The sequence below is a fragment of the Talpa occidentalis genome, unplaced genomic scaffold (genome assembly GCF_014898055.3).
Source record: "Talpa occidentalis isolate TD23 unplaced genomic scaffold, MPIMG_talOcc4v2.1 talOcc4.5, whole genome shotgun sequence".
Taxonomy (NCBI): Eukaryota; Metazoa; Chordata; class Mammalia; order Eulipotyphla; family Talpidae; genus Talpa; species Talpa occidentalis.
Window position 1 is genome coordinate 94,111,866 of NW_023604861.1, and position 72,089 is coordinate 94,183,954.

A 72,089-nucleotide genomic window follows, 5' to 3' on the forward strand; every position below is an offset into this window, starting at 1 on the left:
AGTTACTTTTCCACCTACACTAAGGCTATCACAGTGACATCAGCAAAAGCTTGGATGGCAGCTTAACACCAAAGCGAAACTCAAATCTCACTTTTTTCAGGCACAAGGAAATTTACAAACTTGCCTAGCTTCCTACAGGTTTTATTGACACAACTCATTAGAAAAATCTATTTTTTTAAATTCACAACTGAATTCCATGTGATTCACTTTTAGTACACCACAGGAGGCTTTTCTTCTTTGCTAAAAATGTTGGTATTTAGTATTGGGAACTAGTCGACTCTAACCATTCTGATAATGAAAGCTAAACCACTAAGACTGCAATTCCCTTTTGAGGAATATTCATTTCTAGTCAATAAAAGCTGTGTGGGTATGTTTCATGAATAGTCCTTCCCAGCTTATTTCAGTCTTGTTGGTTGAAGGGGAACACAGACAAATACCCTGTATCGAGAACACAAATCCACCTGTCTAAAATGACCTTGAGAAGTAGGAATGGAGAGAATAAAGATCAAAAGGTTAGGTCAGGGTGACCGCCCTCCAAGGGAGGGGACGGATGGGGGCATTTTGGGGTGACTTCTATGTACTGGGATCTGCCTCCTGTTTGTGTTCTAGTCCAAGAGCTGAATGTGGGTCATTTCAGCGCCTTCAGGGAGGACCAGAGCCTGGGAAGAGGCGCTGGTCCCACGGGTAGCAAACACAGGGTCCTTTGTTTCAGGGGAGCATTTTGTTACCGTGTGTGAATGAAAGGGAGGTCACAGTTCTTGCTTGCTACGCAAGGGACTAAAAGCTTACTTCATTCTAAAGGGAATTCTGCAAAAGCACAGGAACCAGCCTTTTCTTCTTTCTCAATGGACTGAACTGAAGTGTCCCAAGGAAAGGAAGAAAAAATAACTCACACTTGGCTGTAAACCTGCCGAGGAGGAGAATGTTGCCATTTCTTAACCTTCCTACAGGGCTGGTCTAAAAGGTTCTTGTGAGGAAGTAATGCAGCAAATACAGTAATTCCTTTGATATAAGTCCCAAAGTGCTGGGAGTAGAATGTAACTAAAACAAAGTGGTCCTCGCTTTTAAAAATCTTTAATAACCTGGGGTAACTAGGGAATGAGCACTATTTTCTTTTGTAATTAAGTCCATAAATATACTGCTTGTTAATGACAAGAGGTCATTGATCAGCCTATGCAGTCCAGTCAGAATACTGGGTGACAGCTCCTCATCAAATGATGAGACCTTCCAAATTTGTGGAACTAGACATAACCAATGCATTCTTAATACACTCTAGGGAGATGAAAAAAAAAAGTGTGACACAGAAGGAGAAGTGGAGCCAGCAAGGCAACAAACACCAAGAGCACAAGAAGGCAGTTTCAGGAGACCACTGAGTTAGCTTTGCCTACAAACACGATAAATGTCATCGGTAGATATTCATCTCAGTTCCCAAAGCACCTTTTTTCTAACATTTTTGGAGACGATGCTCTTTGTAATACAAAACACAAAAGACTAGACTCACTGACATTTTCTGTGGCTCAAAGTTCCAATGGAATGCTAAAATACAGAACATGTGTAGGCTTCCTGTTACCTCAAAACCAATGATGACATCCATACAAGAGGGTTATGTGTGTGTGTATGTGTGTTTGTGTGTGTGTGCCTAAAGAGCTATGAAAAGTTGCAAGAGGCGTGGTGAAATCTCGGCCCTGGAGATTTGTCTGATGACACAGTAAAGCACCTAAAAGTCTTTCCCAAGAAAATTGGATGTGGATGTGGGTGGTTTAAAGAGCAACTCTGAAGCTAGGAAGAAACTTCCCACAAATTGTTGCCAAAGTGCTAGAAGTTCTTGAAGGTAGTCTCTGGTCAACTCACATTTGCTGGAGGATTCCATAAAAGGTCTTTGTAAAGAATATGTCTCTTATTCATTTTGGGTATTTACTGCCTGCTAGTAATTAAAAGGTGAGGGGCATATGGGCAAAGCTTATAAGGATGAAAGAAAGGACAACACAGAGAAGGAGGGCTGGGATGGGGTCAGGCCGGACAGTTGAAGCTGACCTGAACTGACCAGGTGCTGGATCCTGAGCTGTACACTTCCCAGCGGCCTTCCAGGTTCAGGGACTGAGTCCACAGGTACCTATGGGGAGATGCTCACACCATTGGGGGAGTTGTCCAAGGATCAAACCCTAGCTTGTTCTTTTCTTTTAAATATAAATTCAGGCTTGTCTACATAGCCCCTGACAGACAACAGCTACAGATACGGGCTGTAGACCTGGCCTACCAGAGTCACAGGACCGTTGCGGACTATCCTCAATTTTCAAAACTAAGTCATTTAACTGATGAGACTTTTTAAAGCATTCTTCTCTTAAACCATCTTACAGAGTAGAAAGCAAAACCCACAGACAATTCTAAGACACAGAACTAGAGCAATACTGTTTTGTTACACTGGCCACTCCCAGCTGACCCCGGAGTTGAGGAGCCCCAGGAGCTGTGTGAATGCCATGACCTTGTTCTGTGGCACATGAGAACATGCTGGGAACTGGAGCTGTATTGGGGCTATAGTTAAAAACGAGTACTGAGGGGGCGACAGCTGTGGCACCAGCTGCAATGAGAGAGAAGTGAGGCACGGCAGGGAGGGAACAGGGGGCAGCAGATCTGACAGTGGGGGCTACAGGCTACAAGGATTAGGAGCGGAAGCTAGACCAAGCCTGTTCTCAGGACGGGGGCACCCAACAACTCTCCAGAAGAGTCTGCAGCTGTGTGGGATGAAGGCCCTCACAGGACAAGGCAATCCTCACTTCGTGTCCCTCATGACAGCATCCACAGTGAGGTCTCTGCCTAGTGGCAGCATCCAAAGACATTTTAGGTCAATTAATGGACTTCATTTTCTTAAAAGCAAACACACTCAAAAAATCCAGACTGTAAGAGCTCCTTTTATTTATTTATTTATTTATTTATTTTTTTTTTTAGGACCAGCGTATGAACTGGTACACACTGCCAGGGAGGCATTCAAAATTTTTTTTTATAAATAGGCAATTTATAAGACTGGAAGGATTTCATTTCAGTATTTCAGGAAACATGATTGTTTTTGGATAGGGGCTCTGGATAACAGAGGTTTTTGTCTGAAGTTTTATAAGCCACTTTAGACAGACAGTGGAACACCTTAGATTAACATTTAAGTACTTTGGAAGAGAAGTCAAAAACTGAAGAATTCATGCGTCGTCACAGCTGTAAGAAAGACAATGGCTTCTGCAGCCCAGAGCGGCTTCACAGTACTCCAAGGTCACAGGCACTGTCTTTTATGTCCCTCTGTGACCAGGACCTTCAGGATAGCTCCCCTGGTTGCTTCCTGAAAGCAGAGAGGCCACAGAGTGGGAACATGAACTTCTCCAACTCAGGCCTCATGCAGCAGTGCAGCCAAAGCAGTACCAGTGGTTTAACTACTGAGCAGTTATCCTGGAAGTGCCTCCAGCATGAAACAGAGTCAGAGAACCAGAATCAGGCACTCGGGACTGTCATCAAGGGACTGACTTCCTTCTCCTTACACTTAACTACCTGATATTCTATGTACAGTAGACATGGACAGAGTCTTTACAAATTAAATAACTTTCTTAAAATACAGTAAGACATCAAGACGTACAATTTTCTTTCAGAAGCATTTCCAATTCATTTCTCAAGATTAACTTACAAAACTTTTTGTGCAAAAACACTGATCTCAAATAAATAAGGGGGGGAAATGGGAATAGCTAAACGGGTTTTCTTTTGCCTTTTAAATTAAAAGTTAAAAACACTAGCTGCACTTTAAAGTATTTGCAGGATGAAATGCATCAAGAAGGCTATGAAAAACAGCCCTCAGAGTCCGGTGCATTTTCAAGTGAGGTTTTCTGTGTTCAAAATCCACCGTGGATACCCCCGCTGAGATCCTCCACCACGCCCTCTCTGACCAGCCTCAAGAGGAAGCTGGTCTCTGTTGTCAAATTGTGCATGGTCTGAAAGTTCATAGCAGCCATGCAGAGATTGTCAAAATAGTGCAAAGGTGTTCTTGGTTGGCTGAGGTCATATCCAAAGCCCGCCACGCTGACTTCGTCACACAGATGTGTGGCTAAGACGATGGCAATGACACCAATGGTGGGGACATTCTGTAAAGAAAGAGCAACAACAACAAAAATCTTAGCATGAGTCACTGCTTCCCAAGCACTATATAAGCAGTACACATATGCTGGCAAGTAATAAAAGCTGCACGGGTGGGAGGGGGGAGTGAAGGGGGGGATGTAATTTTCTGTATCACAAAATTCTGAAGTCTGACTTTATATCTGAGTAAGGAATCCAGACTCTAAAACATGGTCTGTGATGTGACTATTTTAATGCACCATCAAGAGGCAGCCTGGCAGGTCTTGCACCAAGTTAAGTGGTATTCTTCCTAAAACTTCTTCCTACCAGTGTTCCTATGACCAGATTGCAAAACGAATCCATTTCCTCTCACATGGCAAAGTCTACATGGGCTTCTATGGGGTGAGTGGTCACATGACCTTCCACAGTCCTTTCTGGGCTGTGGTTTCAGAGCCCATCTCTTCCTGGCTCCTGTGGATGGCTCTGCCTGAGAACAAGACTGTTCACCCTCATCTGTAGCTACCTCCCACTTAAGACCCTAGTGAAACCTGTTTTGAGTAGAACAGACTCTAGGCTTGCCTCTAAGTTTCTAGGCTGAGACTTCTAGGTGCCTCAGCCATTCAGTGACTGTGGGGAAAAAACCAAGAGATCATTTGCCAATGCTGGCAACAGACTCCCAAACTGGGGGTATGGAGACTTTCACCCACCCATCAGTGACAGGCAAATGTACACAAGTGTTACCACAAATGACCTCAACTCAGACCATCTTCTGCATGATCCTTTAAAGTTTCCCCTATGCTGATTCTGATGGGAATGCCCCTTGGTAGTGGTCTGGGATCATTATTCTTATTCCCAAATAAATGCCCCTTGATTATATCACAGCCTGATTATTTCTCTGGGGGACAGCCCTCATTTGCTTTCCTAGTAAATAACACTTCCAAGCCACTTTCATATTTATAGCTGCTAAGCCAGTTTCTGCGCCATCTCTGGGCAAATGTATTTTCAACCCAAATTAAGGGTCTTCACATCTGTGCTTTCCAGAATGTATCCTACAACACTGGTCTAGAATGCCAAATGACTTCACTATTTTGGATTCTCACTGTATCATCACTGCCTCCTATCTGCTATCTTGCAACTCACAAATCTGGAAGAGTGTCCCTGAGCTCCCTCCCAGGCTTGGGAAGAGAGAGCACACAGGGCAGAGAAGAGCAGAAAGCACCCTCTGAAGGTTGCTGCTGACCTACCAACTGATAGTCTCTCTTAGAGCTTTTCATATGCAAATGTTCTTCAGTTTTGTTTTCAAACTTTTTCCTACGTATGCATGTATACACAAATATCATAATTTTAAAACAAAAATGGGATCAGGAAAATGTTCTATAATTCAATTTTCTTACTTAATGTATAAATAGAGGGATTTTCATCATTAGTTTTTCTACATCCTTAGTAGTCATATAATACTGAATCAATTATACCATAATATGTTTAATACTCCCCAATGATGGATGGTTTTGCTTTTATTTGAAGCTGAACATTTTATCATATATTTCACGGCACTTTTAAATTTTTTCTTTTGTGAAATGTCTACCATATCACTTCCCCACTTTCTTATTGGTTCATCTTTTTCTTTCTGATTTGATCATCTCTTTGTAGTTTGAGAGTTATTTGTTCTGTTGTCTATATATATAATAAAATTTCTCCCATTTACTTTTTGTTCTATTTTATTTCTGACACTTTTGCCTCTCAACAGTCTCATTTTGTGCAATTAAGTTTATTCACTTTTTAAAAGTTCCTTGTAAAATAAAATCTACCTATAACACAAACAAATGAGCAAATTTCCCTGCATTTACAAGTACTATGCAATTTAGCAAAGCAACAGGGCAGTTTAAAAAATACAGAAATCTAAGGATATCAGGCCTCCCTGGTGGCGCAAGGGGTTAAGAACAGCACTGTTAAGCTATCTGCAGCCTCTGCAGCATGAGTTCAATCCCCAGCCCGCCAGGGAGCTACCCACATGGCACAGCAGACCTCTCCTGTCTTGCCCACAGCTCCCCTCAGCAGTGTATTTCAGTTAGTCTGCCTGTTCTGTTCCCCACTCTCTCTGGTGAATCCTGTCACCACTCCCTATATCTCTGGCCTGTACCCCAGTTCTTGTATGCATAAATAAATAAATAAATCTTAAAAAAAAAAGAAATCTAAGGATATCAAAGTAAGGCAGAGTATTGAAAGATACTCAAGTATATTTATAATGAAACCTCTTACAACTTGGTTTAAAAATCTTGCCAAAGTCTAAGTCATCTGTTTTTTAACTGTTTTGCTAAAAGTGATGCCAACAGTGAGGTTAAAGGTTGAAGTCATATTCTGGGGAGGTCTGTGTGCTCCTGTGCAGGCAGGAGTAGCTAAAGCAACCTCTGCAGTGATTTTCATAGACCCTGAGAATGCTGTGAGAAGAGCCCCTCTTCCCTGTGAGGAAAAACGCCTCCCCTCCTGACTAAAGTGCTGGTCCTGGCCATCTCCTGCCGTGGGGGAGCAGGTACAGGTACGTTGTCTCTCGGTCTCCCTATGGATGGGAGGTTGGACAGCACCTGAGGCAGAGTACCTAGGAAAATGGCCGCCTTCTGAGGGAAAAGCTTCAATTCTGTGAAAGGTTTCACAGTAAGCTAGGAATTCCAGACTAAGGATGCAATCAGAATTGGATTTAGCAATTTCCTAACCACAGTAAAGAACTAGGTTTTTTTTTTGAAAATACCTATTTAACAGTTTGTTTTCCTTCATCATCATGGGAGTGCTTCTTTAGTATTTTACACAGCTGTCCTAAAGAATGTTTAAAATTAGAATTGGATTTATAAAGGCGATAGAAGAACCTAATAATCTAACTGCTTGACGGTTGATGACCCCTAAGAGTCTAGTTCAAACTGGGACTGTGACTGGCCCCGGTTCCTAGTGGGTATCTCAGGCCTCCAGCGGGAACAACTCAAAATTCCTTGCTATGGAGGTTTCACTTAAAATTTTGTATAACAACTATTTCCACTGCTTAAATTAAAGGCGTTTCAAGGGCTCAAGTTTAGCTATTTAGATGATGAAAAAATAGGTAATAAAGGCATCTCCGCCCCACCCAGGTGGTTGACCTGGCTAACTTCAGGTAAAGAATCTACTGCATTGAATAGCCTCTAGCACAAAGATTCTCAAGTTAGGCTGCACAACCAAATCACCCAGAGGACACTGACAATCCCATCACACAGATCACAGCACAGTCCAATTAAATTAGATAGTCTGGAGTGGGACCCAGATATCCCCTGAAAAGCTGTTCTGGAGGTTAACTTTACTTCCTATCACTTATAACGTATTGATGAATGACAATTCTCACCCAAGGGGCCCACAGAGTTTAAAAAGTAAATAACTTTGCAGACCACCAAGTGCCTTTCGGTGTCCTGCAGTTAGTTATATGGAGTCCTGGAGTAAGGATGCTTTAAATAATATGCCAGTGATGAAATATGGTATCTCAGATAACATGCTGACTATAATTAAGGAGGTGAGTGGGGGAGAGCTGCAAAGGGAGGGGGGCCATTAAATAATGAGGCGCTCTGGCATAGAGTGGTAAACATGTGTGGAGCATCTAGTCAACAGCAAGGTTTCTCCACTGGAGAATCGTTCTGGGTATACAGCTGACCCAAACAGAAATGTGCACAGAAACCCTCCCTGGAACACAGAGAACAGTTTATTCCCAGAAACAACAAAAATACCTTATCTCGACCCCAGAACCTTGACTTAGGCTGTGAATACTGAAGGATGTCAAAGGCTGTCTCCTTGATGATAACTGGATTCAAAATCCTGAAGTGCTTTGGCTGTAGTGGGATTTTTGATGCCACCTGCTTCCAAAAGAAGATTCGCATCCAAAATGGCTAAGGAAAGAAAGCAAGCAATCATTATGAGTATTTAATAAAGTGATCCAATCAGCGGAGAGAATGCACCCCCTGCGAATGGACCAAGGCTGTGGACGTGACCCCACATGGGCTTGCCTGCAGCAGAGAGGACTTGCAGAACCAGCTTGTTTGTTTGGGGAAGAAATTTCTCAGGGCAGAAGAGCTAAAAAGAAACTTCTCTGAAGAGGAAATGCAAATGGCCAACAGGCATATGAAAAAACGTTCAACATCACTTGTAATCAGGGAAATGCAAATCAAAACTACCATGAGATACCATCTTACACCAGTGAGAATGGCACATATTAAAAAAACTAGCAACAGCAAATGTTGGCGAGGGTGTGGAGAAAAAGGAACTCTTCTGCACTGTTGGTGGGAGTGCAAACTGGTCCAACCACTATGGAGAGCTGTGTGGAGATTTCTGGACCTACTAAACATAGAGCTTCCATATGATCCAGCAATTCCACTCCTAGGTATTTACCCAAAGGACACGGAAACATCCATTCCAAAGAACACCTGCACCCCTATGTTTATAGCAGCACTATTTACAATAGCTAAGCTTTGGAAACAGCCCAAATGCCCAAAATTAGATGACTGGCAGCAACATGGATGGCGCTGGAAGGGATCATGCTCAGCGAAATAAGCCAAAAAGAAAAAGAAAAATACCGGATGGTCTCACTCATAGCAGGAATCTAGAAAACTTAAATAAGGGACCAGGAAAATGAGTAACTATAAGAAAATGAAAATCAAAATCAACAAAAAACTATGAACCAGAGACACTTTTTGGGGGGTGGGGGGCGGGAGGGGAGGGATTGGGGTCAGAATTGGGGGGTTGCAATTGTATGGGGAATATAAAAATAAAATTTATTATTTAAAAAAAAAAAAAGAAATTTCTCAGGGGATAGCCTGAGATGGCAAGCCTTTTTAGGATCAAAAGCCATCATTTTGCCAGAGAAGATAAGGTGAACAGGCCCAGTTCAGGGATGTTAATACTGTGATTGCCCTGCTCTGTCAGGCTGATCTCAGCCTGCATCGTCTCTCCACTTTCTCACTCCATTTCCTCGTCTGTGAAGTCTCCTAAGTGACTTCATACGAGCTTCACCTTCCAACCAGACAACTTGTACCCAATAGGAAATTCAGATGATCATGACATGTACAGAATCAAGCTTTGAAGATACAAAGTCTCAACCACATGAAACTCAGGTGAAAAGCTTAATATGCCCTATCAATTTTGCAAACAGCTAGTCTGTGCATGTGTATATATTCTAGAGGACAGCAGTCTCTGAAGTTTGTGTCAACATTGTGGGTGGGATTATAAAGTAACGTGATTGATCACTGTAAAGAGAAACAAAAGGAATAGGACCAAGTGGGGGCTACTACCTTACTGTTGCCCCTCTGGAATGCTATGAATTTACTTTAACAAGATGATCAAGCAAAGCATTTTTGGGAGAATCTCTTTGAGATTAAGCCTCAGAGATTTTATGTATATTCTTTTGAATATCCTCAATCATAGTTTATATTCATCAACATGTCTAATTTCTGCAAACAGCCAAAAGCTCTATTAAGTTCAAAGTTGGCAAGTAAGGTGGGTGAACAACCTCAGTAACAGCAGCTTGGGTTCAAAACTTAACATTCCCATTAAGTAGTAAACCACAATTTCCATGTGTCACTCAATTAAGTTCTGAAAGCAATTCCCAGCAAGGGGCTCTCAGGGGTTTCTATAATCTGAGTGATTATTGAAAGACAACACAAAAGCATGCACTCCATTGTTTAAAAATAAGCCTTCAACTATAATTGGGGACCCCTTTACTTTTTACAAAAGCATAAATTTGATAGATGAATCCTAGTGCTTACCAGGGTTTCATTTTTTACCATTGCTTGAAGCCAGCTGAAGTCAACTGTCTTAAATAAAACAGCTACAAACAAGTCAGTGGAATAATATTCAAGGTCAGACAGTGGTGCGCCCTCTGGATAAGTCATCCTTATAGTAGTTTTATTTCCAACATGTTCTGAATAGCCCTCAACTGGTGCACTGTTTAACCTATTTAAATAAAAAGGACAAAGATAAATTGACAAAGCAAGCCATTATCTACCTTACCTCTGTGTGCTCCACTATTTTCTTAGGAGAGGGACTGAGTACAGGTTGGAGTAGAGGTTTCAGCAGTCTAGGCAGCCCTCACACCCCTGCCCTTTCCAGGTGTTGGGTGAACATGAATCCAGCAGCTTTCAGTCCCAGTGGGACACCTATATCTCATCTCTAAACATCAAGCAATTCCACCTAATCCTGCCATTCTAAGCCAATCCAAACATGACTTCTTGAGCTTTCTCTGGGCACTGGTGATGTTTCCTTGAAAGTTTATCATTGTGTTCAGACATTAGTGGTTCTGGTCAGAATTTTACAGAGGTGATTAGAAAGGAAAACCCAGAAGCCAGGGCAAGGCATAAACAAGTCAGTTACATGGATGGGACTGGGACCAAGGAGGGCACTTAGAGCAACAATTTGGGGCACTGACAGCTGTCAGATAAATGAAGGCATTATCAGGGTGGTTGTTTGGGGGGAAAATCTAAGAATTTTTCCAAAAGTTATATTATTCAACAGGTTACAGTTTTAAAATCTCAGTTCTTCATCTGTGTTATCAAATCTGTAATCTTTCTTTTCCGTTCCACTGCTACTTCGTCTTCTAGATCTCAGATACCTAAATGCTGGATTAGTAGCCATGACAATAGAATGCAGGGCATGAACCTGGACTTCTTTTTTTCTTTTTCTTTTTAAAAATAAAGGACATTAGAAGATAACAGGTGTATCTGAATTAAGACTCTGCATAAACTATATTGCAGCAGTGTTTTTCATTTCCTAATTCTGAATATCACTCTGTTGTTCTGCAGTTCTATAACAGTATGTCCTTGTTCTTAGGAAATGCACACTAAAGTATGTCAGTGTAGAGGGGATTGATGATTCCAACAAATTGCAAATGGTTCAGGAAAGAAAAGCAGTACATAAATGGAGACAACTATAAAGCAAAGGTATACAAACGCATATACAGTTACATACCTGTATATAGTATTACCAATTGGAGAATCTGGGTGAATAGGAGTTATTTGCACTATTCTGAGACTTTTTTGTAAAGTTTAAAATTGCTTTAAATTTACCCTGAAAAAGGTTTCTTTTTTTTTTTTTAAAGATTTATTTATTTATGCATACAGGCACTGGGGTACAAACCGAGGTGTAGGGGGTGAGAGGATTCACCAGAGACAGAGTGGGGAACAGAACAGGCAGACTGACTGAAATACACTGCTGAGGGGAGCACCGGGTGAGTCAGGAGAGGTCTGCTGTGCCATGTGGGTCACCTCCCTGGCTGGGGATAGAACTTGGTGCTTCAGTGGCTACAGATAGCTTCACAGGTTGCATCTTAACCCCTTGCACCACCAGGGAGGCCCGTGAAAAAGGTTTCTTAACTGATCTTCTACATCATCACCAGGCTAAGTCACCTTCTCCTCTCTGCAGCACTCTCATATCTTAAGATAAAGACAATTTACTAAAATGTTTTAAAAGCCTTAAAAATATTCAAATAATCTTTAAGCCAACAGTTCTAGAAATTCTTGGATTTCTTTCCAAGGAAATAATCAGAGATGTACATAATTATATAAATATATATACATTGTAAATGCCCAGCAAGAGAGAAAATGTTCATAGTATTAAGTTTAATAAATAAGACATTTTATAAGAATAGAATGTACTCATCAGTATGTTTCTAGCACAGAAGTATATAAAACATAGCAAATTAATATTGATTGGTTATTTGTGCTAAGACTTATTTTCTTCCTCATACTTTTTGGTATTTTTTTACTTCTCAAGAATGAACATAAGGTACCTCACTTTTGTAATCAGAAAAACAATTTTTAGTCAGATAAGCCAAAAAAAAAAATCTAGGGTGGCTGCCGACTGCCTGTGATATGCTATTCCAGCTCCTCCTTGTCTCTCCTGTGTCCTAGCCAGCGCTTTGCTGGCTTATCTGAGGCTACCTGTCCTTCCAAACCTCACCTCCTCTGAAAGGTTCTGCCATGTTAGGGTCACTATGGCACAGCTTGGGTATCCAATTCCCTCATGCTTTTGTTTCAGCCTCTCAAGCAGCAGGTCCCAAAGGCAGGGACATGCAGGGCTGCCTGTATCACTCACTGTTCTCAGGGCTGCCCTCATCTCAGCGGTGAACTTAACTCTAGAGGAGAAAGGCTGGTTTTAAAGCCAATGTACCTTATCACAACATCAAACTGGTTCAGGGCATGGCCCAGTTCTAGTCCATGGAGAATTCCACCGTTTCCGATAACCACGCAACGCCTACAACTCTTCGTTTTCAAGTGTTCAGGAAAGTCGTGCTCGGGCATTATTTCCAAGAGGGTCTGGACTTTACTGGAGAACTCCCGGAATCCAAAAGGAGGATTGTATTGGTATTCAGCTTCATTTACTTTGGTGGCCTTCTTCACGAAGGGCAGTAAGTCCATGCTATACCTGCGCCCAAACAACCGTGCCATTGACTTCTTTGCAAATCTGGGTCGACATTCCTTTTGCAAGATGTGTTGAGCATGCTTCTGAGCTCTCTGGAAGGAATCACACCAATCAGAGTTTAAGGAACTCTCAGGCATTAGAAGGACATTCATAGATGACACTTTGTCCTGTGATGTCTGATATAATTCCCTTGTTGATTATTCTCTTTTCATACAGCTCATGTGCTTTTAAGAGTTAATTTATGCTCAGAAGCTTGAAAACCTGGGAAAGCCACATGACAAGGAGATAAACTCAACAAGAATATTTATTTCATTACAGAAGTAAAGCAGGAAGGTTCCCCTTCCCCCAGCATAATATTGTTCAAATACATTTGGGGTGAAAAACATGTTGAGGTGTTGAAGACTGCATGTTTCATAAAATCCTGACATATGCTGCAACATGGATCACCTTTGAGGACGTTACACCAAACTCAGTCAGTCACAAAAACATAAATGTCCTATGCTTCCATTTATATTAAAGAAGTCAAATTCATAGAGATAGTAAATAGAATGATGGTTACCAGGGGTGGGGGGAGGGGGAGAAGGGGGAGCTGTTTAACGGCCACGGAGGTTCAGCTTACAAAATGAAAAAGAGAAATATGTTTTAGAACAATGTAAATATACTAAACGTGCCAAACCATACATTTAACACTAGTTAAGATGGTTAACTTTTAGGTTATGTGTTTTTTACTGCAACCTAAAAAAGGATCTCACATTTCAGGCTCTCAAGCAGAAGGATGAGAAACAGTCTTATTTATCAGTTGGATAATGAGCTGCCTATAGTCTGGAATGCAAATTACTTTAAATTTAATCAAGGAACCATATCATTTCTGTTTTTTTTTTTTTTAAGATTTTATTTATTTATTTATACAAGCACTGGGTACAGTCAGAAGCACGGGAGGGTGAGAGAATTCACCAGAGCCAGAGCGGGGAGCAGAGCAGGCAGAAGGACGGAAGCACACTGCTGAGGGGAGCAGCGGGCGGCAGGAGAGGTCTGTTCGCCATGTGGGACCCTCACCCGGTGGCCTGGGATGGAACCGGCGCTGCAGAGGTTGCAGTCAGCTTCGCAACCCAGCACTCAACCGCTGCGCCACAGGGGTGAACCATATCATTTCAATACAGAAGTTACCTTGGTTTCATATACAGTTTCCCCTGCATATTAATGTTTTGCATTGACAAGGAGTGACTGTTGAATGCCAAGTACACTAGCCCAGCTGAATGCAGCAAAGCAGAGAGAATAGGTACAGATGCCCATTTGCCCCATAGTCCTCCTCGTAGCTAAGTCTGCCAGATGCTCCTTCAGAACCATGTGGCAGGTGGTTGTTCCCCATCACTGTGCTTTTTGTCCTTATCTCCATATTTAGTAGCTTTGGTGCTGCCTTACATCGCCTCCCACCAAACTTTCTCCCATTCCTTTACGTGTGTGTGAAAGAGAGACAGAGACAGAGAGAGAGACAGAGACAGAGACAGAGAGCTATATTTACTGGGTTGTGACTTTTTAAAAAAAAAAAAGATTTATTTATTTATGCATACAAGAGCTGGGGTACAGGCCAGAGGTGTGGGGTGAGGGAGGGGTGAGAGGATACACCAGAGACAGAGTCGGGAGCAGAACAGGCAGACTGACTAGAATACACTGCTGAGGGGAGCAGTGGGCAAAACAGGAGAGGTCTGCTGCATCATGTGGGTAGCTCCCTGCCCAGCCCAGGATTGAACTTGTGCTGCAGAGGCTGATGATAGCTTCATAGTGCTGTGCTTAACCCCTTGCATGACCAGGGAGGCCCCTGGGTTGTAACTTTTGAATTGCATCAGTACTACTGGGATTATTTCCAAGGAACTAGAGAATTACATAAAGACATGTACATGAGAATATGCAAATAATGAGAATTGTTATTATTTCACAAAGGCCTAAACTCTGTGCTTCAACTCTGTTTTTCCTCAAAGTCTTTTTATTGTCTGATTTTTATCTCATTTTTTTGGGTAGGAACACATCTTATTATAAAGAAGCCCCTCGTCCCTTTTGTTTAAAGTTTCAAAACGTTATTAGTGCCTGGGAAAGGCACACTGTCTACATGGTGAGGATCTGGCTGCATTTCTCAAGAGGGGAATTGATACTCTTTGAGCCTCAGACGATGCTGCAGACACTGCATGTTCGCTGTCTGAGCTGTCACAGCACTTCAGACGGCCGTCACCAGCATCCTTATGTTTTGGGCTCACATGGCGTCACCAGTAAAAAGGACTAAGCTGACATACTAACCTGTTCTTATTTCTCCCCAAACTCCTAAGACCACAGCCTCTGCATACAGAGAACAGCACACAACTGCCATCACTGAGAACAAGACTGAAGTATGAAGTGGCTTCTTCATGAAAAATCAGTTTAAGAAAGTCAAACAAAGGAAGGGCCATAACCCCCAGCAGTCCCTGAAATGGAGGACTCACCCCTAGATGGGTTGGCCATGTTGGCAATACTCTGCATCCAGTAGGCTTTCACATGTAACTGGTGGAGGCAGGGCCGACAGAAGGGCCACACACACTCTGCACATTTGTGTCCAGGCTCAAGGCCTGAAGGTCATGAGCAGTATTTTTAAAGGACACAAGGCCTAATTCTTTACCTCAGTAAAACATCCCAAGCATGTGGTTTTACAAGTTTCCTAGGGTAGCAATGAACATCTGAGAAGAATGTTGAATTCAAATTCAAATTCTGAGAAGAATTTGAGTCGGAGAGGAGCTTAGTGATTGGCTCGTGACTGGAAAGAGAGGTAGATGATGAAGCTGGAAATGTGCACGCATCTCCCACGCTGCCAGATATTCTCTTTAGGTGTCATTTGGAAAGAGTGAAATTTCATTCCACTTCCATCCTGGCAAAGAGTTCCATTTCAGGTTTCAAACTGAATTTTCTAGACTGTGAACAGAGCACAGGCTTGGTAACAGTCTTCCGATGGTGACCCCTCCACAGCGGGTACAATAAATCAATCCCGAGTGAATACATGCTCTAAATGCCACTGGAGATGACTAAAGCCTCAGCCAGGCCTCTTTTTCTTTTGTTTCAACTCGTTTAAAGATGTGTAACAAGCTCTGAGAAAACCCCTGAGATAATGTCTCCTAACAGAAACTGTCTCAGCCTCTCTCCTCCCTCTTCAAAGTTCAGAAGCAAAACACCTCCGGAGATTCCCTTTTCTCTGGGAGCTGTCAGGAAGGGAGGAAGCATTGCGTGACTTTCCCCTTCTTGGCTGCAGAGAGTTCCAAAGCTGGAAGTGGATCAGGCAAGGCGGGAAGGAGACATGCACTGTGCAGAGGTCTAGATGGCACCCACCCAGGGTGTGGACCCCCAGGAAGCCAAAACCTGGTACTCTCTTAAAGATAAAGAAACTCCCTCCCACTTCTCTCCACCAAGCCATGGAAATGAGAGCTTCAGTTTTAAAAGTCTTCTAGGCTGAGCCTGCTGGCTGCCCACAATTAAGAACAAACAGACATCTGGTGGTTCCAATTGTCAATGACGTGGCCATTTGCCATGGAATACCACAACGTGAAAATTCAAGAAAATCTCCACTTTCGTTTCTGCTTCATTATTTCTAGGACGAATCCTCCTCAGAAATATGATGTAGTGCTTAGAAAAAGACAAAGTTCTTTTTCATTTATGTATTTACGTAAATCCAGGGCAGGGCAGGGCATGCGGGTTGGAGGAGTAACCAAACGTGGGATGGAGCCTGACTTAGCCACACGACCAAGGGCATCAGGTACTTATGAAATATTTACATCCACTGGTCCTGGTCTCTTCCCTGGGGCTCCTGTGATGCCAACAGCCTCACAGGTACAGCTGGTACAGCTGGATACGTGAAGACCCTAGTGCTATTACACAAGAACAGCACTATGGGCAAAGCTACTACCGCATCAGCCAATTAAAATTAATTGTCTCTCACTTTGACCTGGTTAAACGAAAATCTGAATAACCAAGTCACAGAAAGCACACTGTAGTAAAAATGCAACTGGTCCTGGGGCTGCCGGGGCCTGGGTGTGGAGGGTGAAGCCTGACTACACAGGATGAGAGGGAATTAACTTGGGTAACAGAAAGGTCCTAAAACTGGATTGTGGTGTATGTAACTATATACATTGACTAACACTCATGAACTGTATGCTTAAAAAGAATAATCTTACGGTATATATATTTTATCACAATAAACTGTTGAGAAAAGAATAGAATGATCTGGATACTAGACCCAGTTCTAGATCTATTAAACTAGTAGCATAACTTCACCTTGGTCAAAGGTTAAGCAATTAACCTTGGTCAAAACTTCAGTTTCTTTATCTTTTGACATTCAAGGATGGTTTGGGGTGGGGGGCATAGACCCAAGAAGAGAAAAGAATGGATGTGGAGATGTGATTGCCTGAACTCATTTAATAATAACTCACTGGGTTCATGAGTATAGGTGTGCAAAGTAAGAGAAAATAGTAAATTTGGCCATAATTGACTACACAGCACAGAATGCAGTCCCTGGGGCAGCACGTGGTCTTAGCTGAGAGAATGGAGAGCCAAGTTCAAACAGCTGCTCCTATGCAGGCCAAATCGAAATGGACATGAGTATGCCCAGGTCTCTCCTAGAACATCTTCTAAGTATAATTTCACATCCAAACCACACGTTCAAAGGACACAGGCATCCCTGCAGAGACTCTCTCTCTTAAAACAATTGACACATTAATGAGTGTCTTTAAATGGCAAATGCAGAATCTCTGGCCACACTTCTGCTGTAATGGTGCAGGCCAGATCCAGCACAACCAGACAACACCCCTGGCCAAACAGGCTGGCGAGGGGCCACCAAAATTGCAAGTTTCTGAATGTAATCAACAGTTAACGGGGCCCCATTCTGATGGCTTTAGATCATTTGCCATTATACATCCACAGTAATTCAAATTTGTCCAAGCACCCCGGGTGGTTAGGGTAAATCTCCACCAACAGCCTTGAGGTTTTTTTTTTAATATTTATTTATTTATGTATACAAGAACTGGGGTACAGGCCAGAGGTGTGGAGGGGGGTGAGAGGATTCACCAGAGACAGAGTGGGGAACAGAACAGGCAGACTGACTGAAATACGCTGCTGAGGGGAGCAGTGGGTGAGACAGGAGAGGTCTGCTGCACCATGTGGGTTGCTCCCTGGCCGGGGATCGAACTTGTGCTACAGTGGCTGCAGGCAGCTTCATATGTTGTGTCTTAACCCCTTGTACCACCAGGGAGGCCCTGAAGATGGTTTTCTTCATGACCAGCCATTCTGAATTCTCATGGCCATTCAGAGCACCAGGCCCACATGGGCCACTTCCTTAGCCAGTTCTAATCTGGAGACTCGGGAGAGGGTTTCTGCTCAGGCTTTCATTCTGCATAATCAGTTACCAAACTTAGGAGCAGCTTAGTGAGGACTCAAAGTCTTTTACTCTGGCCCTGTTTAGTGTACAATCTCTAATCCCTATCTCCACCCCCAAATCCTCAGTCATGTCCACTTGTTCCTCCTCTTGTGACTCCTCGGAAGCACACACTTTTTGCACACACTGCTGCTCAGCCTGGAATGACATTCTGTCAGGACCACTGTGAAAAGTGGGGCATTCCATTCCACAAAAATGGAAAAACGCTACTGAAAGTCTCAAGCCATCCCTCGTTCCACCATGCTTCTAGCAGGCTCTCATTTTCTATTTTATTCATTTCTGATATGATTGAAGCTTTTACATTTTCCACTAATATGACCACCCCCATCCCTCCTTCTTTCCCCACAAATTACAGAGAACTTTATGAATTTTATTCATTTCTGTATTATTTGAATGTTTGCTGTCATTTTCTTTTAGAAATCTTTCAGAACTAGGTTTGTGGTAGACAATGTGGACTGTCTACTCAGTCTCCAATTCCTGCTGCTTTTTAGGAGCCCACAACTGTCACCTCTTCTCTGTGCAGGAATGGGTCTTGGAGGCTGACCTTGCCCATCAGGTCCTCCCAGCTCTTTGTCAGGGATTGGTCAGGAATCCTCACTGGGGCCAATCAGGGCAGGGCACTGGAGAGGCTGTTACTGGCCCAGCAGTAAACTTAGCCTAAAGGGAGGACTCACTCCACAGCTGAGGTGGGAGTGGGGGTGGAGACGGGGGAGGCTTTTCTCTGTCTAACCATGGATATGAAGAATTAAACAAGAGAAAACGCTGTTCCTCAAAGGGATAGTAAACCTAATGCACATTGCTGAAAGTACACAAAGAATTACCTTTTACTTAATTGTGGATTTTGCATGCCAATCTGGAGACAAGACCCTACACTGTGGCTGATGCCATATCCCCCCCTCCCTCTGGAGCTATATATAGCAATATAGTCATTGCTGTAAATGTTAGCACAGGATCCCTGACTCCAAGGACTTGCCTGAGGACAAGTGGGGAAGACAAACACTTAAAATACAGTGAAAAATGTTAGAAGTGAGGTATGAAGAGGCTTCTAGAAGACAGAGAGGGGGAATCATCAGAGAGGGTATCTTGGAAATGGTAACCCCTGAGCTGAGACATGATGTAAACGATGAGTGATAGAGAAGCAAAGGACAGGCAGGGTCTCCAGGTAGAGAGGAAAGAATGCAACAAACACACAGGAAAGTCTTTTCATTAATGGTACAAAACGGAACAACTAGAGAGCCACACGTAAAAGAACTGAAGGATAGAAAGGAGGGAAGCAGCAGGAAGGGAGGAAAGGAAGGTCCACCAAGGACCTGAAGGGATTTGGTATCCCCAGTAACAGGCAGTGCTGAGGGGGTGGCAGAGGAGGCTGGAGGTCAGTAGGAACCAAGTCATGAGAGCTGGACAGGCCAGGCTAAGGAGCCGGGATATTCTCCTGAAGGTAATGGAGGGAAGTCAGAGTTTTCAGTAGGGAAGCAACCATCACATTCAATTTTTAGAAACACTGCTGTGGCCACAGTGGAGCATGCCTGGATGCAGAGAGAACGATAAGGAGACATGGAACTCAGGCCAAGAATGCAGGCAGGGGATTCCAGCTGTGGACTATTTCTTTCCTTGGAATCCCAGAAACTGTTTAGAGTCCTGTTCTTAAATAACTTTAGATGGAAGGACAGAATTCTTACATGAATTACTATAATGCTATCTGGTAAGTTTCAGAGGAGTTTCAAAGAATCCCTGAGGTTCACTTTGAAAATCAAGAGACTTGAGGGCCTGCATACCCACATTCAGAACAGGGAAAGCCCCAGGTTACGAAGCCAGCCTACATTTTCCAGCCACAATCTGATGCCTGAATTCTACCTACAGGACCCCACAAATAATTATCCTGGCTTTGAATAAAAACCACAAAGGGGCCCACTTACTCTCCCTGTGGATGCTTTATAGTCAAACCCTTCTCCTTTCAGCTGTGGCTGTGAACTCCTGATACACATCTCTGATAGTCAGGCCACCAGGGCAGGACCAACCTTTCCAGAGGCCTTGCTGATTTGTTGATGGCAGCCGTCAGGAGCCCAGCAAATGCTCCCATCTTTCAACAGTTTCTCAAGGACATGGTCTTGAGTCTCTACTCTTGATTCTCTTAGATTCCTTAAGGGAATCTTAAAAGAGTAACGATCACAAAGATCAGAGTTCCTGTCTGACACTGCAGGGACAAGAAGACCATCCTGAAGCTACTGTAGCTCCAGGAAATCAACTTCAGATAGCCACAGGGCATCTGGATGCAGATGGTGCTGCCCAGGCACTGAAACCGCTCAGGTGATTTCACCCGCGGTGTTACTAAACCACTGTGTCGTCCATTCTGTAGTAGTGAAATGGTGTACAAGACAGCTCCCATTTCTCCTCAAGGAACCCAGACTCTAGAACAATTACCACTGCAGCTGGCCGGGAGTTCTGTGCTGTAGTTAAGTGGACAGGAGGGGCAGCATGAGCAGACTGTGAAGGGCAGTGAAGAAATAAGGGAAGAGCTCATACATAGTGGTAGGTCACATCAAGTGCCAGCGCTTCACGCCTTTGCCAGGAGACAAAAAAACAGAGACAGGATATCCAAAATCAATATCCAACATTGCTGTGGAACTGCGAGTGATTTGGGGATGTCTGCAAGTCCAGCCAAATTGAATGGAGGGAGAAGTAGGAGCCCAGAACACGAGTATGCCCTGCTCCACTGAAGCAGATGTGCTAATGCTGAACTGAACTGAGTTAGTGACATCTGAGGACAGATTCAGCGAGGAAATAACACAAGGCTGTTATCAGCAAGACCTCTGAGACGCAGTAGCTCTGCAAAGGCCAGTTCTGTCACCTATGTGTTTATGCTTATCTGTATTACAAAAAATTGGAGCCATTTGGAAGGACACACCAATTAAAGTAGAAACGTGGGAGGAAAAAATCAGGACTAGAAAAGTTCTGTGTGTATTACGTCATTCAACTTTGATGGCTACCCTGTTACACAAGACAGTCTTATCTACATTTCATAGTTGAGAAAATCAGGACCCAAAACAATTGGTAACTTGCCCAAGGTCTCATAGTTACTAAACACCATCTGGATTTGATACTAGGTCAGAAATGTATGCTCTCCTCTCTGCCTCATGCTGTCTATTAACTTCTGGCTTCTTTTGTGCGGACACTCCCCATCAGGCAGAGAGCAGAGTCATCAGGAGCTCAGATTCTGAAATCACACTGCTGGGCCCAAACCCTGACTCCACCAGGCATGAGCTAAGTGACCTTGGGCAAATTAACCTCCCTGCCCTTCTGTTTCCTTGGTTGTGAGACGGGGGTGATAATAGCACCAGGATTGTCAGGGGCGTTAAAGGAGTTTAGATCATAGAAGCCCTTTTAGAACAGTTATGTAGTACACACTAAACTAGATTAACTAAGTTAGCAAACTAAACCAGATGTGAACTTGGCCAAATATCTGACCTCCCAGGCCACGGTCTGGAAAGGTGGAAAGAATACTGGGATATGTCCTGTCACCAGGACAATTACATGAGATATTTGTAAAGCACCTATGTGAGTTGCTTTTTATTATTATTACCATGTAGTCTTATTGAAAATCATCTCTTCTTTCACCCAGGGCTGGACAGTATTGAATAATTTGACCATTCAAATAATCAGTGAAATGAGCATTTACTATGCCAATTGATTTTAGCAAAATAAACATAAATTGAAGGCAAAATTTTGAAATACAAATGAAATCATTAAAATAAAAATAAGACACAGGAGTTTCTTCCTGTTTTAAGAACATGTACCCTGGCAGCATAGCAGCCTATTAACCCCATGACAGGCTACAAGTAAGGGGAAATGACCATGCAGTAGGCAGGTGGTTTGGCTGCTCTGTAGGGGAAGTTGTCTTTGTAGGGGAAGTTTGTAGGGTTTTGGAGTACTTAGACTTTCCCCCTCTGTTTACAGCTTCCATGAACATTCATTTATAATACTTTACAGATGATATTACCAGTCAAGTGTACGCTTGGAAATGTCTTAATTTAAACCATACTGGTGGGAGAGCTAACCTTTATACGGTCAGGGTCTACATAATGTATCCTCTTCATGTCACATTCTTCAGAGGCATAGTTTAGTTTGAGGATATAAAGGATCCACAATCCAAACACAAGCAATGTACATCTGAAAAAAAAGCATTAGGTGTAATGATGTAGTCATGTGAGAATCAAGAAACATTATGTGAAATAAGTGAAAACCTAAAGCAAATCGAGCATGAAAGTACTGTCTTTATGTTGAGCTCAGTGGTGGAAGGCTCCATTTCATATTTGCCTGAGAAAATTAGTCATTTATGACTGTGTTTGTTATAAGTGAATCTAGAAAACACCTTTTTACCAAAAAAGTTCCATAACAAAACCTGAATCACAATGCAAATTACTGGACTAAAAAACAACAACAACAACAAAACCCACAAGTAATAGATGATGAACTATGGAATCTCAACTTCAATTTTTTGCAACTGCTACATAATGTCAGTGCTTCAGCTACTGTTTGACTCCACTTATAAGAGGGACATCAAAATCACAGACCCAAAGCAGAATGCTGGTTGCCAGGGTCTGGGGGGATGGAGTTACAGTTTAATGGGTAAAGAATCCTAATTTTACAAGAGGGAATGAGTTCTAAAGACAAGAAGGAGTGCTGGCTGTGTAACAGTGTGAACACCTATAATGTCACTGAACTGTACACTGAGAAATGATTAAGATGGTAAATTCTATGGGTATTTTATTGCAATAAAAAATGGGGTAAGAATATTGTGAATCTGGAAAACAAAAGAAACAATTTCCTTAGAATTCCTTTAAAGATGTATCAAAACGGGTGGGAAGAGCACAAGGGACTATGGTGATGGTACACGGGTGAACTGGTGGTGAGAATTTCATGGGGACTATATCCGAGATGATAAAGCATACATTGTATAAAAATGAAGAATGTTGTAAAAAATATATTTAAAAAAAAAAAAGAAATAGAATTCCTTTAAAGAACTCTTCGACCCAGTACCACCAACCACCAGTGACCCTTGTACCACCTACAAAACTGCTTTTAAAGATCTGATAAAGCCATACTCTTGTTTGTTTAAAATACATGCTCAGGTTCACAAACACTATATTTTTATAGGCACAAGAGTGATAATGTTGGTTGTCTTTACATAGGGAGGGGAAACATGTTTTATTGCGTACCTTTACTATCTTCTGAATTTTGAATCTTATGAGTACAGTATTCTCTCAATTTCTCTGTCCAACCCCCAAACAGAGTACCTTTATTTTGATTACTATTTTTAAAAAATGGAAGGAAGGAAGTAAAAGGCGTTAACAGCAGGCTCACTCTCTACCACATATCATGCTGTCCTCTGATTCCCAGACACCAGTCTGTCCAAAGCAGCATGGGGCCCGGATCCACCTTGTTTGCTGCCGTGTGACTGACATGGGTCCAGGCACGTGAGGGCCTTAACTAACATTGTGGGTTGACAAAAGGACATGGAAAATGACACGAGTGTTTATTAAAATACATTCACTTTTCCTACTTTCTTCTTCTTATACCTTTTAAGTTAATAAAATGAGATGGGAGACTAGACTTCAGGATGAAATTTCTATTTTTAGACATGAAAACAAGTCATTTTCAATTTGGTTTGACTAGCACCAAATAAATTGTTTTAATAATTTGAACACTTATTAGGATCTAAGCATGAAGATGGCTGAAAGACATGCCAGACTTTTTAGAATTCAGTAGTTAATGTTATTCAAATGTCTTTAGGGGGCTTTAATTAACCAAATAATTTAAATTAACTTAAAATAGCTGAGCCTTTTGAAAAGGCCCTCTTTGTTACATACTGGTGGGACTTGCTGTGTCCTGCAAGAGCTCTGGGGCATTGGAGCTCAGGTACAGAGTCTGAACGGCTCCCCACTGGGCACCGCACTGTCACCAAGGACAGCTTGACACATAAGCCCGTGAATCCTATAACATGCACTGAATCGTTCCTCAGATGTGTCTTCAAAAGATCCTTGACCAAGTACAAGAACCATTTTTTTAGGGTTCTCATTGACTTTTTCTCCCAGTTCAACTAACCCAAATCAGGGGGATCTTATAGCTGAAGGGCTTGTACTTACTTGAGGATGTGTTTTAACAAGTTGGGTCTTCTCATCTTGTTCTGTACTAGAATGTACCAGTGTACGGAGGGTCTTGAGCAATCCCTTCTCGGTTTCACAGAGTTATATTCATTTGGTATTGCTGGAAAGAATTGGGGAGAGGACAGGAGGAGAAAAAAAGGAGGGATGTGTTAGGTGGGTTATGCTTTTAAAAAAGTCCGTACCATGCAATACTATTCAGCGATAAAAAGAAATGAACTATTGATGCATGCAGCAACTTGGATGAATCTAGAAAAGAATTATGCTGAGCCAGGCCTCCCTGGTGGCACAAGGGGTTAAGTCTCAGAACAATAAAGCTATCCATAGCCACTGCAACACGAGTTCGATCCCCGGCCAGGGAGCTAACCCACATGGCACAGCAGACCTTTCCGTCTCACCCGCTGCTCCCCACTCTGTCTCTGAGGAATCCTCTTACCCCCGCACCTCTGGCCTATACACGTTCTTGGATGCATAAATAAAATAAATCTTAAAAAAAAAAAAAAGAATTATGCTGAGCCAATACTAAAAGGTTACACATTGTGTAATTCCATTTATATAACATTCTTGAAATGACAAAACCGTAGAAATGGTGATCAGTAGTTAGGAGTTATGGAGGGGGTTAAGGAGTGTGGCTATAGGGGGCAACATGAGGCTCCTTGCATGATGGAGATGTCTGATGTCTTCACTGTACCTGTGTGGGTACCCCAGTTCCAATATTGTGCTAAGATTTGACAAAATGCTACACTGGCGAACTGGGTAAAGATTACATTGGATCTCACACTATCATTTCTTATAATGTATGTGACTCTACCATTATCCCCAGACAAAAAGCCTAATTTTTTTAAAAGATTTATTTATTTATTTATATAAGAACCGGGGTACAGGCCACATACACGGGAGGGTAAGAGGATTCACCAGAGACCGAGCGGGAAACAGAGCAGGCAGACTGACGAAATACACTGCTGAGGGGAGCAGCAGGCAAGACAGGAGAGGTCTGCTGCACCATGTGGGACCCTAGCTGGCTGGCCGGGATCGAACCAACGCTGAAGAGGCTGTGGACAGCTTCACGGCACGGCGCTCAACCGCCTGCGCCACCAGGGGAGGCCCAAAGCCTAATTTTTAAAAAAAGCTTTTACCTTTTAGAGAGACATATGGAAATATTTATAGGTGAAACAGCAGAAAGATCTGCTTTAAAAAAATCAGTAAGGGAATAAATGGTGGGGGAGTTGCTGGGAGGAGACAAGACTGACTTTAAACTGGTAACTATGGAAGCTAAGAGATAGACACTTAGGCTATTACACAATCCTCTACTTTTATGTTTGAAGTTACCTATAACAAAAAAGTTTAAAAAGATAGTTATGTTAAAAACAGAAAAGCATTATGCCAAGAAAAAAGAAAACATAGCAATTTAAAAAAGGATTTTTTCCTTAAAATATGTGTGTGTGTGTGTGTGTGTGTGTGTGTGTGTGTGTGTGTGTGTATGGGTATGTTCTCAGATATGTTCTTTTTTTTTTAAAGATTTATTTATTTTTATACAAGAACTGGGGTACAGGCCAGAGGCGCAGAGGATTCACCAGAGACAGAGTAGAGAGCAGAATAGGCAAATGGCCTGAAATACACTGCTGAGGGGAGCAGCGGGCAAGACAGGAGAGCTCTGCCACGCCATTTGGGTATCTCCCTGGCCGGCCGGGAATCGAACCCGCGCTACAGAGGCTGCAGACAGCTTTACAGAGCTGCGCTCAACCTTCTGGCCACCAAGGAGGCCCCCTATGTTTGTTCTTTCAAATTAATCTTATTCTCAAATTTTTAATTTCTAATTCTATGCTAAGGGATTTTGCAGTAGAAATAATACATCTCCACCCCCACCCTTACCATGCTTTCCCCTTCCTTTCAACCTCTAACGAAACTGTGGATTTTAGTTGGCACGTGGCCTCCCAGAATAAAGGCTACACATCCCAGCTCCCCCTAGCTAGGAATGGCCTCATGACTAAGGTTTAGCAAAACTGACTGATACAACTTCTGGGATATGTCCCTGGGCACACTCCTTCTTCCTACTCCCTCCTTCCTACTGTCGCAGGAAGGGCAGAGAAAGGGGCACCCCAGACCCCGCAAACCTGCCTGCTCTAAATACGTTCTGCCATCCGCCGCATCAACACAAAACATATGAGACTTTAATGGGAAGGAACTTTAATAAAACTAGGAAACAATACAGGAAAGGCAAAGAGTCTAGTTTCTAAATGAAGCACCCAAAGTTACCCGTCCCCTCGTGGGTAAAAGTCCACCCAAGCAGGATTGGCCCAGAGCAAGGCCCCAAAGCCTGCCACGAGTCTAAAGCATCTTCCAGTGGGGAAAAGTCTGGAAGGAAAAGAGCAAAATCAAAATCAAGACAAAAACCGCCATTGTCACCTCCCCACGGGTCTCACCCACATCTGTGTCACCCAGTCCACGACCAAAAGGCAAGTGTAGTTTCTTCACGTGTCTCTAGGCTCCATGTGCCTCCTCCAGGGCTCCTTCTGGCTCCATCCTGCTTCCTTCCTTCCTCAGTCTCCTCTGCAGCTTCTTCTCTCCCTGCTCAGCTCCACCCTCCCTTAGATGGGGCAGGAAACCTGGAACCTCCCCCTTTCCTGGGGACCACTGTTACACTACTTGCTGAAACACCCACACATGACGAGCCACTGTGGACCTCACAGAGATAACAACACCCAGGGGAGGGTGGAGGAACAAGAAAGGAGGAGCCTGGGACCCGACAGTCCCAAGATCAGAGGTGCCGTTATGTCAACTTCTGTCTTCTTAAGCAATTACATTATTTCTCAACTAACATAAAGCCCTAATTGCTATTATAATAAATGTATATATTAGTTTAAGAAATACTGTCTGTACTAGCCAGGAGGAGATTATATCTCATTCTTCACTTACTTTTTCCTCTAGGGTTTTGCCGTTTTCTTTGAAAAGAACGTCTTATCACAAACTGACACTCAGGTATCTAATCCTTGCTCCTGTAAGCAATCTCTCCCCAACTCCAATCCTAGGTCGCAGCAGACTGCAAGAACTTCCATATACATGTATTACATGAATAGTTTTCATGTATGACACACACAGCGCCCAAGGAGAATATGTGACTGCCACAGCCATGCAGAGCAGCTGGGCGGGGGAGGAAGGCTCACACGGTGGACAGAAGGAGCAGAATGAGCAAAGCACAGAGGCCTGGCTGTTTGGGGAAGAGCAAATGACTGGGTAGAGCCAGAAAGAATGATGGGATAAGGCTGGAGGCAGGGGTGAGGCAGGGAAAAGAGCAATACTCTGGTCCTGCTGGACCCCCAGGACTGGATCCACAACTCTGCTCTGAGTGTTGGCTGGTAACACGATTGCCTCCTCCTCTGCAAATCTGTCTGTGACCCCAGCCAGTGACTGACCAGCAGGGGGACAGGAAGCTGGCCTCCAGGCGGGACCATGGTGGGGGAGCAATTCAAGTTCCATAGCACCCCCAGGAATCAGCTGAGACCAGTTTTGCTCAGCTTCCTCCTCAGCCCCACTTTCTCTTTCTCCTGGAAGCTCCCTCAACAAACCAAGAGCCCTTGAATTCCTGTTTCAGGCTCGGCCATCAGGGGCCTAACCAAAGATGGATCAGTGTGGTCAGCCAATGGAAGATGCAGAAGGTCATGGAAGATCACAAGGAGCCCTTGGGGATTTTGTTCAAAGGTCAAAAGACTTGTGAGAAAATCACTAGGAAAATAGCAGGAACTGGGGGAAGGGAGGTGGCCTGAGGGGATAACTTGAAGAGGCGCTACCACCTTGCTCTGAGCAGAGATCGAGAACCTCAAGCAAGGTGGGGCAGCCAGATGGAAAGGAAGGGCTTCCAGAGCAGCTGCGAACCTGACAGTTTTACAGATCTAAGTGATGTAGATCGGATGTGGCGGGGGTTGTACTTGACTGCATGTACAGAAACCTCAGTGTTAGGGCTTTTAACAACTGGGATTTCTTTTTCTCACAGACCAAAAAATCCAGGGACAAGCAGACCGGGGCTGGCACAGTGGCTGAGCAGATGCAGGGTAAATGATTGTCAGGCTTTTCTGCCCGCTCACCATTAGGATTGATAATGCATCCCTGCGGTCCTGAATGCATGATAGTGGGCACCTAGAGTGGGGTGTGGGATTCACCTGGGCTGAGACTGGTCTTATAAGGGCGGCCTCACAAGGAATGGAACAGACCAGAAGAAAGGGAACAAGCAAGAGAAGGAGAACCAGCGGAGAAGCAGAGACCACCAGTACACCAGAGAGCCCAGGAAGAGTGAAGATTCACCGGGGACTAGGAGACCAGCCAGCGTCGTGCTCCATGCCTCTTCTCCCCCTCCGCACCCCTGCCTGCCGTGTACCTGGTAAACTCAATAAAAGCCTGAAAAAGTCACCGAGGGATCCAGGATTCTCCTCCTTTACCTGTCTGCTCGGGTCATAGAGATCCTGCCCTGTGTTCTTCCTTGCACTACAGCATAGAAGCCAGGAAACAGGGTGTATGTAAGTAAAGGAAATTTTCTTCTACCAGCACCTAACAGGAAGGGGAATCTGGACAGGGAATTGCTGAGTCTGGGGCCTTACCTCAGAGACATGTTATTTTTTTGTTACTGATTTCAGAAGTTGACTTATCTTCCCGTCTCCACCCAAGCCGACCTGCCATCCTTGCACCAGCTAGGTCATGAATTTCAAACTAGTTTCAGCTGTGGAACTCTTTTTATATGAAAACTCAGAATCCTAACATAATACAGATTAGATTTACTTCACTGGCCTTTAGCGGGGCTTCTCCACCTTGGCAAGACTGATATTTTGAAGTGGGTAATTCTTTGTTGTAGAGGGTGGGGCATTTAGTGGCATCCTTAGCCTCTACCCACCAGGTGCCACTGGCATCTCTGGACTTCCCTCTCCCTCCCAGTTGTGAAAATCAAGAAGATCTCCAGACATTGCAAACTATAAAATCACCCGTCTTTCCACACTGGGATAGTCATTACATATAATCAAATTCAATACCGCCTTAAAGTATTGAGGGTAATTAAACTTAATGCAAAAACTGAACATCAAGGACTGTGGGTTGAAAATTGATGATACTTACGTTTCAGTTTCTAATCTTTTATCTATGTTCTGCTTGGGCTGCATGACTGCAGGAAATCTTACTTCATCAAGACGGGTGGTCATGTTCTCACCCGCACAATGTACAGAAGCCTAGAGATGGGTGGGGTGCAGGCCTGTCATGCCTGGGTCAGGGTTGAGCACCAATACCACATCAATACCTGCCAGGGCCAAGTTCACGAGGGGGTTGGGAGGGGTCAGGAGAGACAGTGCTCACTCCTAGGTCCATGAACCAGGGGAGACCCTCACTGTATCTTACTTTTCTATGCCTGCTGGGTAGGCAGTGTCTTGTTTATCTTTGAGCCGTGTGCAGCTTCACCTCTGATCTGAGCAGAGTGCTGGTGAGGGTACTGGTGCTGAGACCATGCCCAACCAGCTGCCAGGATCTTGCAGCATTTGTACCACTGAAGTGATCAGTGCCTCCATGCTGTCCCAGCCAGTGATAATCCAACCTGACCACACACAGAGCCACAGACGAGGCTGTAAGGTGCAGATACCCAGACTTCATCCCCAGAATTTGCCATCTGGTAGGAACAGGTGAAGATGTCAAACGTGTATTTTAAGCAAGTTTCCCCAACTTATGTGGGTGCAGCAATTTGAGGTACCCTGCTCTCCAACAAGCTTCTCACAGCTTGTTGAACAACAGATTTTGTTGAATGAACAACAGATTTTGTCCTAAAGATTTTCAGATTCCTACAAAGCATGCACAGTTATGAGGACCCATCTTCCACAAAGAAAAATAACAATGTTGTTCTGCAAATGTCCAGTCTACATCCTACTAATTTGACCACTGCCAAGACAAAAGCACTTCAGTGATTCTGAGGTATGCTTTTTAATTTACTTCTAACCAATTGGTGTTCCTCCAATGTCAAGAAAACAGCAATATTATCCATCGATGATCTGCTTTTTGCATGTTTAAATGTTAAGGCAATTAATTCTGAGCCCTCCCAAAACATAAAACATTCTCCAAAACTAGAACATGCTGGACTACTAATGATGTATTTCACCGAGATTTTACTAAGTGACAATTAGGGCAGCAACTCCTGATTCCTGCAGAGTCCAATCCAGAGCCCTCCCCACCCCGTTTCTTACTTGCTCCTCCAGTCATGGCTCCCAACTGTTCCCTACAGTCCCACACATCTCAGGGTCTCCACAGCCTTCTCTCTGCCTTTTCTCCAGATGGTTCTTTCCTTCAGCAGCTTTGTCCTGGTCTTTGTTCAAGAGTCACCTTCTATGGTCACCTCTCTAAACAGGCATTCCCACTCCGAAACCACAGCCATCACTATCCTGCTTTACTCCACAGCACTCCTTACTACTGATATATATTTGCCTATAGTCTCATCTCCCCATTAAAATACAAGATTCTTAGAGAAGGAATTGTGGATTTGTTCACCACTCTACCTTCAAAATCTACCTCAGTGTCTAGCACTAACAAATATTTGTTGAATCAGTAAGCCGATGGATAAATGAATGCACTGATCAGTGGCCTATTCCCAGGTCACCACAGAAAAACTAACCCCATGTCAGCACAGTGCTAACAAGAGGAAGATATGAACACTGGATCCTTCCATGCACCCAGATGTCACAATCACTAGGCATTTGTGAAGTGTCCAGAGCAAACCTGACGTATAGAACAGGGATGGGAAGCCTTTTTCAAAGAGGAATATGTGTGTGTGTGTGTGTGTGTGTGTGTGTGTGTGTGTGTGTGTGTGTGTTGAGAAAGAGAGAGAATTATATGATTGTCCCATCTACTACTGTGGGAACAAAAAACAACTGAATCTGAGGTCTTTGGTTTTGGGGTTTTTTTGAAAGAGAGAAAGCAAGAGATAAGCCACCCAACTGGATGAGTCAATCGGATGAGTCACCTCACGGAGGGTTTGCGGTATATAGAAAACAGGGTTGGGCAGGAACTTTTTTTTGCTCGTTCCGGCACTAAAAATCATTAGTCTCACTCACGTACTTCTCAAAATAAGAACAGGAAACATAAGACTTAGCTTATTCAAGGGACACAAGTACATTATGGCCATTTAGGAGAGAAACAGGAAGCTGGAGGGTGGTGGGTTTAAAAAGATAAAAGGGTAAAGAGAGAGAAGGGGAGATCTGAGGTAGAGAAAATGGGTAGGGCTCAGGAGATAAGAAAATTTTTTAATATTTTATTTTATATAATTCTTCCATCATTTTTCATCTTTACACAATGTATGCATTTTCATTATGGTTATATTTCCCATACAATTGCACCCCCCCTTATTTTGACTCTAGTCCTTCCTCTCCCTGCCCCGTAGTATGTCTATGGTTTATAGTTGATTTTGATTTTTACTTTGTATTGATTAGTCTTTTTCTTGGTCTCTTATTTAAGTTTTCTAAATTCCTGCTATGAGTGAAACCATCCGGTATTTTTCTTTTTCTTTCTGACTTATTTCGCTGAGCATGATCCCTTCCAGCTCCATCCATGTTGCTGCAAACTGCATGTGTTGATCTTTTTTGATTACTGTGTAATCCACTCCTAGGTATTTACCCATATGACAAAGAAACAGTAATTCCAAAGGGCACCTGCACGCCTATGTTTATAGCAGCACTATTTGCAATAGCTAAGCTATGGAAACAACCCAAATGCCCAAAAATAGATGACTGGATCAAGAAGATGTGGTACATATACACCATGGAATATTACTCAGAAGATAAGAAATTCTGAGAGGCGGGAAGATAGGAAGAGGGAAGAGAAGGTCACCACTGTCACCACTGTTCTTCCCAGAGAAGGGCTGGGGAGTGTCCTCTTTGCAGATCCTGATAAGCAGACCCACCCACAAACCAACCTCTGGCCCAAATTTTTTTTTTTAAGATTTATTTGTTTATGGATACAAGAGCTGGGATACAGGCCAGAAGTGCAGAGGGTGAGAGGATTCACCAGAAACAGAGCAGAACATGCTGACTGACCGAAGTACACTGCTGAGGGGAGAAGAGGGTGAGTCACAAGAGGTCTGCTGCGCCATGTGGGTTGCTCTTTGGCCGGCCTGGGATCGAATTCATGCTACAGAGGCTGCGGACAGCTTCATAGGTTGCGTCTTAACCCCTTGTACCACCAGGGAGGCCTTGGCCCCAATTTAGAGCTCTCTTCTGAGTCCAAGAGCTGCCTCTGTCACAGGAGAGTCCAGTCAGAGGGTAGAAGGCTGTCCTGGACTAAAGAAAACAAGTAGGGACTAGAAAATAACCCCTCCTCATGCAGAACATCGTAAAGGAAGAATTTCTGCAAGACATACAGTCTGGGTCTGAGATTCTGTCCAGGCAGGACAGAATTTGTTTTGAACAGCGAATGCATTAACACTCTCAGCTGCACTGAAAAGCATTTTCAAAGGTACATTCTGCCTGGAAGCCTCTTTCACGAGACAGCTGCAGGTCCAGCCTGGGCCAGGTTCACGTGTGGATCACAGCTGACTCACCAGACTTCTGAGGAAGGAAGGAAATCTGGAGCAGCAGCAGCAGCAACAGGCAGTTGAGGAAAGAAATCTTCCTGTCAGGTGAAGCATGTTATTAGTGGTCTTCCACCCTTTTTCCTGCTGATGCCAGAGGAAGCAAAACAAACTCCCAAGAGAGCTCAGTGCTGTGGGAAATGACTTCGGCATCAACCATGGAAAGGGCAGGCACTGAGCAGCCCCACCAGGACCACCGCACCATGACACAGAGGCTTCTGAGTCTTTATTTTTTATAATAACCTCACATTTCCAGAAAGATTACAGGAACAGGACAAAGAATTCCTATATCCTCTTCCCCAGACGCCTCCATTTTTAACATTCTACCACATTTGCTCTGTCACTCAATACACATATTGCTTTTTTAACCACTTGAAAGTAAATTGAAGACATGATACTTTGTCCCAAATATTTCAGTATTTCCTAAAAATAAAGACATTGCCTTACATAGACACAGCATCATGATAAAAACCAGGAAAGGCTGCTTCAATATTGTTAGCTAATCTCAGACCTTATACAAATTTTTTTAGCAGGCCCAAAGACCTTTAAGCAAAACCAGCCTACATGTCCCTGGTCACATGTGGCATTCAGCACCCATTACTTTGTGCCTCCTTTCATCTGGGGCAGTTCCTTTATCTTTTCTGACCTTGGCATTTTTGAAAAGCATGTATCAATTATTTTGTAGAATGTTCCTCAATTCAGGTTTGTCTGTTTCTTCATGATTAGATTCAAGTTATAGTTTTTGCAGAAATACCACAGAAGGGATGCTGTGCATTCTCAGGAGGCACATGATGTGACTCTGTCCCAAGAGTGTGAAGTTAATTAAGTTCCATTGCTTGGTGACAGGGGGTAAGGCAGGCTCTCCACTGTCAAGTTTCTAGTTCCCCTTTGTAGTTAATAAGGTTCTTGATGGGAGGTATTTAGAGGCCAAGTAAATACCATGCTCCTCCTTAAAGGTACTTGTTTCGGCACCCACTGGTGGATTCTTCCCAGTATAAAATTTTGTGAGGGGCCTCCCCTGGTGGCACAGCAGTTGAGTGCTGGGCTGCGAAGCTGCCCGCAGCCTCTGCAGCGCCAGTTCGATCCCTGGCCGCCGGCGAGGGTCCCACATGGTGCGGCAGACCTCTCCTGCCGTGCCCCCTGCTCACCTCAGCAGTGTATTTCGTCAGTCTGCCTGTTCTGTTCCCGGCTCTAGCTCTGGTGAATTCTCTCACCCTCCCATGCTTCTGACTGTGCCCAGTGCTTGTATAAATAAATAAATCTTTAAAAAAAAAAAAATTTGTGTGAGGCCAAACAAGGTCACACTTCAGGGGAAAAACTAGCGCATGTTGAATGAATAGCTGATGAGCAAAAATTAACATGTGCGACTCCTCTAGCAGATGTAATTCATATACCCACAGCTCATGTTCCCGCTTAGCTGTTAAAAAATAAAAAAATAAAAAAAAACCCTCTTCATTTGCTTTTAAGAATATCCATGAGTATGCTAGTTTGTCTTGTGGTGAGCCATGACTGCTAGAAACCCAGTGCTTGAAGTGACAAGGTGTCCTGTTAAACACATCCAAGAACTGACACCGAAGTTCCAAGGGCTAATGGCTGGAGTTGTCCTCACACTGAGGCCTGATTCTCCAGGGGCAACACGGAAGGGCTCATCTGGGAGATTCCATGTGGCAAGGTGCAGGGAGCGTATTCAAAAACGTCCATGTTGCTGCAAATGGCATTAGATTATCTCCTCTTTTTTGCTGACTAGTATACAAAACTAAACAAAAATAATCAGACAACTATAAATCAGAGACACTCGGCAGGAGAGGGTGGGAGGAGCTCAAGGGACTATGGAGATAGCCCACGGGTGAATTGGTGGAAATTTTATGGGGACTACACCTGATGCAAAATATATACAAATAATTAATTATTAAAAAATAATTAAAAGTAAAAACAAAGCTAACAAAACAAAGCCTACAATTCTCTACTGCTTTATAATGAGGCACAACTCAGTTTAGGAATTCCTATTTGACTTACACAAGAAGCATTTTTAAAACTTCATTACCACAAAATTAGAAAGTTCAGAAATATATAAAATCAGAAAGCACACTGGGCTGTTATATTGGCTAAACATGCTGGATGTTATACTATAAACCCAGTGACAGCTGCTAACATTCCGATCTTTAGCGACTGGCCTCTTTTCTCTTCATATGTATATTTATCAGGGTTGAGATTATAGTGTCTATACCATCCTTCTTCAAGCTCGGTTGCACTGGAGAATTAAGCCCCACAGAAAAGGATGTGAATGTCTACTTTCTCAGTTCTTATAAGGACAGTCTGTAGCTAGAATCATTCCAGAAGTATAGGAGAGAAGTTAATTCATAACATTCAGTGGCTGCCTTAGAGAATGGCCTTAATTCTCTTACAGAATCCCAGTTGAGAAGGGTGGTCTGTAGTGGTATATAATTTGTGATGTTCACCTAGAAATCCTTTAAATAAACATTTAATAAACACCTTTTATATGCCGGACGCTGGGAATATAAATAAGCCACAGCCCCTTTCCTTTTTAAATGAATAATCCAGTCAGGGATACCACATAAACTGTGGTATTCTGGAGAAGTGGCCGGATGCCTGGAGTGCCCCAGGCAAAGAACCACCAGCTCCATCAGGAAATCAGGGCGGCTTTCCTGAGGAGACATGTGTAAATGGGTCCTTGAGGACTGCAGAGACAGACAGGAAATGCAGGCATTCCAGATGAAGGAAGGACATGCCACAATATCCAGAGAGGCAGGCTCAGGCCAGATCACAGGGCCGCGGGGACAGTGGTAGAGGATGCAGCTAAGAAGGAACCCGGCCCTCCAAATGGGAAGTTAAGAGGTGTGGATTGGCTCCTTAGGCTTCAAGGGAGAGAAAAGTCAAGTGGCCATTAAGATCACCACAGCCAAGAGTGATGGAGGGGGGCAGAGCAGGGACAGCAAGAAGGATGCTGACCAAGAGACATGAGGGAGGAAGATGCCATACAACTTGGTGACTCAGTTGGCAGGGGCCTTTCTTACAGCACCCAGCCATGAGCGCCGGCCTGCACAACAAATTCAGGTGCTAACAGGCAAAAAAAAGAGCGTGCTTGACTAGGAGGCTCTGCATGCTGCTACCACTCTGAGATGACTCAAGGGCAGAGGTGGGAGGACTCCTCAAAGAGAAGAGAACAGAGGCATCAAGATGCAACAGTGGTGTAAATTGAGGAATTCTCCAAAGAATTGCCTCTTCCCTTTGCGACCCTTCAAACTCTAACTAAACACCTTAGTTAATATTGTTCCGGAGGTGGGCCCTTGTGACAGAAATAGTACATGCATTGTAGTTCTAAAGTATAATATACTACAGGAGATGCTGGATGCTGCAAATAAGGCAAAATCTAAAAGTTACTTTTTAGTTGGAAGATATCTTTCTTAATTTAAGGAAATAACAGTAGTTGGGGTGAATAAACAATACTTAATAGGAGAAAGTGGAAGTCTTTGAATGAACAGTTAACACGAGCAACACTGAGATCCAATACAAACAGGCTCCAACATGGGGACCTCCTCCTCAACTTGAGTATAATGGGAAACAGAGAATAAGGTGATGGGAAAGAGTGTGTACAAACTTGAAAATAACCAAGATCCCACCCCAAAATGAAAAAGTGAGAGGAAGGGTTCCTAAGATTTTGGAATATGCAGTAAATCACCAAACAGAACCTTAGAAATATCACTCAGGAGCAGCTAGCTGGGTGGATAGAAGAGAGAAGGTAGAAACTAGCCGGGTAACATATGCAATAATCTGGTGTTCAATAATCCCATCTGTCCTATAGGAACAGAGCTGACCAGTCATATGAAACCCCAAGCCAGAAAATGCTAATGGCCCTGGAAGAGGAACTGAAGGACAAGACTGGAAACAATCTGGAAGCAGACCAGGTCCTGGCAGAATAGAGACTGAAGGAGAGGGAGCAGTCATAAAAAGAGACAAAAGGAAGTTTTGTTTGGACAACTTTACACTTAGACCAAGCTAAACATGTTTGAATTCCTACCACAAAATATATGCATTTAGCTCTTAAGGGGCATGGTTAAAACACATGTGTAACGGCAGGAGGACATGGAGCAGGATCTCTATGTTTCTATGCAGACAGGGTGAAGGAGGAGTGTCCTGGAGCCCTCAGTGGCTTTGCAGGCTTTTATTTGGATTTACCAGGTACACAGCAGGCAGCAGGGCCAGGGGGCGGGGAGGCTGGCAGGTCTCCCAGCCCCCAGCAAGTCTTCACTCTGTCTGGGCTCTCCGGCGATCTCTGGTGGTCTCTGCTTCTCTTCTCTCTGCTTCTCGTTCGTTCTTCTGCTTCTGCTGGCGTCCCCGTGACGCCGCCCTTGTAAGTCCAGTCTCTCAGCCCAGGTGTACCCACTTACGCATGCCCACACCTCGCTCCAGGTGCCCGTCATCAGGCATGTATTCAGGACCTAATGGCGGGAGGGCAGAAAAGCCTAATACTTCTTTATCTTACCCTACAACATGATTTCCTTTTACACCTAGTCACACATCCCTTTTACTCTTTGCTCCCCAAATTGGAGAAACCACCAGCTGGGCAGCTTCCCAAACAGGTATACTGTCATTCATACAATGGGCTTTTTCCCAAGCATGGAGCATTTGCCAGGGTCCAACAACAAGTAACAGGGATACAGCCTTCTTCAAAAATCTCATATTCTCATTAAAAAACAAACAAACAAAAAACATAGACAAGTAGATGTACTGGCAATGACTACGCAGGTCCATACATAATTTTTTTTCTATGATGTTTTTGAGATTTTCAAGAATTTGAAAAAACTCCCAGAGGAAGTGCATAGCCTAGAAATCTTGCATCAAAAAAAGGAAAATTGAGGTATGTCATGAATGCATAAAGTAGATGTGCATGAGTCTATCATTTACCATATAAAATATGTATGAATCTATCTCAAAAGATAAATTTTATCAAATCTTGCGTGCACACCATTACAGCCATATGTGGTGCTATTCATAATCTGGAGAAATGTAAAAAAACAAAGATGCAGCTTTAAATCATAACCGCATAAAATTAAGTGTGCTGCTATTGCTGTGAGCTCAAGGGCTACAAATAACTGCTTAACTTAAAGCCCTGCAAAAACTATCTTGTGACATTAATCGTGTGAATAATCTCTGCACCAGCAGTTGTGTCGTGGGGAAAGGATGTCCTGAATGAAGTCCAAAAACACCCCAGAACAAAAAGATCCAAGACACCAAGGACTACAAATCCCATCATGTTTTCACCACCAAAGGGAGGATTGCTCTGAACTGAGGGTGGAGTAAAGCAGCCAGGTTTGGTATATAACCAAACACGGGAGCCTTGGGGGTCCTTGGTTTTTTGCCGGTTTCCAGCATGCTATTGGGGTTCCAGCTCAGCAGAATAGGTTGGACACATTCACCAATTTATCTCCCTTTTTTCCTGAGTTTTTTTTTTTTCATTTTTCCCTTTTGTAAATAAACACTTTACTAACCTTTTTTAAAAAAAGATTTATTAATTTATACAAGAGCTGGTGTACAGGTCAGAGGCGCGAGAAGGTGAGAGGATTCAGCAGAGACAGAGTGGGGAGCAGAACAGCAGAAGGACCGAAGGCACTGCTGAGGGGAGCAGTGGGCGAGATAGGAGAGGTGTGCTGCGTCATGTGGGTATCTCCCTGGCCAGTCGGGAATCAAACCCACACTGCAGAGGCTGCGAACAACTTCACCATTCTGTGCTCAACCCGCTGCACCATCGGGGAGGTTCTCTTTATTAACCTATTTGTTTGTACCTGCAAGTGAGTCTCATTTTAAGTCCCTTTTAAGTGTGCAGGTGAGGACCACCATCAGGCCACTGGATTTCAGTCTCTCCACTAAAAAGAGTCACATGTGGGTTTTAAACTGCATGGAGGTCAGTGCCCCACCTCCCTCCAAGTTGTTCAAGTGTCAACTGTAATAATTTTTGTAGTGTTTCCTTTTATCTATACAGGACATAAGAACAGTGTATTACAGGTTATTTTAGATTTGAGGTGTATCTGGAAAGAGTCTTGGAAAAGGCAGCACCCCACCCACACACACATCAAAGGAACAAATAAGGATTGGTGAGGGTGGGGAAGGAGACAGGTGCAGCCAGAGCAGGGAGAGGAGGCACCAGGTCCAGCCAGAAGGGAACAATATAAAGAGAGAGGAGCAAGAAGGAAGCAGGCCGTGCCATGGAGGTTTGGAATTTTATCCTAAGAATAAAGGAAGAATTTGGAGTGAGGGTGAAATCAGAATTGGATTTTGGAGAGAGGCTGAACTGGTAATGGGGAAGCCCTTTTGTGAGGCCAAGACCAGTTAAGAGGAGGGCCTCCCTCCTGGCGCAAAGACCAATTAAGAGGAGGGCTCCCTGGTGGCACAAAGGGTTAAAACACAATCTATGAAGCAATCCACAGCCACTGCAGCACGAGTTCGATCCCCGACTACGGAGCAACCCACATGGCGCAGCAGACCTCTCCTTACTTGCCCTCTACTCCCCTCAGCAGTGTATTTCAGTCAGTCTGCCTGTTCTGTTCCTCACTCTGTCTCCGCTGGATCCTCCCCCCCACCGCCCCCATGCCTCTGGCCTGTACCCCAGTTCTTATATGCATAAATAAATAAATCTTTAAAAAAAAAAAAAAAAAGACCAGTTAGGAGGAGGCTGCGGGGTAACCCAGGAGAACCAAGGCAGTGGGCATGGCAATCCCAACCCTGAGCCAGGAAACAGTCACTCAGCACTCTGCACAATCAAAAATGTCCACAGGAGTCATTCTGAGGGGAGGGTGGAACGAAATACACATCACAAACACAGGGATGCATTTGCCATAGCCGCCCCTTCCAGGCCAGACTGTCTAAGTCTGAATCCTAGCTCTGCTCCCAGAGTTTCTGAGTTTCTCAATTTCTCTGCAGCCTCAGTATCCTCATTTGTAAAATGGGGATGATAATGGTACCAACTTATGTGGCTATTGTAAAAATTAAAGGAGATAACACAGAACACGTCTAGAACAGGTGAGGATGAGATGAGTCACCTTTTTCCTGTCCTATCTACGATTTGTAGCATGTGGGTTCATGGGCAGGAGGTTAAGTACCAAGATTTTCATGAAAAGCCCATTCTCTCTTTGCAAACCATAAACCACTGCTAAATCTCATGATCCTGGTTCTACTGGCAGATAAATGAACCCCACCAAGGTTAGCTCTGACTGCCCCTTTTATCAAGACAAATCAGCCCAACATTCACAGGCTAAGGTCAAGAGCACATGGATGATGAATATTTGAAATGTGGCCAGACCAAATGAAGATGTGATCTAAGTATTAACATACAGGCTAAGAAAACTGTGAAACAGCCTATCAAACATCTTTATATTAATTTCAATACATAGTGGACATATTGGGTTAACTAGAATATATTACTAAAATTAATCTTACTTGATTTAAAAAAATTTCCCCCTAATTCCTTCAATCTATTTTTTTAAAGATTTATTTATGCACACAAGAACTGGGGTACAGGCCAAAGGTGTGGGGAGTGAGAGGATTCACCAGAGACAGTGGGGAACAGAACAGGCAGATCTACTGAAATACACTATTGAGGGGAGCAGCAAGCAAGACAGGAGATATCTGCTATGCCATGTGGGTCAGCTCCCTGGCCACCAGGGGATTGAACCTGTGCTGCAGAGGCTGTGGTTAGCTTCACAGTGCTATGCTTAACCCCTTGTACCACCAGGGAGGCCCCCTTCAATCTATTTTAAGTACAAAATTATGTAATTATGTTCCTAACTTCTTCATTTGGCTGATCAGCTCATTTATTTTTGCCCTCTTACTAATACAAACAATTAAGACTGTTTACCTCCCTCTAAATACTGATTTTGTTGCATTCCACAATTTTTTTAAAGTATACAATTCATTCTTTAAGTTTTCATATATATTTTCATTATCACTTCTTTGTCTTTCAAATATAAATATTTTCAAGTTCAAACCTTCAATTGTTTTAAAATTGATATTGATACAATGTAGTTCCATTGTATTCGAAGAATCTGGGTTGTATGATACTGATTATTTTAAATGTTAGGACTTATTTTATGACCTATGGTCAATTTTTATAAATTACTTGTTTGGACTATGTTTTCTATATAAGTAGATGATGAACTTTTACCTGTTTGTTTGAATAATTCCTAACTGGTTTTCAGTAAGCTTGTTGTAAAAGTTACTGATATAAGTATGCTAAAATATCTTACTATATTGGCAGATTTATTACCTTTATCGGTCATTCCATTATTGCTTATGTTGTTTGAAACTGAATTATTAAGTACATACGAATTTGGAATATTTTCCTAGTCAGTTGAAATTTTGATCCACCTCTTTCTTCTTAATTTTTAAAATATAGCTACTAGAAAATTTAAAACTACGTGTGTGGCTCAGGGGATATTTACATTGGACGGTGCTGGTTTAGAGGAATAATAAGCAAGTAGCCTGCACCTGCAACCAAGTCCTGGATGACTAAGGAATGACTAAAAAACCTGACAAACCAAGAAAGGAGAGTCCTGGCAGCCCTATTAACAAACCACTCTGTCCTCTCTCGCTGCTAGAATCTAGATAAGAAACGAGAACAAGATGTTTGTGAAAAGCAGAAAGGAGGTGAAGACCAAGACAAGGTGATGAAAAAGCAGAAGCTGAAGAGACCAGAGAGTCACGGAAGAAGGATCACTCCACAAGCAGCACAGAAACTGTCCTTGCTCTGAACTCAATACAGATAAACTCTTAAAAACAGCCTTCACGTTCAAAAGACAGAATTAATATTTCATCACATTAGACCTTTTTTTAGTTCATTTGTTATTCTTATCATTTTCTTCCTTCAATAAAACCTACCATATCATACTCAAGTATTATAATCCCAGATTTTTTTTAAAGATTTATTTTATTTATACAATAGCTGGGGTACAGGCCAGAGGTGCAGGAGGGTGAGAGGATTCACCAGAGACAGAGTGGGGAAACAGAACAGGCAGAAGGACCGAAAGCACTGCTGAGGGGAGCAGTGGGTGAGACACGAGAGGTCTGCTGCGCCATGTGGGAATCTCCCTGGCCGGCCGGGAATCAAACCCACGCTGCAGAGGCTGCGGACAGCTTCACAGTGCTGCGCTCAACCTGCTATGCCTCCGAGGGAGGCCCTATAATCCCACATATTAAAAACTACAGGGAAATTTGGGAAGAAATCACAGGTACGGGAGTTGATGAACTATAAGTTAATAAGTTAATAACTATAAGTTAATAAGTTAATCCTGGCTGTGTTGCCATGCTGTAACAGGAGAACAAAAGTGTTTTGTATGACCTCAAAATACTAAAAAAGAAACGGGCTTTTCCACTGGCATGGGGGAATTCTTAAGTAGAGAAATCCAAGAAAGATTAAAAGTAGAGAAACAGTAGAGAAAGTACCATGTGAAGAAAGCTTAGGGAGGAGAAGTCCCAGGAGAGTTTGTAGCAAGAAAGCAAGAAGGGTGGGAGTTGAGATAAAAAAACAGTTTGGCCAGAGGAACTCCTTCCTAAGAAGAGGGGTTTGTCAGCTAAAGTGTCCTGAGCATGATTGATGGGCTTTAGTCGGAAGTCGGCTCTCAAAGAGAGTTTTATTCCTACATTGGTCACACACACACTTAAGTTCATACAGGCAAGCCAACCTCAAGTTCCCAAAGTACCTCTGACTGAAGACAGCAGCCAGTTAGCTGGGCCTTCCACCCAGGTGGAAGTCCTCCGGGCCTGGAAGTCTCTGGGCTCGAGGGCCCACAGTCTGGATGATCACACAGAATGTAGAGCTGATGCCGCTGTGAGAGAGCAGGCCTCTGATTAGCAGCAAGCAGAATCAGGGAGCAAAGGTCAGTTCACAGTGCGCTGAATAGAGGAGCGAGCAGAAATTTCAGCTGAAAAGCAGTCTGAGTCCAAAGGGGACAATGAGTAAGACTCCGGAAGAGCAGCAGAGTAGCCTCCATCAAGTCCTTCACACAGAGCCAGTTTTTTTGGTTCGTTTGTTTTGTTTTATATATTTTTTACATCATTTTTAATTTTTGTACAATGTATGCATTTTCATCTTGGTTATAGTCCCCGTAAAATTCCCACCATCCTTGTTTGCTCCTACTCCCTTCATGATCCAGCAATTCCACTCCTAGGGATCTACCCAAAGGACCCAAAAACATTAATTCAAAAGGACACCTGCACCCCTATGTTTATTGCAGCACTATTTACAATAGCTAAGCTATGGAAACAACCCAAACGCCCAAAAATAGATGACTGGATCAAGAAGATGTGGTATATATACACAATGGAATATTACTCAGCAATCAAAACAGATAAACTCATGCCATTTACAGCAACATAGATGGAGCTGGAAGGGATCACGCTCAGACCCAGTTTTTAGGACTGTTCTGAGTCTGCTTCAGGTATCCACTCCTTTTATACATCCTTATCAGGCTTAGCCTCGGGCACCGTCTGTTTTATCAGTCTTTAACACTCAGTACATGGCCTCAGGTACTTTCACTCACAGTGCTCGCAGGCACCTTAATATTTTTAGTTTTACTTGTAAGCTTTATAGTTCATTACATAAAGTGTTCCCCACAGTTTGGCATCTTATTGCCTGACCCAAGGAAGACAGACAGGGTGGGGGGCCAGGAGGCCGGAGGTGACTACACTTGCCGAGAATATACTGGCTACAGTCAGAAACTGACTATGACGCCTAGTAACTGCCTCAGTCTCCTCTGTGAAAAGTCACATTGCACTCACCAGCGAGCATCTACCAATATGGTTATTCCAAAACGGGAATCAAAGAGCTGTGCTCACAGCTCCTAATGCTGAGTATACACACACACAGGACACAGCCATCATACCTCTGCATATACCGCCATCAGAAATGCATATATTATATATGCCAAACCTAACAGTGTGCTAGCCATAGAAAGGGGAGGTTCCATGTTCCCTGTCCCACCCAAGGAATGCTGCAGCTGGGCAAAGAGGAGAATGTAGAGAGGGCAGCGAGGAGGAAGGGTGGGCATCACGAAGACTAGGAGGAGGCCCTTGGAACAGAGACATGTGAAGAAACTGCACTTGCTTCTCAGCCTTGAATTTGTACCAGGGTCTTGGGGATCATGGAAAGAGACACTTGAAAGAGACAGAGACGTGAATGAGACCCATGGGGAGACCGACAATGACAGCCTTTATCATGACTTGGGTTTTGATGTTTCTCTTCTCCTTTCAGACTTGTCCGGCTCCTTCTGCCCCTTTTTCCTATAGGTCCCCACCAGAAGGTGCCTTAGACCTGTGGCAAGATTTTGGGCCTCAGTGTCCTTACCCTGTTTTGTGCCAACCCTGTTTGGCTGGGCATTTACCCATGAGGGGATAGGTAACTTAGGGTGTTTAACTGGAAACTAGTTTAACTATATTCCTTCTTCTCCTTATTACACACTAACTAATTGTATTAGTTATTTTCTATTGAAGGTCTTAAGCACTAGAGTATGTTTTATCTTTTTTTTTTTTTAAAGATTTATTTATTTATGCATACAACGGCTGGAGTACAGGCCAGAGATGCAGGGGGTGGGGGGTGTGCATGTGAGAGGATTCACCAGAGACAGAGTTGGGAGCAGAACAGGCAGATTGACTAAAACACACTGCTGAGGGGAGCAGCAGGAGAGGTCTGCTTTGTCATGTGGGTTTCTCCCTGGCAGGCCTGGGATAGACTCGTGCTACAGAGGCTGTGGATTGCTTCACAGCGCTGTGCTTAACCCCTTGCGCCACCAAGGAGGCCCCCAGTATGTTTTGTCTTGATGCAGTAGATGGCAGAACCTATTTAGTGCAGGCAGGTTTGGGGATCCCAGAGGACACAACAATTGAAAGGGAGCATCTGCTTCTTGATCTGAATGCTGAGTGCATGGGTGTGTTCAGTCTAGAAAATTTGTTAAACAATACACTTATGGAGTGTTTACTTTTCTAATATGTATACTATACAAAAAAAAATAGCTATTAAAGTAAGAGAGCCTAGTATGGCCTTTTAGCCCTCTCACCTCATTTTCCCTCACTCCCTGACACATCTCAGCCACTCCTACCTCTGCACGTGCACTTAAGCCCTGGCGGTCTCCCCCAGAGCCTGTCTGTCACCATCCATATTTATGGCTTCCTCCCTCCAGGCCAATGATTCAGGGGCCTTTGCTAACTTATGTGACTTACTCTGATCCAACCTCTGCTTCTCCTTCCTCAGCAGTAAGGGAGTTTGCACCATCATTAATGTGCATATATTCACAGTTGCTTCATTTCTGCCAAGCGTTCCCACTAAAAACACAGAGTGTGCCCTCTGGGAGCGACCTCAATCCTCCCAGTCTCCACAGGCAAATGGGATTAAATGGCTCCTCAAGAGCTAGAAGGGTAGGGGTGGCAGACTTTGCCCCTTCTCCCACGAACTGCTGGCTCTGAAACTCTCCTCTCTGTGTCCCTTCACCTGGGTGGATTTCTGCCAAAGAACCTGGAGCCTCTTTTCATTGTCCATCACCTCCTAAGAGCCAACCTACTTCCACTGCTGCTAAATAGCCAAGCAAGGAAAGCAGTGAAGAACTGGAGGAGGCAAATCCAAGAACAAAGGGTTTTTATAGTGCCTTGAAAATAGCCTTAAAATTCACTACCAGTTCACTACTCTTCCGAAAACATAGGACAATGTGGCAGTCTGTGCCAAAATGGATAAGCATTTTCAAAGCAGGTAGTCATAAAAGCAAATTTTTAGAATTTATCCCTATCAAACCTCCCCCCATTCTCCTCTGTACACCCTTTCATGCCTTTCCATCTCACTCATTTCCTTTCTAGCCTACAGTAAGAATAGCAGCTAATCATAACCAAGAATATCCAAGGTTCATTTCATCCTACTCAGAAAGCAGCACTCATATACTGTGATACTTGGATTCCAATGCTCTGCCAGTTCACATTCTTCTCTCCTTAACCAAGCAATGGTTGAAATTCTGGTGATCCCCTGTTCGACGAATAGAAATTCCCTACACCTTCAAGTTTTCAAGATTACACAAATGAAACTATGACTTTGACTGTTAAGTGACTGTTGAGTCACTTAACAGTCACTCAACAGATATAGATTCCTTTTCCATAGTTTTAGGGCACACAACCTTCTGTGAAAGAGGATTAGCAATCATAAGCCAAGAAGGCTCACATAAGTACCAGAGGAAGGAGATAAGTCACCCTCCTCCCCATAACTCCAACAACCAGCACCATGCTTGGCACAGCCCACAACTCAAAGATACCAGATGAACTCGGCAGCTAAAGCCATTTCATTCCCTATTTTAATAACAAAAAGCAAAAGCCAACGGCGTACACAAATTAGGATTTGGGAACAAAATTTGTCTTTCAAGTCAGCTAGTGATTTTGCACTAGCTTCACTCCAAAGCCCATTTTGCAGTCAGAATGATGGCACCAGGGGTCTCAAAGGACCTGGGCCATCAGCAGGTCAAGCATCCCACTACAGAGCAGATCGGGCCCCAAAGGAGGATTAATGAAGGCCAAGGTCAGCCCACTTGTGCAGGGGAGGGGCAGGACCCCTCCTTTCTCTATTTGCTGGGCTTCTCGGAAATGCTCCCCAACAACCCCGCCTTACTCACACACTAAAGGCGAACAGTGAATGCATGCCCAGTCACACGACAATTCAAAGGCACCAAAAAGGTCACCAAAATGTGTCTCTTCCACAGGGCTAGTCGCAGACAGGCAGCAAGGAAGGTCACTGGCGAATTTCTACCCACAGATACCACACACCATGCCCTGCCGCTGGGTGCAAAGGGAGCTCTGCAGGGTCTAGTTACACTGCAGAGGGTCCCCCAGTCCCGACCTGGAGAAATGGGTTAACTAACGGCTCTGATGGCTCCGAAGCTTCCACCAATGAATTAACCCCGACTCGCTGCGGAAGGCTGGGGGCGTGGGCGGGGGGAGGCCCAGTGCAGCTGAACCTGCCACCCCTGATCTCCTCATGCTTCTCCACCCCCGCCACCCTTGCGCGGGCCGCGGCGCCCCCAACCGCGTCCCCGCGGCCCGGGGCCACGACTTCCAGCTCCCGGCCCCCAGCCAGACGCACCGGGGCGCGCAGACCCTGCGCGCAGCTCGGCGATGCGGGGGCCGCTGGGGAGCGGGGCAGGGCTGCTTTCCGCCGCTGCCCCCAGCCCGTGGCCGGGCTACGCAGCAGAGGGGGCTGCGCCACGTACCTCGGCCGGCAGGTGCCGCAGCCGCCGCCTCGGTTCGCAGCTTCAGGGCTCGCCGCTCCGCGCCGCCAGACGCCGCCGTCCGCATGCTAGGGAGGGGGCGCCGGCCAGCCGCCCAGCGCCGGCCCCGAGCCCCCACCAGCCCCCGGCGCGAGGCTCGCGCCCATTCAGTCCCCGCCGCCGGCTCCCCCGCGCGGATGCGGAGGCGGGGCGCGGGCGGACCCGGCGTCACGAGGGCGCGGGAGGCCAATCCCCGCGCGCGAGGCTCCCGCGGCCGCCCGCCCCCAGAGGGCGACCCCTGCATCCCCGAGGCTCGGACGAGCCGGTCGCCCCCATCTGGAAACACCCGGGGGGGCGGAGCGGAGGTGCCGGGCGCCCGCTGCGCTCTGCAATTCTGCGTGGCGTTGCATGGTGGAAGGTGCTGGTTACGTGGTGGTGTATTTAAACTGGTTATTAAATGGCTTTTATAGTGCAGAAGGCTTGTAGGTGGGGTGGGGTGGGGGGCGTAGAAAAGGGCTTTACTCGCCGGCACTGCTTCCCCAGACTGACCCTGGCCGGTGGTTGCTGGGACCCTGGACACTAGCAGAAGACAGCCCTGGCGGGCCTGGGGATCTGTAGAACAGCTTTATGTGGTTCCACGTGTAGAAGAGAGAGTGATCGTTGCCCACTATTTTTATTGATGAGTTATTGATGCCTAAAGAACAGAAGGTACTCTAAATCATTGAGGGCATTTAATGGTAAGATCGGTTTCAGAAGCTGCGCTTTGAACAATCACATTCGTAACACCAGAGTCCCCTTGATTCTAGAGATGAAAAGTCGTACAGTTTTTAAAAGTACCAGTATTAGTGAATCCCCAAATTCAGGATTTAAAAAAAATTAAAGCATTGCACAGTGTTACGTCTTTGACATAATCAAGGGTGTGTTATGCGCCTGCCACACTTATGTGCCTTAGGACGTGTTGACTGTTCTATGAATTCCCACTGAAGTTGGTTCTGCTTTCAGAATTTCCTTTCAGGTTGACATAGAACTTCTCCGTCCAGTGCCTGTGATACCGGTTCCGGTTCGGGTTTGTAAAGAAGATCCTAGACACTGAGCCAAATGTATTTACATAAACCGAGAGACTTTCTCTTTTTTACAGCAGGTTTGCTCAGCAACTTGGACATGTCTGTGCTCTTCCCCAGTATTGGCAGGGATGCTGGGGAAAATGTGGTATCTGGGTAATAAAGGGTCAAAAGGAAAATCTTAGGAAGGAAAGGATGGCAGGACTCTGTGTTCATACCTCCCAAAGGGGTTTTGCCACAGAAATGGTTTAGGGATATTCTTAGGTGAGGATACTGGAGAATTTTGAAAGATTGGAGGAAAAGCTGTCCAGTGAGTTGAACAAGACTGCCTAGAAAGAGCAGCTGCTGGGTTAGTGACAGCTGCAAGGACAGTGCTGAACCTTCACCACCCTCTTTCTTGGAGACCAGCCCTACCAGAACTGCCAGCTTGACCAGATATTCTTTACCTCTGTCTTTGACTCAACTGCCGGTCCCCTTTTCTCCCAGATACCCCTTATCCATTAAGCCAGGCCCTGATAGCATTATCACTACAATGGGGATCAACAGTTCCTTGGCTTGAAAGAGTGGGTATAAAGTGGGCATTAAGGAAAAAGTCAGTTTGAAACTGCCTCTTGTGCTTGTCTAACAGGACAGCTGTCAAGGATAGCCTGAACACACTACTTCATACCCCACTTGCTTTTGGTTGGGACAGAGATTGACCCATTTGTGCAACAACATGATCTCTTACCCAATACTTGATCTTCCATTAGGGAGCCATCCTGAGTTGTTTTGGATTAAGACTGAGACCCCCAAACAATAGATTAGGGTTAGCTGCTAGATCTCAAAATCTTACCTGGTCTCAGAAGCTTCAGGACACTTAGTAGCAAAGAGGTTGGATTAGTTGTAAGTCTGGGAAAGCCACTATAATTTTGTAATTCTTTAGTTCCTTATGCACATTACTTTGGTCACTGATAGCAGGCATTGCAGTTGCCCTCAACATCCTATTCACTCTCCCCTGCTGTGATGCAACATGCAATTTAGGTAAGTTTGCCCAACTCTTAGCTCTGTGAGGGCTTTCACTGGTCGAAGCCTGCAGCTCTCAAAGTATGGTCAGTGCATCCTTGGGGAGTCCCTGAGGACCTTTCAGAGAATCTCTGAAGTAAAAATCACTTCATGATAGTTTAAGACATTATTTACTTTTCTTGCTGAATATGCAAAAGCAAACGTGGGTAAAACTGCCAGCATCGTCACAAATCAAGGTAATGGCACAAAACTGTACAAATAGGGCCTCCCTGGTGGCACAGTGGTTGAGCGCTGGGTTGCGAAGCTACCCACAGCCTCTGCAGCGCCGGTTCGATCCCCGGCTGCTTCCCGGCCACCGGAGGAGGGTCCCACATGGCGCGCAGACCTCTCCTGCCGCCCGCTGCTCCCCTCAGCAGTGTACTTTAGTCCTTCTGCCTGCTCTGCTCCCTGCTCTGGCTCTGGTGAATTCTCTCACCCTCCAGCGCTTCTAACTGTACGCAGTGCTTATATAAATAAATACATAAATCTAAAAAAAAAAAAAACAAACTGTACAAATATTCTTCACTGCCACATACTCATGGTAAAAAAAAAAAAAGAAAGAAAAGTGTGGTTTCACTTAAGAATGTTCTTGATGGAGCAGTAAAAATTATTAACTTTATTAAAATCTCAACCCTTGAGTATGCATCTTTTAAATATTTTATGTGACAAAATGGAAAGTGCACATAAAACACTTTTGCTGCAAGTGAGAGTGTGGTGATTGTCCAAGAAAACGCATCCTGCCATTATTTAAGCTGAACTAGCTGGTTTGGGGTTTTGATTTTTTTTTTTCATGGAACACCATTTTTACTTGAGCAAACAGCTGACACATTAGAGTTACTCCCAACTGGGTATTTGGTAGATATTTTCTTGAAAGAGAATTAAGTGAGCCTGTCTTTTCAAGAACAACTGACTGCTGCCCATGGTGAAAAATATTCTAGCTTTCAAAAGAGATTTAGAATGTACGCTTGTATCACCATAAGTTTGACAGCTTCTCAATATTTATGGACATTTCTGATGGCATCTATGGTGATATTAATGAATTTAGTTTTTGGATATTGGATAAAATATAATGTGCGAACATTGGGAAGACCTGCATTTGCTCAGTGAATCCATGTTTTCCTGTCGCTAGTCCATGATATTACAAAATCATATATGGATAAAAGTTCCATTTTAAATATAAGGCAGACAATGTATCTTAAGACACTGTTATGAAAAGTTTACAGAAAAGGTTTCAAATTTCATAGTGCAACAAACCTTTAATAAATGGCCTCTTACAAGAGTTTTGGTGTAGTATCAAAGAAGACTATCCACAATTATCTTAAAAGGCTATAAAATTCTCCTCGCTTTTCTAACTAAATGTTGGTGGTGTGGAGCCAAATTTTCTTCATTGTCCTTCAGTAAAACAATTTGCACCAGATTGAATGTAGAAGCAGATATTAAAATCCAGCTGTCTTCTGTTATGCCAGACTTAAGGAGATTTGTAAATATGTAAAAACAAAACAAAAAAAGCCATCTTCTCAACATCTTCTTGTTTTAGAAAAAGAGCTTTTAATCAATATTATATTAATGTGTAATTTTATTATTTTGTGAATTATATTATTCTTGATGAAATTTAACCTCTACTTTCAATAGAGATTACTATTAACGGATAACTATCAATAGATAAAATCTTAATTAAAAGATTCTTTGAGGTCTTCAGTAATTTTAGGGATGTAAGGAAGGCCTGAGACTAGAATTTGAGACTTGCTTGTGTAAGCCAGCCAGAGTAGTCCCGTACTCCTTGCCACTAGGATTGGCACATGGGTTGCCGTAGAATAGTTTGATCCAATCAGAGGAAATCTCAGGATTTATTGCCTGATATGAGAGAGATGCTTTCAGGTCCCAATAGACAAGAGGGGGGCAATAAGTAGCCTTAAAAGTTATCTAGAAGGCAGCCAGTTTAAGCCACAAGAAAATCTTACTTTAGAAATGGAATAATCCTGTGGGAAGCAGATGAGAGTGGTTTGAAAGGAACCATTGCCTTGAAAGCGTTTCTGAGTCACTATAAAGCTAGCCCTGCAGCCCATTCCATGTCAATACATTCTACTTTTATAGGCCAATAAATTTCATTGTGTGTTAAATTAACCAGCCCCAGATCTCTCAATTGATACATGGTACACCTGTTTGGGCATGTTCTTACCTAAGCATGTGCCTAAGGCCTCAGAATAATACACTTTCTAGGGTTTACTCATTCACTCATCTTCACTGCACCATAAGTTAGCTTCCAAAGTGAAGATGGAAGGTAGGAAACTGACCTAATACAGAAAAGTGGGATCAAAAGCTCCAGCACTTTTGTGAGTGATAGACACAGAGGTAAATGATATTGAAGGGACGGTTATAGCAGATTTTTATTTTCTTTAGCTTTTATGTATTTCTCAAATTGGACATGAATCATGTGTTGCTTTTATGTTGAGCAAAAAATAGAACTACAGTCACACTGAACTCTATCGATTGATGTTGCAGTCAGCAGTAGACCCCATATGTCCTCCGTATAGGCACACAACCTGGGTGTGGAGTAGGCTGCGCCATCTAGTTAGTGTAATTACACTCTATGATGTCCATCCAATGATGAAATCACCCAACAACCTGTCTCAGAACACAGCACTGTTTATCGTAATAGCATCATCAAATGACACATGACTATTTTGCCTGTTTTAACTGAATGTGTACGAAGGCTGAGAAGGCAAGATGGGGTGCAGGATATGGTAAAAGAACTTTTGAGCTAAAATTGCTTGCAGGGAGGAAAGATGATCCTCATGCAGACAGGCCCAGAAAAGAAATTTCCTGTCGTTTATAGCTTTGCCAGGAACCAACCTCAAAGTCAGGGGATGAGTGAGAATCCCCAAGGTTTAAGGCATCATTAATTAATCAATCAGATGGGCTGGATATTAGCAGTTAAAAAAATGAGAAAGGCCAATGTGAAGGTAATGTCAACACTGAAAAAGATTTAAAATGTCACATTAAGTGAAAACGAAAAAGAGGATGCAGATTGTATGCAAACCTCCCTTGTGGCCAAAAACTGGAAGAGAACTTGGAAAAAGAAAACAGTTGTGGTGTTAGGGTGGCAGGATCCTGAGTAATCTTTTCTGCCTTTTTAAAGAAATATCCTTTCATGTTGTTATAATGTTGTTTTTTGCAATAAATAAAAAGGAAGGGAGTCATTGGATCCGATTACCAAGGTCTCAGAGGCCGCTCCAGATGGCCTGTGTCTTCTCGCCTGCCAAATGGCTTTCACATGAAACCAAGACAGAAGCCATGCCTTCTCCAGTGCCTGCATCTCTGAAGCTGTCAGGGGTGATGCTGATGTGACGCTTATAGACGGCCAGAAGGAAGGGAGGGGAGGCAGCCATGGCAGCTGGGCTGAGGATGAATGTGAGGTAGGCGTCAGCAATCCTACCTCCTATCACCCCCATGTTTGGGGGCCCGCCCCAGGCCTGTCTTTGTCTTTGTCTTTCTCTCCAGCTCAGCTTTCCCTTCCAGTCACCTCCCATCTCCTCTCCCTGGGTCTCTCTCTCTCTCTCTCTCTCTCTCTCTCTCTCTCTCTCTCTCTCTCTCTCTCTCTCTCTCTGTCCCCAGGGGCCAGGACACAGCTGCAGCCCGCAAAACACAGACTCCTGCCCTGCAGCACAAAGGACACCAGTTCCTTAGGGTTTTTCTAAGAATTCTTCTTCTGAGCAATCACTGGAGAAGAGGAAGTAAAACAAACAAAGGATGGGAAGAGACAATAGGAAAACATCAAGGGAACACTGTCTGCTGGCAGAGGGAAAGCTCAGATTGAAGGAACAAGTTTCACACAGACTGGGTCCTTCTGGAGGCCTTGGGGCAGGCATCGATAGATTCAGACCCCTCTGCTTTTCCATTTTCTTCTATCTGCCTGAAATATTGTAATTTTTACTGATGTCTAATAAAAGACCTACCCAAATGTTTGAAAATCATAAATGCACGCTTCAATGAACGATCTTTTTTTTTTTAAAGTCACACGGTAAACTATAGGTATTCCAGTTTTATTTTATTTTTTTAAAGATTTATTTATTTATTTATTTATTTATTTATTTATTTATTTATACAAGCACTGGGTACAGTCAGAAGCGAGGGAGGGTGAGAGAATTCACCGAGCCAGAGTGGGAAGCAGAGCAGGCAGAAGGACCCACATATACTGCTGAGAGGAGCAGCGGACGGCAGGAGAGGTCTGCGTGCCATGTGGGACCCTCTGGGGAGCAGCCGGGGATCGAACCAGCACTGCAGAGGCTGTGCGCAGCTTTGCAGCCCAGTGCTCAACTGCTGCGCCACCGGGGAGGCCCTTCAATGAACGATCTTTAAGTGGACACACCATGTCACAAATAGATGAGGAAATATAATGCTGCCACTTCCCCAGAGCCCGTGGCTCCTTCAGTTACCTCCACCACCCCCACCCCCAACTCTTCTGAATTCTCCCTCTGAGGTTCCTGTGACCTGGTTCTGAACTTGGCAGAAAGGAATCCTACCATTTGCACTCTTCATGTCTGGCTCCCTTCACTCAATGTTGGGTCTGTGGATTTTATCTGTATTCCTGCACGCAGCTTAAATGTGTTTGGTGTCATGGATGTCTGTATGGCTAGAATAGGGTGGTCCCCGTAATATGGCTCTATCACAAATGTCTCATCTCCTTCATGGACATTTGGGGTGTTACAAGTTGGAGATTCTAACAAATAGAGCTGTGAATTTTTTGATCACATCTTGCAGTGGTCTTGTCTTTTTTCAACTTTCAAGAAGAGGAAGAACAAGCTTCAGAGAGTAGCAGGATGGTGCAGAGTTCATGGTCATATCACCACCATACCACTCATCATCACCACATTGTACTGGACCAAGTTGATCTGGAAGTACACCAGGAGAGGCTTGGGCATTGTCCTTGAATACTGCTTTGTCTAACTACACGTAGAAACGCAGAAACTCAGAGCATCAGAGCTGGAAGAAATCTTGTATATTGTCCAGCACAGAATTTCTCAAACCTCAGTTTTACAAATACCATCTCTGTCCTGTTTGCCATATTCTTGTCCCACCTGTACTATCACTTAATATTTTTCTTTTAATTGTCTAAGTTTGTATCACTTAAAGATCTGTATTAGCTTTATTTTAAGCAATGACGAAATCATAGCTTTGGTGTGCTAGTTTTATTCTTTTTATTACCCATTAAAACAAAGATACAGCAATTTAAGTCCTTCTGCCAGCCTGATACCTATGTGAGATAGTGTCTGTTGCCTCCTTCTGGCCCATTCTCTGCCTGTTCTGTTTGGGAAGTTAAGTTCTCTGGACTGCCTCAGTAGGCTTCCTTGCTCTCTGGCTTTTGAGTGTGTTTATCTGAGAAGCAGTGGATGATGGTTTGAGATCAGGGTATTAATTCTCTTGGCCCCTGCCCCACCCTACCACAGTTGACAGTGATGCTCTAGCAAAGGCCAGCAGTCTGACCTGTTAATATCTTCATCTCCTTGCCCCTTCCAGTCCAGGAGTGACAATGGTTTCCTGCCATTGCAAGTCCTTAACATTTACCATCTCCCTTAATTGTGCCCGTTCCTTTATAAACAATATCTTCGCTAAGCCTGCCTCAACTTCCCCTTTCATGGGGCATCTCTTTCTTGCAAGCAGGAATACTTTATCAAACACTACCAGTGGTAGACAGACTTCCTTGCACTGGTACAGAGGCCAGCTGAGAGCCAGGAGGGAACTCGCTCCATCCAATTCCTCCGACAGAGTGCTGGAGCCAGGAATGGGCTCCCTGGTTCAATGTGTTTCTTGCCATCGAGGCTGTTCTTCAAGGGAGAAGTTGGTCAGTTCTGATAAGTGTCCAGGGTTTCAATATTGCAAGTCTTCTCACTTCTTATGTTCCCTCTTACAGGCTCTTCCCTGTTCTAAACCATTGTTTCCCAGCCCCCATGTGTAACTGGATCAAAGATGGACTGGTTCCTTCCCTCCCCTCCCCCAGCACTCACACAACTCATGCAGCAGCCCCCCAGAACATTTGATTTTTCTCAGACACATGCGCATTTCACCTCTCTCCCTTGATCAGGAATCCTTCCCAGAAAGGCCTATAGACCTGACCCAAGCATCTATTCTTCTTTAAGTCTGCTGCTGAACTTTCTCCCTCCTTCCAGAAGTGATCTCTGCCCCCGCACCCTCTCAAATCCCCCCCACCCCCGTCCTCCCATACTCTAACTCAGCACTGGCCTGAATGGTAACTAGTTGTGTATGTGTTTTCTCAACTACCTGTGAAAGTTTCTTGAATGATCACCCTGAATTCCTCTTTATATCATCAGCATCCACCACTGAGCCTGGTTCACATAGGCCCTTCACAGCTCTCTGTTTATTTATTTAAAGATTTATTTATACAAGAACTGGGGTACAGGCCAGATGCGCGGGAGGGTGAGAGGATTCACCAGAGACAGAGCAGGAAACAGAACAGGCAGACTGACGAAATACACTGTTGAGGGGAGCAGTGGGCGAGACAGGAGAGGTCTGCCCTGCCACGTGGGACCCTCGCCAGCCGCCGGGATTGAACCGGCGCTGCAGAGGCTGCGGACAGCTTCACAGTGCTGTGCTCAACCACCTGTGCCACCAGGGGAGGCCCTCTGTTGATTTAAACTGTAGTCATTAGCACACCAAGACTATTAAAATGTGAAAAATATTCTAAGGTTTACAGATGATTTTCCTATCCTAGAAATTTTTAACAATTATTTATTTTCAGATGATACATGGGAGACGTAGTCTGAGTTGAGAATGGGGTAGGGAGAAGCTCGTCCCAGTCTTATTTTTTCCCCCGAGGGGGAGGGAGATGGGGGGAGTGGCCATTCTGTCTCATTATGGGGCATGGGTCTTCTGGCTGTGGTCCTTAGATGGGCAATATTGGGCCTACAAACCCCAGTCATGACCTGAAAAACACTGCATATGTGTACGTGTGTGTCAGGGATGAGGAGGGGCGGGTGGGCCTTAAAGCTGTCTTTGAATCCCAAAGAGGTACAGTTCCAAAGAGTCCTTTTTCCTTCCTTTGACCTTGAAGGTAAAGGAGGTCTTGCTGCTCTTTATGTATTTATCAAGTTGGGTCAGAGTTCCTGGCTTTTCCTCCCGCTGGATTCTTGAAGAAGTGTAGCTTTAACTTCCAGAGAAAGATTATCTGAGATCTAGGTGTTTGAATCCAGAGTTATGGCCATGTCATTGCTCTTTCAGACACAGCTCCTGGGAGCATCTATCCAGGGTGAATTTGTTTTCTATTTTTAAATCTTAGGGTTTTGCACTTTGTATTTTTTAGGATTTATTTATTTATGCATACAAGAACTGTGGTACATGCTAGAGGTGTGGAGGGTGAGAGGATTCACTAGAGACAGAGTTAGGAGCAGAACAGGCAGACTGACTGAAACACACTGCTGAGGGAAGCAGCGGGCGAGACAGGAGAGCTCTGCTGTGCCATGTGGGTAGCTCCCTGGTTGGCCGGGGATCGAGCTTGTGCTGCAGAGGCTGTGGATAGCTTCATAGGGCGGTGCTTAACCCCTTGCGCCACCATAGAGACCTTTCCAGGGTGAATTTGAAAGGCAAAGTCCTTCATGGATAGCAACCAACATCTATGCTCAGAGATGCCTCCATGCTTACTGTTGACCATGAGCTCTCCACAGGCAGTCAACTCTCAGCTCTGAGTACTTCAGGGATCTTGGATCTAGAGTGATCACATATGGAGGGACAGGGTTCCCAGAGGGGCCATACTCTTACACAGCCATCTTGCCTCAGGTAGGGAAATCTGGAGCTCTTATGTTGTGGGATAGTTCTCCAGGGCAGGATTTCCCAGAGGAGAAAAGAATTAGGATGAAGTTTGGATTTTAGGGTTGAGACGTACCTGGGATTTATTGTCTCCTTTTCTCTTCTCCCAGTTCCTGCCTCCTACCTGTGCATTCTTGGGCAAATCACTTAACTGCTCTGAGTCTTGATGTCTCCAGTATAAGAGGGAGATAATTGTCTTAACCAAGATAATGAGTGTGAAAGTCTTCAATTTACTCTAAAGTGTGGCTAGGATTTCTTATTATTTTTCTTGGAACCACTTTTCCTTTGGACCCTGCTAAATGAACCAAAGTGTGAATGGTTAGTAATAAACTTTTTCTTTCTCTTTCCAGACAATTATTTGTACTTGTAACCAAGATCCCCATACCTTCATTCATGGAAAAAAGCAGGGAATAAATTCCGAGTTTGCAGGCTCGCTGGGGAAGAACTACTTCTGCTCCCTTCAGTGGAGAGTTTCCTGGCATTGGCAGCTCCCCTCATGAAAAGACAGACCTCGTTAGTTATGTCAGCGAAGTCCTTGTGGGGAAGGGGAAAGGAATTTCCAAGGACAAAATACTGGCTGGAAAACTCAGCTTCACAAACATCTTTCATTTGCCAGCCATTTGGTACACAGTCAATTCTTCCCCAAGGCTGTTTTCAACTGAAAACACCACAGCTGTGGGAAAGGGGAATAATTCTTGCCTTGCATTCCAGTGTAAGGGGAGAAAGTGCCAGAAGCCTAGTAACTTTGACATCCCCTGTTGAGTTCAAGGTGTTTATTTTCATCCAGATAGGTTGGCAGCTGCTTTCTTTCTGTCTTGCTCAATCCTTCCTCCTACATTCCATTGGAGTTCTTGTTTCCCATCCAAAGGACTCAATGTCTTTTTGAGCACTTTCTATTTTCTGGTCTCCTATCTCCTCTTCCTCCTAGGAATACGGACACTGGTTCCTCTGAGTTTCCCAGTTAACCTTGGTAGAGCCCAGCAATCGCCTCTCACAGTGTCTGGTTCATAAATTAATTCGTTCTTCAGTCTAACTCAATTCTTGATTCCAAACACTCCCTTGTTTCCAAATTCTCATCAGAGTCCTCATTAGCAATTGAAGTCACTCTCATCTGCTAACGCTGCCTTAGAGGCTGTCTTCGCCCTGGTCCCCAGGGCAGCAGCCAGCAAGTGTGTGGGCCAGACACATAGCTTGGGCCAACGCAGCCCCAAGTCAAGATACACAGTTCAAAAACGGGGATTTGACCTAAATATTAGTCCTATTGTATCCACTCTCCCCCATGTCTTTGTCAGGCACCCAGACACCTTTCCTGTCTCATCTCCTTCTCTTTCCTTATCCCTGCCTGCTCCCTGGTCCAATGCCCTATTCCCTGCCCCTCCTAAAAGCCTCATTTCATCCTGTCTCTGCACATTTGTTAAACTATTCCTTCTTCCCAAAGCTCTATCATTTCCCTCCTAAAGTCTCCAGGTGACCCTTCCCCATCAGTCAAGCATGTGTGGATAGCCTGATCATTTGTAGGGGATTGGGCCATTTACCAAGGACCCCACACAGCAGTATTTTTAGGTTTTTCCTCCTGGGATGCTCAGAATCCCCAGAGAGCAGTCCTGCAGGCTCCTGCCAGGAAGGTGGGGTCAGGCTGAAGAATGTTCTGGACCCCAAGCAGGAAGATGGGCTGGAAGTACCTGAGTTTAGAAATTAATGGCATCACTCCATACTGTTTTCTATTCTGTACCCCACACTCCCCTATCTCTGGGTCCCTAATCTAGAACCCCACTCTATTAACCTTCCCAGAAAGTAAGACTTCTGCTGGACAGAAGAAGGGGAAGACTCCCAGTGGAGTGGAGTCAGGGAGTATCTCGGGAACCCAAAAAGGATAGTAATAGCAGATAATCATAGATGATTTGGCAAGTGCAAACATTGCTTACTCTAAGTTCAAGGTGATTTGCATATATTGCATCTATTTACATATATAAACAATGATTTGCATACTGTCTTATGTATAGACTACCTCTCAAACTGCATTCCTCCTGGTCTCCACTTTACCACCCTCACCTGATTGGATGGGCTTGATCATATTGCAGGGGAATATTGAAGTTCCCAGGGCTCCACTTCCTCCTTTTGAGGTGTCTGTGATATGAACAATTTGTTCTCGTTTTCTCCAAATCAAGCTTGGGATTGAGCTCTTTTGAGTTTTTCTTAGAAAGTTATTCCTCATTTGTTTGCTTTCCTGCTTCCAAAATGTTACTGCTATTGCCTCCTCATAAAATTCTTTCCCATGAAACATTACTGCAAGTCATGTCAGTGATGGGCTAACATATTTATATCTATTCACTAGGACAGTAAATTGGGGTAGAAGAGATTCCTTAGCTGGGAAACCAAGCAGGTAATCTGTCCCCATCCTTCTGTGAGTCTCCCTTTCATATAACTAGATTATAAGGAGTAGGAATAAAAAGACCTGACTTCCTGGGTGGTGAGGGCTAAACATTGCACCAACTATGTGGCACTAGTACAAAAGCTAGAGTGGAGTGAGTATAACATGTTCTAATAAGACTTGCTGGGGCCTCCCTGGTGGCCCCAGGAGTTAAGACACAACCTATGAAGCTATCACCAGCCATTGCAGCACGAGTTTGATCCCTGGCCAGAGAGCTACCCACATGGCGTAGCAGACCTCTCCTGACTTGCCCACTGCTCCCTTCAGCATGTATTTCAGTCAATCCACCTGTTCTGTTCCCCACTCTGTTTCTGGTGAATCCTCTCACCCTCTGCACCTCTGGCCTGTACACCAGTCCTTGTTTGCATAAATAATAAATAAATCTCTTTTTTAAAAAAAAAAAAAACTTCCTTTGCAAATAGTATCATTATTTTGATTATTCTGTGATTATTCCCCCACCCCACTTTTAATATCTTGGCCCAGGGTTATCAAGTGCTCAGCATGCGTGTCCTTACTCTCTTCTTAATATTCCCTTTCATCCAAGGTGGTCATGACTGGTTAAACACATCCTTCCTTCCAGCTGATCCTAGTTACAGCCTCAGAATCCTTCCTCAACCCCTTCACCACCACTGCCCGCCAACCCCCAGCACTCCAGGCAGTCACTGAGACCAGAGATAGTTGGACTCCAAGGAGAGCTCTAGCCTTCACAGCACTGGCCTTTTGGTAAGTCCAGCTGACATGTTTCAGCTTGGTGATAGCCATGTTTGCAATACAGTTTTGCAATAATTTATCTGGTCTTTATCCTAGATTCCTGAGATGGAGCTTCTAAACCCTTGGAATTTTCTGATTAATAGGAGTTATTAATTGCAGTGGGAACCTTGGACCACACCTGAGTTTATGTTAAAGAGGTGACTCATGGTGGGCCCCTAGATCTGTTCAGGATGCCAGCTGGCCATGCCAGAAAGACCAACCAGGTGATTAGAGGTTTAGGTCTTGAGCCAGATGACATCAACCCAGAAAGGGTGAAGCGGGGTTGGAGATTGAGTTCACTCACATTGTTATAGGACAGGGAGAGGGGCAGCCCAAACCCCGCAAACCTGCCTATTCTAAATGGGTTCTGCCATCCGCCGCATCAACACAAAACATATGAGACTTTAATGGGAAGGAACTTTAATACAACTAGGAAACAATACAGGAAAGGCAAAGAGTCTAGTGTCTAAATGAAGCACCCAAAGTTACCCATCCCCTCGTGGGTAAAAGTCCATCCATATGGGAATGGCGCAGAGCAAGGCCCCAAAGCCTGCCACAAGTCTAAAGCATCTTCCAGTGGGGACCCACAGAAAAGGGTCAGAAACAAGCAGACAAGCCCGGAAGGAAAAGAGCAAAATCAACATCAAGATAAAAGCTGCCATTGTCACCTCCCCATGGGTCTCACCCACATCTGTGTCACCCAGTCCACGACCAAAAGACAAGCGCAGTTTCTTCACATGTCTCTAGGCTCCATGCGCCTCCTCCAGGTCTCCTTCTGGCTCCATCCTGCTTCCTTCCTCAGTCTCTTCTGCAGCTTCTCCTCTTCCTGCTCAGCTCCACCCTCCCTTGGGTGGGGCAGGGAACCTCCCCCTTTCCTGGGGACCACCCTGTTGCAACATGGCCATTGGCTCAATTAATGGAGCCTACTTGCTGAGACCCCAAGAAAAACACTGGACACAGAGGCCTAGGTACACGTCCTGGTTGGGAAACATGTTGATGTGCTGGGAAGCATCGCGCCCTGGATTGTATGGGCAGAGCACATGGAAACTCCCTGACTATGACTGTCCCAGTCTTTTCCCTGGTCTGGACCTCTTTTTAGCTCGTCCTGATTTGTATTGTTTATAATAAAACCATAGTGATAAGTGTAGTTCTTTCTCGACTTCTGTGAGTCATTCTATCAACCCAAGGGAAAAATGGAAATCCGTGAATTAGTAGCCAGTTGGCCTGAAGACCAACCCCCCCCCCCAACTTTCTGTTGGCATCTAAAGTGAGGGGAGTCTTGCTGGGGGCTATACCCTGAATCTGTGGAAATGCACTAACTCTGGGTATTTAGTATCAGCGCATTGTGGCACTGCAGCTATGCAAGGCAAAGAGAAATCTTCCCCTCCTGTGAGACTAGCCTGGTTAAGAGTGCTGGGATGAAGAGGACTTCAAGGGTAAAGGAAACCTTTGTGACCTCACCTGACCTTGCAACTGGGACATTCTTGCTCCACTGCCAACCTCAGCAGAACCTCAGTAAGGAAATATGCAAGTTTCCCCAGACCTCCAAGGTACAAATGAGGTCACATTCATGACCTTATTTCTCAAGTTCTTCCCTGCATCAGCCCCTGCAAAGTGCTTGGGCCCCATGAGAATTTCTGGGAGTGCCTGGGAATGACTCATGTGTGCTCATGAGCAAGCATAGCTATCTCTTTCCAAGGTCTGCTGGACTCAAATGCTTCCACTGGATAACACTGGGTTGGGTATATTCTGCTTGTTCCTCCAGGTATCCTCTGCCAAGCTCAGTGCCCTGCAACACTGACCTTTATGAATTGCATCATCCTGGCTACTTTGTCCTGTCTTCTGGTCAGGTTCAGCCAATGGAAGGTACTGAGGGCTGGGGCTGGAGGAGAGTGAGGTCAGGATATTATTCCCTCCCCTCTCTCTGCAGTGAGCTGGCTGATTCCCAGAACAAAAGCTGCTGCTCTTATCAGGTAGCCCATATTCAAAACACTCTCCTTGTCCCTTCAGGCATTTGAGAGGGCGGAGGTTTGCTGCTGTTTACTAGCCTTGTGAATCTTCACTACCCTTGTAAGTCTGTCTCCCTTATCACTGTTCTCATCTTTGTAAATGGTCCTTCTTCAAACTCTCTTCTGATAGCCAGTTTGAGATGTTACTTGCTTCCTGTTGGGACACTGACCACACAAATTTTACTAGATACTTTCTACTAGATGTGCATCTCAGGCCACCCCACCTCCCTCTGGGCATCTCCAATAATTCCACCCTGTCATACTGAAGCAGCTGACGTGGTGCCAAGGCTGAATATCTGTCTACAGCAGCGTGGGGGATGACATCTCTCTCTGCTGTATCACTCTGCTAGAGAGGTCTCAGAAGAGGTCCTCCAGTATCTTCTAGAATTTTGAATGAAACAGCACATCTGTTGTACTTGCAAGGCAGCTGAAGGAAAACTCTAGAGAGAAGATGCTGATCTGGGAGGAGCTAGGAGTTGTGCTCTCACAGAGAGGGCCCTGACTTGGCCTAGGAGCTGGATTTGGGATCTGGCTCCAACACTGTTCAGCTATGTGACCTTGGACAAATCACTCTTATTGTCAGGCCTCTGCATCACAGCGGCTGGACTCAGTGATTTTCAAACTGCTTTGGGCTCCTAACCTCACATTAGTGAGAGTAGCTCCTGTTTGCTCTTGTTAACCCAACAGAAATTATCAGGGTGTAATATAACCAAAAAGACATTCATTTGAAAATAGGAGTCATGATGCAGGTCCATGACCAATGGGTAGCTTCAAGGTGGCAAGCCCTACAGGGGCAGGGTTTAGGGGCTTTATAAAGAACCAGCAGGGACGTGACCTGAGCTTGGTCTTTTGTTATGAAACTTTTGGGACTGGTTCTGAAGTCCACCTGCCCATAGTTGGTGGGTAATGGTCTGTAGACAGAGGGCTGCAGTGTGAGGTTTCTTAGCATCAGCACGCGAGCTCTTGGTTTTTCAGAGTCACCTAATGGCTGAATCAGTCTATGAAATTTTATCCTAGAAGTTTCAATGCAGCCATTAGAAACAAGATGGTGTCTGTTTGATTCAAAATTTAGTTCCACATTTCCTCTTTTTATTATGAAAAAGCAAAGCCCATTCCATGATCGATCTGTGAGTGAGGGGGAGTCCTCTGCTCTGACCCCCTCCATTCCCTGCTGTGGCCCAGTGGGGACTGCTTCCTCAGGCTCTTCTGAAAGAGGAGACTCAGTCTCCTGCTGGGAATGCTTCTGTGCCCTCAGTGGGGGCATTGATAAAACATCTCTATTTTAACAAATTCCAGATACAGGGTCTTCACAGGGACCTGCCAAATATAATCCTGACATAGTGACAGTGTCGTACAATAGAACATAAATTTAACCAATAAAATCGTGCAACGGCAAGGAGTAAAATAGGAGCCCAGTCTGAAAAATGTTTCTAAGTCTTGTTCCTTGGCAATCAACTAAATTAATCGTGCTGTTAGGGGGAAAGGATGTCCTGAGGTGCGAGAATCAGTTTTTCTTTCTTCCTGTAGCCAACGAGCTTATTCTTTCTATGCATGTTTCTATTTCCCTGGAGGTGTCAATCCAAGTACAACAAGCAGTGTTAACAACAGTGCATTCTCCTCTTTGTTGCTGTAACAGATAATCTAATACAACTGGAGAGAATTTAGTGACTTCTGAGAAGCAATACTTTCAACAGGGTTACAGCTATCTGACCAGAGTAGCAAAAGTTCCTGATTGTATCCCTGTTTACATAAACTACAACAATGGGAGAAGTAATCCGATTATTCTTTGTTCTAAATCATCTTGATAACCTGCCAACATATTTCTTTTGACAGTCTCTCAGATATGTGTAAGGAGTTCTTCCAGTTAAGGAGACTTCATTTGACACAGAGATGAGCAATAAATATCCTAAAGACACTGCCTTTCTATTTGCCAGCTGTCCAGACAGCGGTGGGTCCACACTTGTTCAGACTGGTCACCATCTGTGTTGCAAACAAATATGTATTCTTGGAAGCACAAACAGTTCCACCAAAGGCTGTTTCATTTGTCTCTTCATTTGTAGGGAGACTGACATTTACGTTTAGAAGTCAAGGTTCTGAAAGGATTTGGTGGCATTATTTCTGGAAGTCATTTATATGGTCTCTAACCCCTTTAAATACCTGGTATATCTGGACACTTTTCTGGTCTGGTACTAATTCTGAAAGTAAGAAAGTGATCATGAGGAACCTGGAGTCTGTTGCCCTGCTTGAGAATACTTCTGGCAAAATAAAGATCACAGGTTGAGGGTTAAGGGGACATATCCTTAAGGAGATTAGATGTCCTCCATGAGTAGGACCTTGAGATAACCAATACATTGTCTTTCCAAGTTGTTGTTAGAATTATACATAATAATAGACAAGACAAACAGTAGTGAGAGGCGGGGTGGGGAGGGGAGTGGGCCACAGATATTCATGTTTATTTTTAAAGATTTACTTTATTTATGTATGCATATAAGAACAGGGGTACAGGCCAGAGGTGCAGAGGGTAAGAAGATTCACCAGAATCAGATTGGGGAGCAGAACAGGGAGACTGACTGAAATACGCTGCTGAGGGGAGCAGCAGGTGACATAGTGGGTGGGTAGCTCCCTGACCTGGGATCAAATCATGCTGCAGTGCCTGCCGATAGTCATAGTGCTGAGACTTAACCCCTTGTACCACCAGGGAGGTCCAGAGATATCTTTTCTAATAGAGAGTCTCCTGACTTTATAACCTGTAGAACTGACAGGCCTCCTGAGTTAAAGCAGTATGATGGGGTTCAACAGTTACATTTTCCTCTTTATTCACCAGATGAGGCAGCTAATTACAATAGGAGAAGATGTCTCCTTCTGTAAAGTCAGTTTCAATGACTGGGGTAGACTAACTGCAGTTTCTGAGTTCTGAATTAGGGTGTCAGTTGAGAGGGTGTTTAGAAGTCAGCCTGGAAGTGTCTGCAGAGGGGATGAGCATCTGTAACTGGCAGGTGCTCCTGGTTTGCACTTTCAGTGTCGCTCATGGCCTTACTAAGTGACCAGTAAAGCAGCAGCTAAGATTGTCTATACATGAACCAGGGTGGGGATTCCTTTGAAGTTTGCATCAGATTCTCCAATTCTAGTTTGGCTGGCTTCAGAAAAAAAGGCAGTTTTAAATCTCAACAATTCCAAATAAGAAGGATCAGAGAAAAATTAGAAACATTATTTGGAGCGTCATTTTGTAACAGGGTGGTCCCCAGGAAAGGGGGAGGTTCCAGGTTCCCTGCCCCACCCAAGGAAGGGTGGAGCTGAGCAGGAAGAGGAGAAGCTGCAGAAGAGAAGGAGGAAGGAGCAGGATGGAGCCAGAAGGAGACCTGGAGGAGGCGCATGGAGCCTAGAGACACGTAAAGAAACTGTGCTTGTCTTTTGGTCGTGGACTGGGTGACACAGATGTGGGTGAGACCCGTGGGGAGGTGACAATGGCAGCTTTTATCTTGATGTTGATTTTGCTCTTTTCCTTCCGGGCTTGTCCGGTTGTTTGTGACCCTTTTCTGTGGGTCCCCACTGGAAGATGCTTTAGACTTGTAGCAGGCTTTGGGGCCTTGTTCTGGGCCGATCCCATATGGATGGAGTTTTACCCACGAGGGGACGGGTAACTTTGGGTGCTTCATTTAGAAACTAGACTCTTTGCCTTACCTGTATTGGTTCCTAGTTTTATTAAAGTTCCTTCCCATTAAAGTCTCCTATGTTTTGTGTTGATGCGGCGGATGGCAGAACCCATTTAGAATAGGCAGGTTTGCGGGGGTTTGGGCTGCCCCTCTCCCTGTCATATAATAGTAAGCTGTCCATTAAAATACCAGTTCCTTTTCCCTATTTGTGTCTCACACAAAACACATCATACTACTATGCAAGTTATTTGAATCTCTAAATAAAACCTTTTGTTTTGAGTATGTACTACTATACATATATTTTAAAGTCCTGAATATATATACTTTGTGTAAAATTTAAGATACCCTCAAAAGCAGTAAGACAAGTAAATGAAATAATATAAACTTAAAATAGGATACTGCGAAAGTTCTGTAGTGAAATAAACCATTGCTTAGAAGCTAGAAAATAACTGGCATGTCAAAACAAAAATACAAAGATTTCATTTTTTCATTATCCTGATAATGTTAGGGGGAAATGATGTCCTGAGCTAATCCCATACAGGCTTTGTGGACCCCACCCCCACTCCAGACTAAAGCCATCAAGACATTGGGAAAGACAAATCCCGTCACCACCAAAGGGAGGGTGGCTGGGACCTGAGGGTGGACTTGGGCAGCCAGGTTGGATATAAAAACCAAACACGTGGGCCTTGGGCTCTCTCTGGCTCGCGATCGCTCGCCTCCTGGCTTCACGGCTCCTGGCTCGTGGCCAGCTCTCAGAGTGCGATTTTGGGATTCCTGATCGGGGGATCGGGTAGGACTCATTTAAAACTTTGTCTCCCACTTTTCTCCCTGAGCTGTACATTTCCTCATTTCCCCTTCCCTTGTAAATAAACCTTTTATGAACCTTTCACGTGTGCCTGCAGTAGAGCATTGATAAGTCCTTTTAAGAGCGTGGGTGAGGACCTGCCGTCAGGCACCCTGTTTTGTATCGGGGTTGCTCTACAACAATAATATCAGAGTTTTGCCCTCAGGGTCTGAAAGGAGGGGGTGGGGCATTGCCCAGATGGTGCCACCTGCTGATGGTTCCAACCCCAATTGTCCCCTAGTGTTCCCTGCCACCCAGGCCAGTGCTGCAAGGACAATATCTGGGATTTCTTACCTACAGGTGGAGCACTACTCAGACCAGCACTTTGGACCCCAGGGCAAGAGAGACCTATGCAGACCTATTAAGAACCTTTCATAATCTCTTAGCAGGAGCAAGATAAATAGTCTGAAAAAATCTTGTCCTTTCTCTAAAGATTTATTTATTTATATATACAAGCACTGGGTACAGTCAGAAGTGCGGGAGGGTGAGAGAATTCACCAGGGCCAGAGCGGAGAACAGAACAGGCAGACTGACGAAATACACTGCTGAGGGAAGCAGTGGGTGGCAGGAGAGGTCTGCGCGCCATGTGGGACCCTCACCTGGTGACCGGGGATCGAACCGGTGCAGCAGAGGCTGCAGGCAGATTCGCAGCCCAGCGCTCAACTGCTGCGCCACCAGGGAGGCCCAAAAAAAGCCTTGTCCTTTTAACTCAGGGGAAACCAAACTAAAGAAACCCCTTCTAATCTTAGTCAATTTGATGACACATAAAATTCCTCCCTCAAGTTTCCCTTTCCTTTTCATAAAACTTCTGCCATTTGCTATGTTTATTTAGCTTTTGTCCTATTTTTAATTCATTCTGGAGCAATCATTTACTTGAGGACAAAATTACATTTCTCTTTTCTTCCTTTACCAAAAGAAAACCCATGTACTTTATATCCTTTCTTATCTAGAAAACACATTCTATTCTCCTTACTAAAAACATAGTCCCATTCCTTATTAGTTCTCTTATTGAAAACAGCTGGATGTTAGGTGATTCTAAGGTCTTTTCCAATCCCAACATTTTTGAACACAAAATCAACCTTATCTTCCTCTCCATTATGCCAGGGAGGGTCTGGTTCCAAGAATTAATGGAAAACTGATGATGAAAAGCCTGTCTCTAGCCTGGCTCTCTGCCATGGCAAATCTACCATGACTGGGTAAGTGGTTTTACTCCCTCCTCATCCATCCTCAACACCTTCTCACTTACTTCTGCCACTACTCCTAAGCAAGATAAACAGGGGAAATTTTAAATCAGTTGCATAAAATGCAAACCAGCTCAGCAAACAAAAATGTGGAAAAGGTGTCAGCTTTAACAAATTTATCTCAGGAACGTTGCAAAGATTTGGACCGTGGCAGCAGACGCCAGCAGCCTCTCAGTAGTTCATCCCAGACATTTGGTGCTGGAGAGAATTACAGAGCCATGATTAATAGTGTAGACTCTGGAGTTGGAAAGATGTGAGTTCAAACACCAGTGTCACCACTTATTAATTGGGTGAGCTTGACCAAGTTACTTAACATGCTGAATGTTTTTCCATAATCTATAAAGCCAAGGCAAGTAATAATACCTACTTTGTAGAGTTTTCATGAGGTTTGAAAGTAAGCTAACACATGTAGACTCTTTAGCACAGCACGTGGTACCTAGACAGTACCCATTAATGAGCTATTTATGGCTATTGTCATTTAAACTACTCCCCTTGGCCTTGGGAAAGCTAAGAGGTCACAGCTGAATTGACTGCTCAACTGAGAAATGCTCCTAAGTATCATTCTTTCCCTTTTTCTTCCATTCTATAGCTTCTTTTAAGACAGTCATCATGAAAAGTTTATTGTGTGTCAGGACTTAGAAATGCTACCCCACATTAACACAGTGCTGGGAATACTATACAATTTCTTATACAAAGGCAGAATAATTGAATGATTTATTCAATGCTCCCAGAGACCCCAAGAAGTAGATATCGTGATCTCAATTATACTAGGCACATTTTTATGTAATTGGACAGCATTTGAGCTTCCTGACTGTGGGGACACTACCCCGGCATGAAGCTCCCACTTTGAATGCTGCTGAGAAAGTGGAACCCTGGACCTCCGGCAGCAGGAGCACAGACATATGAATTAAGTACAGGCAATACAATCTTCACTCAAGACTTTAAAACAGGACTGAAGGAGCTAATTGGAATCCCTTCTGTTGGGGCTAATGGCTGTCATCCAGGGTCCTTTGGCATTGGTGGCAGCAGGGCTGGTAGCAGCACAGGGCAAGCTACCTACAATACATTTTGAAAACAGACAAAGTATTGTAGGTGGCATTGTATGATGTTAGTTTTGCGAGAGCAGCCAATGAGTTTTTGCGGCAGCTCATTGACAGAACTGGTGATAAGCCCACGCCTTAGCTACAAGAAAGCCTGAGAAATTTGGTCTTATTCCAAACAGTCAGTTTAAAATTAGGATTTGCATTATTATAAAAGAAAGAGAGAACAGTATTCATGTATGCCTCAGTAATAAAATGCTATAATTATAATAATCCCGCATAACAAATCATATCAAAACTCAATGGCATGCCATAATAAGCATTTGTTTTTCTTGCTCACAGGTCTGTATTTTGACTGGGAGAGCTGTGCTTAGGGCTACAGCTCTGCTGGGCTGGGATTAAAGTTTCAATGTGGTTCCTGTCTTCCTGTTTTCCTATTTTCCTTGGACCAGTACAACTAGTGCATGTTCATGTCAAATGTCAGGACACAGGAAGTTGAGTGGAGACATGTGATGCCTCTTGAGGCCTCTTGAGTCACTTCTACCCACACTCCATTCACCAAAACAAGTCATATGGCCAAAACGCCATCGATGGAGGGAGACTTACTTGTTTCACTCACACTAACGTGTTGTCCTGCATGTCACATGGCAAAGGATGGGAGAGTGAAATTCTGATGCTGAAAGGGTGGGACGGGTGGTGATAGTGGACAACCAACATCATTAGGAAATGCGATACCAGCGGTTTTGGTGCTGGGAGACTTCCCACAAGCCTGCTGATGCAGCAGCCCCAGGCCTCTCACTTCAGAAGGCTGCTTGTCCCAGAAGAGGGACTCACTTAGTTTAGTCTCTCCCATAAGTTTTCTTGGCTATAATTCCTAGTTTCTGGCCTCATCAGGCATCTTACAGCCATTCCCCTGAGGTCAGCCACAACAAACAGGGCTTCCAAGAGGTTCAAGGCTCCATGGGTTCCCAGGATCAGATCCCTTTTCTCCTGCTCAATCCCCCCCAACACAAAATCTTTTTCATGCTGTTTTCTCAGATGTTAGCCTGACGATACCCCTGGTTGAGAATGAAGACATAAAGAGCCAGGGCCTCAAATCACAGGAAAGCCAGTTTATCTTTCCTGGGATAAGATAATCTACACCAGTGAAATTCAGAACTCAGATCAGCTTTTCAAAGAATGACCTTTCCACAGTTCATATCCTCAATGAGTCACCCTACTAAATTGTATGTGGTTGAGCTGGAGGCAAAATTCTGAAATGTTTGGTTAAGGTTTTGGTGTAAATAACCTGTGTATTTCAATTTTACCACTTTGCTTAGCTCACTTCCATTAGCAATGTGAATTAACATTTTCTTGGGTATAGATCCAAGTTAACACCAATTATGAAACTTGCTCAGGAGTTGGTTAGTAAAGCAATTAAAACAGCTCTTCTGTCCCCATGGAGGTTGTTCTGGTGTATCTTTGCAAGCTCATTTCTAATCATTCTTTCAAGAGGGTGACATTGAAAAAAAAAGTCATAAGTTTCTTATAAAGTTAAACACACACCTACCTATGACCAAGAACTTCTACTTTTAGAAGTAGAAGTGGGTGGCAGGAGGGCCTCCCTGGTGGCGCAGCAGTTGAGCGCTGGGTTGCGAAGCTGCCCGCAGCCTCTGCAGCGCCGGTTCGATCCCCGGCTGCTCCCCGGCCATCGGAGGAGGGTCCCACATGGGCGCAGACCTCTCCTGCTGCCCGCTGCTCCCCTCAGCAGTGTACTTCGGTCCTTCTGCCTGCTCTGCTCCCTGTTCTGGCTCTGGTGAATTCTCTCACCCTCCTGCGCTTCTGACTGTACCCAGTGCATGTATAAACAAAACAAATAAACAAACAAATAAATAAAACATGCCTCTATAAAAACAATTAAAAAAAAAAAGAAAAGAATTGGGTGGCTGGATAGGTTAGGGTATTTTTACCCTAACCAAATAAAATCAATATCAACTGCACACAATGACTTATACACAACTATTCGTAGCAGCTTTATTCCTAGTAATAAAAACTGGAAAAACCAAATGTCCATCAACAGATGAACAGATAAAAATAATTGTGCAATATACATACAAGGGAAAACTCTGCCACACATTAAAAAGAAAGGGACTAGGAATATATGCAACACAGATAAATCTCCAGAGATTATTCTGAGTGAAGGAATCTAGACATAAAAGACTACACTATATGATTCCATTTATAAGACTGTTTTAGTCAGTTTAGGCCACTGTAACAGAATACAGTGGAGTGACTTACAAACAACAGAAATTTATTTCCCACAGTTCTGGAGCCTAAAATCCAAGACCAGGGCATCAGCACACTATCTGGTATTGACATTTGTTGAGAATCTTCTTAGTTCATAGGTGGCACTCTTCTCACTGTGTCTTCACATAACAAGAGGACAGAGGGAGCTCTCAGGGATGGCTTCTATCAGAGCACTAATCCCATTCATCAGGGCTCCACCCTCGTGATCAAGTCGTGTCCTAGCTCCTAATACCATTCCATTGTATTAGGGAAAGGTTTCAACATACATGCTGGAGGTACACAAACATTCAATCCACAACAGACATTCTATAAAAGCAAAACCGGGGCCTCCCCAGTGACACAGCAGTTGAGCGCTGGGTTGCCAAGCTGCCCACAGCCTCTGCAGCACCGGTTCCATCCCCGGCTGCTCCCCAGCCACTGGAGGAGGGTCCCACTTGGCGCGCAGACCTCTCCTTTCGCCCGCTGCTCCCCTCAGCAGTGTACTTCGTCCATCTGCCTGTTCTGTTCCCTTCTCTGGCTCTGGTGAATTCTCTCACCCTCCTGCGCTTCTGACGGTACCCAGTGCTTGTATAAATAAATAAATAAATCTTTAAAAAAAAAAAAAAAAAAGACAAAACCAGTCTATGGTGACAGAAATCAGAACAGTTGGGATTGATTGGAAAAGAGCAAGCAAGAATATTCTAGGTGATGAAAATGCTTTATGTCTGGATTGGGATAATGGTTATACCATGCATATATTTGTCAAAATTTATCCAACTCTGCAAGTTAGATCTGAATATGTCACTGCACATGGATTATATTCCAATTTTTAAAGAGGTTATTTCCTCAAGTATTCCAAGAACAAACTTAGGAAAACATGTTCCCAATGTTAATGGAAACACATAATCTTTGAGCTGGAGAGGTAGCTAGTTACAGGTGAGCAACAGCCAGCTGGCCATATGTTCATTCTCTGTCATCAGTTAATTTTT

General features: G+C 44.2%; 1 protein-coding gene across 1 annotated transcript; it reads right to left on the reverse strand.

Moving 5' to 3' along the window:
- Positions 1–2,896: 2,896 nt before the first annotated feature.
- On the reverse strand, positions 2,897–47,159 carry ST3GAL5 (ST3 beta-galactoside alpha-2,3-sialyltransferase 5). Its single transcript, XM_037527760.2, has 7 exons — positions 46,948–47,159; positions 24,097–24,217; positions 22,009–22,120; positions 12,256–12,599; positions 9,858–10,044; positions 7,827–7,985; positions 2,897–4,115 (listed from the first exon to the last, which is right to left on the reverse strand). The coding sequence occupies exons 1-7, from the start codon at positions 47,030–47,032 to the stop codon at positions 3,867–3,869; spliced, it is 1,257 nt and encodes a 418-aa protein (XP_037383657.1). The 5' UTR covers positions 47,033–47,159; the 3' UTR covers positions 2,897–3,866.
- Between the last annotated feature and the right edge of the window lie 24,930 nt (positions 47,160–72,089).

Bases quoted from the DNA above. Each gene is read 5' to 3' on its own strand.
- ST3GAL5 (XM_037527760.2), bottom strand. From the start codon at position 47,032: ATGCGGACGGCGGCGTCTGGCGGCGCGGAGCGGCGAGCCCTGAAGCTG. The intron at 10,045-12,255 runs GTACATTGGCTT...TTATTTAAATAG, and splicing joins CAGTTTGATGTTGTGATAAG to GTTAAACAGTGCACCAGTTG. The intron at 7,986-9,857 runs GTAAGCACTAGG...TTCTTTCCTTAG, and splicing joins TGGTAAAAAATGAAACCCTG to CCATTTTGGATGCGAATCTT.